At 42.9% G+C, this 72,089-nt stretch overlaps 1 protein-coding gene, 8 non-coding genes and 1 pseudogene across 9 annotated transcripts; 5 read left to right on the top strand and 5 right to left on the bottom strand.

Annotated features, from left to right (window-relative positions):
• Positions 1-2,749, bottom strand: part of LOC134306687 (serine/threonine-protein kinase pim-1-like) — a 2,956-nt pseudogene extending 207 nt beyond the window's left edge.
• Positions 2,750-2,905: 156 nt separating this feature from the next.
• On the bottom strand, positions 2,906-6,398 carry LOC134306686 (serine/threonine-protein kinase pim-1-like). The gene is made up of 8 exons (XM_062990377.1): positions 6,173-6,398; positions 6,037-6,075; positions 4,441-4,503; positions 4,209-4,303; positions 3,950-4,000; positions 3,398-3,770; positions 3,124-3,300; positions 2,906-3,012 (listed from the first exon to the last, which is right to left on the bottom strand). Exons 1-8 carry the CDS (start codon positions 6,396-6,398, stop codon positions 2,906-2,908), a joined length of 1,131 nt encoding a protein of 376 aa, XP_062846447.1.
• Positions 6,399-20,085: 13,687 nt separating this feature from the next.
• On the top strand, positions 20,086-20,168 carry trnal-cag (transfer RNA leucine (anticodon CAG)). Its single transcript has one exon. It is a non-coding gene; the product is annotated as a tRNA-Leu (tRNA).
• Positions 20,169-22,836: 2,668 nt separating this feature from the next.
• On the top strand, positions 22,837-22,919 carry trnal-cag (transfer RNA leucine (anticodon CAG)). The gene has a single exon. It is a non-coding gene; the product is annotated as a tRNA-Leu (tRNA).
• Positions 22,920-28,801: 5,882 nt separating this feature from the next.
• trnaa-agc (transfer RNA alanine (anticodon AGC)) lies at positions 28,802-28,874 on the bottom strand. The gene has a single exon. It is a non-coding gene; the product is annotated as a tRNA-Ala (tRNA).
• A 5,105-nt stretch (positions 28,875-33,979) lies between these two features.
• trnak-uuu (transfer RNA lysine (anticodon UUU)) lies at positions 33,980-34,052 on the bottom strand. Its single transcript has one exon. It is a non-coding gene; the product is annotated as a tRNA-Lys (tRNA).
• A 1,695-nt stretch (positions 34,053-35,747) lies between these two features.
• On the top strand, positions 35,748-35,830 carry trnal-cag (transfer RNA leucine (anticodon CAG)). The gene has a single exon. It is a non-coding gene; the product is annotated as a tRNA-Leu (tRNA).
• A 15,918-nt stretch (positions 35,831-51,748) lies between these two features.
• trnal-uag (transfer RNA leucine (anticodon UAG)) lies at positions 51,749-51,831 on the top strand. The gene has a single exon. It is a non-coding gene; the product is annotated as a tRNA-Leu (tRNA).
• Positions 51,832-66,516: 14,685 nt separating this feature from the next.
• trnal-cag (transfer RNA leucine (anticodon CAG)) lies at positions 66,517-66,599 on the top strand. Its single transcript has one exon. It is a non-coding gene; the product is annotated as a tRNA-Leu (tRNA).
• A 4,017-nt stretch (positions 66,600-70,616) lies between these two features.
• trnak-uuu (transfer RNA lysine (anticodon UUU)) lies at positions 70,617-70,689 on the bottom strand. The gene has a single exon. It is a non-coding gene; the product is annotated as a tRNA-Lys (tRNA).
• Positions 70,690-72,089: the final 1,400 nt, after the last annotated feature.

Here is a 72,089-nt window from a genome sequence, read left to right as displayed (position 1 = left end):
CATTTTCTTACCCATAGACACACCAGCTTTGAAGATCAGGTGTCCAGCAGCGATCTCCCTCTCATTCCAGAATGGCAGCTCTCCACACACTAGAACAAACAAAAGGACGCCCAGGCTCCACACCGTTGCAGCGCAACCATGATACTTACCTTCCTCGATCCATTCAGGTGGGGCGTATAGTATGGTGCCTGAATAAAAGTGAGAGAAACGGTTCACACACACGGCTTTCCTATGCGATCGCTGTCATCTGTGTTTCATAGCTACTGACCTCCGAGGTACAATTACCTGCAAAACGTCTGTAGGGTGTCGACTTGAGCAAGTCCCCACAGCCAAAGTCTATGAGCTTGACCTCTAACGTGTCGAAACTGACCAGAAGGTTCTGCTCCTTGATATCCCGATGGAGAACGCCACGATCACGGCAATGACGGGCGGCGAGAACCACCTGCCACATGATGACCTGAGCCAGATGTTCGGGAAGTGAGCCGTTCCTGCGGTATTCGAAGAGGTCCATGCAGCAGGCGGGTCGCTCCAGGATCAAGACGTAGCACTCGGGCATGTCGAACCATTCCAGGAGCTCCAGGACACGTTCGCAGCGAGGTGGCTCGGACACCATCAGCATCAACGCCACCTCTACAGGGAGACCGTTCTTCTCACCAGGCTAATATTTGAGCAGACATGGTTAGCATGGGGTTGGAATCTATAGTAAATAGGCAGAGTGGCGGTTACATTCGATGCTATTTTGCATTTTAATGCATCATGTCATTTATAAGATAAGGTTTTTTTTATATGGCTGTTGCATCTTTGCAATATTTCACAAGTGAAACAAATGTTACTTACAATGGTGATGAATCTGTCACAGCCACTCTTCAGCACAATCTTAATAGCAACCTTATAAAACATGCAAAACAAAACGATTCAAATCAGGAACGAATATTACGGGAACGTACTTTTGGCCAACAGTAACCAAAAGGGCCATTCGCTTTTTAACTACAAGTTTGATGACATGCGTAGTCATTGTGGATCTTAAGATCAAAGCAGCTTTGTAATGATCGACAATTCTCGTGTAACTCTGAGCAGAGCCGAGTAAATATCTCACCTGTTTTCCATCGGCCTTACGAAGTCCTGCAAACACAGAACCGTAGCCTCCTTTGCCCAGAAGCTTTCCGACTCCGTACAGGCTATCGAAGCACTCTGTAAAACAGGACGTGTTGTTATTCTGATAGAAACTCCTCAGTAAAAGTAAAAAACTCAATAAAAAACTCAAGAGCAGCATGATTTAAGCTCTAGATAATATTTGTTCTATGAAAGATGTAAGGCTGGACAGACCTTTGGAAGGAGCGCTGCCTCGCTGTCACCAGGCAGAAGCTCACCTATAGGAAACAAGAAAAACACCAAACTCGCCGTTGCGATGTTCGGGGAAACGGATGGCTTGATCGTCAGCAACAGCTGGAATGAAACCAATCCGTTTAACGCAAAGAACACACCGAACTCGCCGTTGCGTCGTTCGGAGCGATGGCTGTATTCCCAAAGACCGCTTAAGCGGCGGGGGAAAAACAGCCAACCCGGAGCGCTTGCATAACGGGTTCGCAGGCTGAATTCCCAAAGACCGCTTAAGCGGCGGGGGAGAACAGCTAACCCGTATAGTGCAAGGAACACACCCGGAGCGCTTGCATAACGGGCTCATGGGCTGAATTCCCAAAGACCGCATAAGCGGCGGGGGAAAACAGCCAACCCGTATAGTGCAAGGAACACGCTGAACTCGCCGTCGCGATGTTCGGGGATACACCGAACTCACCGTCGCGAAGTTCGGAAATCGGGTGGTTTATCACCAAGCCGAAGCTGGAATGAAACCAATCCGTATTGTGCAAGGAACACGGCGAACTCGCCGTCACGAAGTTCGGGGACAGGTGGCCATGTCACCGACCGCGCCTCAGCACGATCGGTGGCTCTGTCACTAGTCGCACCATGCTGTCACCAGGCAGAAGCTCACCTATAGGAAACAAGAAACACACCAAACTCGCCGTTGCGATGTTCGGGGAAACGGATGGCTTGATCGTCAGCAACAGCTGGAATGAAACCAATCCGTTTAACGCAAAGAACACACCGAACTCGCCGTCGCGTCGTTCGGAGCGATGGCTGTATTCCCAAAGACCGCTTAAGCGCCGGGGGAAAAACAGCCAACCCGGAGCGCTTGCATAACGGGTTCGCAGGCTGAATTCCCAAAGACCGCTTAAGCGGCAGGGGAGAACAGCTAACCCGTATAGTGCAAGGAACACACCCGGAGCGCTTGCATAACGGGCTCGTGGGCTGAATTCCCAAAGACCGCATAAGCGGCGGGGGAAAACAGCCAACCCGTATAGTGCAAGGAACACGCCGAACTCGCCGTCGCGATGTTCGGGGATACACCGAACTCACCGTCGCGAAGTTCGGGAATCGGGTGGTTTATCACCAAGCCGAAGCTGGAATGAAACCAACCCGTATTGTGCAAAGAACACGCTGAACTCGCCGTCACGAAGTTCGGGGACAGGTGGCCATGTCACCGACCGCGCCTCAGCACGATCGGGAAGCCGCACACCTGTTTAGCACACGGGACACCCCGAAATCGCCGTCGCGAAGTTCGGGGAACCCGTGTGCTAAATCACCAGCCAATCCTTGCTGTGGCTGGGAGTAAAACAAAAACGTCGACTTAAACTAAAAGAAACCAAACCAAACGAAACAGGGACAAAGGCGTGACAACCTGTGGCTGCATGGTGCCTGCTTAAATAAGCAGGTGCAGCTGCAGGTCGTCAGCCTTAATTAGGAGACCTCTAATTTAAGGCCTTTGTTCCAGAGGATCTGTAATTCCTGCAACGCCGGGGACCAAGGTAGGTTAGTCCCAACGCCGCAGGAAACCTTACACCTGGACTTAGTTCCTAAGGATCTCTGAAAACCAGTTGTGCTCCAGGATCATCTCGAGGCTGGGTCGCTTATTCGGATCCTTGGCCAGGCAGCGTCTGATCAGATGACGGCAGGCTGTGTGTGCAGTGATCAGGTCGTTACAACATTGTAATAGAAACTATTTAACATCACTTAAAAAAAAAAAACGAAAAGAGACATGCTTCTTATGTTTCTGCATTTTCTTACCCATAGACACACCAGCTTTGAAGATCAGGTGTCCAGCAGCGATCTCCCTCTCATTCCAGAATGGCAGCTCTCCACACACTAGAACAAACAAAAGGACGCCCAGGCTCCACACCGTTGCAGCGCAACCATGATACTTACCTTCCTCGATCCATTCAGGTGGGGCGTATAGTATGGTGCCTGAATAAAAGTGAGAGAAACGGTTCACACACACGGCTTTCCTATGCGATCGCTGTCATCTGTGTTTCATAGCTACTGACCTCCGAGGTACAATTACCTGCAAAACGTCTGTAGGGTGTCGACTTGAGCAAGTCCCCACAGCCAAAGTCTATGAGCTTGACCTCTAACGTGTCGAAACTGACCAGAAGGTTCTGCTCCTTGATATCCCGATGGAGAACGCCACGATCACGGCAATGACGGGCGGCGAGAACCACCTGCCACATGATGACCTGAGCCAGATGTTCGGGAAGTGAGCCGTTCCTGCGGTATTCGAAGAGGTCCATGCAGCAGGCGGGTCGCTCCAGGATCAAGACGTAGCACTCGGGCATGTCGAACCATTCCAGGAGCTCCAGGACACGTTCGCAGCGAGGTGGCTCGGACACCATCAGCATCAACGCCACCTCTACAGGGAGACCGTTCTTCTCACCAGGCTAATATTTGAGCAGACATGGTTAGCATGGGGTTGGAATCTATAGTAAATAGGCAGAGTGGCGGTTACATTCGATGCTATTTTGCATTTTAATGCATCATGTCATTTATAAGATAAGGTTTTTTTTATATGGCTGTTGCATCTTTGCAATATTTCACAAGTGAAACAAATGTTACTTACAATGGTGATGAATCTGTCACAGCCACTCTTCAGCACAATCTTAATAGCAACCTTATAAAACATGCAAAACAAAACGATTCAAATCAGGAACGAATATTACGGGAACGTACTTTTGGCCAACAGTAACCAAAAGGGCCATTCGCTTTTTAACTACAAGTTTGATGACATGCGTAGTCATTGTGGATCTTAAGATCAAAGCAGCTTTGTAATGATCGACAATTCTCGTGTAACTCTGAGCAGAGCCGAGTAAATATCTCACCTGTTTTCCATCGGCCTTACGAAGTCCTGCAAACACAGAACCGCAGCCTCCTTTGCCCAGAAGCTTTCCGACTCCGTACAGGCTATCGAAGCACTCTGTAAAACAGGACGTGTTGTTAATCTGATAGAAACTCCTCAGTAAAAGTAAAAAACTCAATAAAAAAAACTCACGAGCAGCATGATTTAAGCTCTAGAAAATATTTGTTCTATGAAAGGTGTGAGGCTGGACAGACCTTTGGAAGGAGCGCTGCCTCTCTGGACCGAGTGCTTTCCTGTAGTCGTGCTCTTCTCACCAGCTGTTGTTCACACAAATGTAATTTAATCGCTGTCAGTAAATGATCTCTAACACATCAGAAGTACAACAAGTGTACAGAGCTTTACAGAGTCATACGTTACAAATGTTTTATCATTAAATCTTACCAGTTCACAATATCATTGAATGGTTCAGTAAAGCTCTGGCTGACCTGTGTGGATGAAGTTGCTGGAGGAAGTGCTGGTGCTCAGTTCCACCGGGCTCTCTTCGATGTGTGAGGTCCTTCCAACTGTACCGTAAATGCTCTCGACTTAAAAGACGTGTTTTGTGTTAGTATCAGCATTTTACATCAACTGGATTCTTTTCTAAATCACTGCACTCATTCACTCAAAACCTTTCACCTAGTAAATTTAGCTCTGAATAAAAAAATGGTTTTCTAGTCGACTTGCTGTAGTGTGTACTTACCACTGCTCGCTAGAGAAGCATCAGAGAGGGAATCCAACACAGCAGCTGATTCCAGCACAATTTCACCAAGACTCAGCTCAGCTGTACAGAGGCAAGGTCAGAAGTGGATGGTCAAGGGTACGAGGTTTGGAATGGAGCAGTTATCAATCAGAAAGAGTAGGAGAGTGGAAATGGAATGTGTCTGCATCCATTCAAATGTTGATTTTGGCCATTTTAAACTGGTTTGCTTTATACTTGATGGAATCGAGTGTTCTTGTTAGACTGGAGTTTCAAACCCACCTGAGGTTCCAGAAGCGGATCGTGGACGTAGTGAGTCTCTCTCTGTGTGTTGGGATCCTCGTGATTCAGAGGAGCTACTGGATCCTTCCTGTTTTGGGCTCAAATCCACCACCTCATTTGATTGGGAAGTGATGGAGTCGTCTGTTCTGTCACCACCGGTGTTAGCAACCATGTTCTGAATGGTTCTGATCCAAGCCTCTCTATTCTCCTCTGAATCGGCCTGCAATACCCAGATCCTACACACACACACACAAACACACAAACACACACACACACACCCTGAACATGGCACGAATCTATAGCACAACAAAGTGCTTATTCCACTCCGGTTTTCATGTCATTTCTATTATAAAGAGAGTAAAATGTTCCTTTTTATATTCCTCATCTTTCTTTAGCAGATCAGTTGCACAGCCACGCCCTTCAGAGTGTCATAAATAAAGAAATCAAATTAATTTTCATGCCTGATGGTACACTGGACTTACTTTGTAGGTGAAACCACCTGGAAGCAGCAACGGCGTCCAATGCTCTTGTAGTGTTTGGCCGTGCACAGGTGTAAATCAGCTATGACCACCATGATATTCTGCTGGGGGCACAAAAGGTTTCTCAAACATTTCTTTACCTCTAATATTTCAGTTTTAAATCAAAGCACAAGCAAAGCAACTCAAACTTTAGCAAACGAGTCTTTAAAAGTGATTGTTCAGGAACAGTTTCTCCTTTTTATGTTGATTTTGATGTAAGCCACTATTGCTACTGATTTTACTTTAGACAAAGGACACGTGACTAACCCCGGATTTCTTCTTGTACACCGTTGCAGCGCAACCATGATACTTACCTTCCTCGATCCATTCAGGTGGGGCGTATAGTATGGTGCCTGAATAAAAGTGAGAGAAACGGTTCACACACACGGCTTTCCTATGCGATCGCTGTCATCTGTGTTTCATAGCTACTGACCTCCGAGGTACAATTACCTGCAAAACGTCTGTAGGGTGTCGACTTGAGCAAGTCCCCACAGCCAAAGTCTATGAGCTTGACCTCTAACGTGTCGAAACTGACCAGAAGGTTCTGCTCCTTGATATCCCGATGGAGAACGCCACGATCACGGCAATGACGGGCGGCGAGAACCACCTGCCACATGATGACCTGAGCCAGATGTTCGGGAAGTGAGCCGTTCCTGCGGTATTCGAAGAGGTCCATGCAGCAGAGTGTCATAAATAAAGAAATCAAATTAATTTTCATGCCTGATGGTACACTGGACTTACTTTGTAGGTGAAACCACCTGGAAGCAGCAACGGCGTCCAATGCTCTTGTAGTGTTTGGCCGTGCACAGGTGTAAATCAGCTATGACCACCATGATATTCTGCTGGGGGCACAAAAGGTTTCTCAAACATTTCTTTACCTCTAATATTTCAGTTTTAAATCAAAGCACAAGCAAAGCAACTCAAACTTTAGCAAACGAGTCTTTAAAAGTGATTGTTCAGGAACAGTTTCTCCTTTTTATGTTGATTTTGATGTAAGCCACTATTGCTACTGATTTTACTTTAGACAAAGGACACGTGACTAACCCCGGATTTCTTCTTGTACATAAGGTGGTTGTTTTGAATCAGGAACCAGCGCCTGAAGGAAAGAAACAGAAACAAAAGGAATCATAGAAATAAAACAACTGCATAGTACTGAAATTCTGCAGGGTTTCACTTGTAACTAATACAATGACATAAATGAGCTTCATATTAAATCATCGTGTTGAATCGTTGTGTATTCTGATTTGACAATATTTAGGAAACGATTGCTATGATGATTAGAGCTGTTTAATTAGCCATTAATTTCTACCTAAATGATTGCTCATCATGTGTTCTAGCTCTCTACAAACCTGTTCCATGTTTTAAAGACATTACTGGCCCTCTTGAACAAGTATCCCTCCATAACTGTCTGGTTCTCTGCGTCCACACTGCCCTCCGGTTCGGTCTCGCCACCACAGACGTCCTGAAAAGACGTCTGAGAACGAACTCGACCGAACGGCCAGCACAGACATAGACTACGCAAAAAGCGTCGCATTAGAGAAGGACGGTCAGTAGCACGTCTCTCCTGTTCAGCAGCCATCATGAGAAATGATGTACAAACACTGAAGGTTCAACTAAACTGAGCTCTCATAGAACACTCAGTGTCATCACAATGATGTCACAAAGGCAGAAGGTCTCAGTGCTGCAGCGCTGCAGGTGATGGTGTACATTTAAATTTCACCATTTGTTTATTTTTAATTATTTTACTCAAATGAATTTTAACAAACCCATGCTGACCCCTGTCCACCGTAAAAGCGCCAACAATGGGCACGTGAGCATCAGAACTGGACCAAGGAGCAATGGAAGAAGCTGGCCTGGCACCAGGATGCAGGAGGCAAGCCGGCGGAGGCAGTGTGATGTTTTGGGCAATGTTCTGCTGGGAAACTTTGGGTCCTGCCCATGTGGACCCCCCCCCCCCCCACACACACACACACTTAATTTATTAAAAATGTCCCTCTTTGATTTTACAGTGTTTATTATTTCTTTTTTTTGTGCTGTTAGTGATAATTACTGTAACCTTACACAACATGTGTATCAAATACATTTACATGAATCATTTTTAGTAAAAAAATAAATAATGAATGGTTAGAAACAGCTGCTGAAGAAACACTTTTTAACTTTTTTAAATGCCCCAATCAGTGTTATGAAAGCGGTAGAGAGGAGATGGCTCCGTCTGGCCACACTTTAACTCTCTTTGTTTCCACACGTTTGCTGAGTGGCACACACATCTGGAACAATGAAAGGTGATCAGACGGTCTACACCTAATCATCAGATACTCTAGATTGGCAGATCAATGACTTTCAGTTACAGCTGAGTCTTTAAAACTTGATTCATTTACATGAATGCACAGACCTCCTCCTCGATTCCTACCGGAGTTTACTGCCACTCTGTCTGAATCATGATGTTACACTCCGCCATCCACCCACGTGTTATGGTCCACAGTCGCAGCTCATCCATTTTGTTTGCCAGAGGTTGTACTAAAAAGTAATTAGGGGAGACGAGACTAGACACAAGTATTGGTCACTACATGGTACTAAGTAAGTAAGTGGTAGGTGAGGAAGATGACATCTTCTGATATGCAGGTAGCAGCGTAGGGTTTGTTATAGCAGCAGAGCTATAACAGGAGTAAGATGCAAAAATGCACAAACTTGTGCAAATTCATTATTGTGCGAAGATGCAAGTAATACACTCACAGTAGTACAATACAGTAGTTGTATGTAATTAAGTTGTCAGAGTCCAGCGAACAAACTGTGTTGATCGTGTGTGTGTGTGTGTGTGTGGTCGTGTTGTGCATGTGCAAGTGCGTGTGTGAGCAAGTGCCTGTGCATGTGTACAAGTGTGTGTATCCTGTGTGCATGTGGGTGTGAGTGAGTGTATGTGCATGTGAGTGCGTGTGTGTGTGTATATACTGTATATATATATATATATATATATATATATATATATATATACAGGGGTTGGACAAAATAACTGAAACACCTGGTTTTAGACCACAATAATTTATTAGTATGGTGTAGGGCCTCCTTTTGCGGCCAATACAGCGTCAATTCGTCTTGGAAATGACATATACAAGTCCTGCACAGTGGTCAGAGGGATTTTAAGCCATTCTTCTTGCAGGATAGTGGCCAGGTCACTACGTGATGCTGGTGGAGGAAAACGTTTCCTGACTCGCTTCTCCAAAACACCCCAAAGTGGCTCAATAATATTTAGATCTGGTGACTGTGCAGGCCATGGGAGATGTTCAACTTCACTTTCATGTTCATCAAACCAATCTTTCACCAGTCTTGCTGTGTGTATTGGTGCATTGTCATCCTGATACACGGCACCGCCATTGGATGCACATGGTCCTCCAGAATGGTTTGGTAGTCCTTGGCAGTGACGCGCCCATCTAGCACAAGTATTGGGCCAAGGGAATGCCATGATATGGCAGCCCAAACCATCACTGATCCACCCCCATGCTTCACTCTGGGCATGCAACAGTCTGGGTGGTACGCTTCTTTGGGGCTTCTCCACACCGTAACTCTGCCGGATGTGGGGAAAACAGTAAAGGTGGACTCAACAGAGAACAATACATGTTTCACATTGTCCACAGCCCAAGATTTGCGCTCCTTGCACCATTGAAACCGACGTTTGGCATTGGCACGAGTGACCAACTCCACTGCTCACATCCAACTGCTGTCTTTGAAAGATAGGCGCAGGAGTGCTGTCAGCATTGCTGCAGAGATTGAAAAGGTGGGGGGTCAGCCTGTCAGTGCTCAGACCATACGCCGCACACTACATCAAATTGGTCTGCATGGCTGTCACCCCAGAAGGAAGCCTCTTCTGAAGTCTCTACACAAGAAAGCCCGCAAACAGTTTGCTGAAGACATGTCAACAAAGGACATGGATTACTGGAACCATGTCCTATGGTCTGATGAGACCAAGATTAATTTGTTTGGTTCAGATGGTCTCAAGCATGTGTGGCGGCAATCAGGTGAGGAGTACAAAGATAAGTGTGTCATGCCTACAGTCAAGCATGGTGGTGGGAATGCCATGGTCTGGGGCTGCATGAGTGCAGCAGGTGTTGGGGAGTTACATTTCATTGAACGACAAATGAACTCCAATATGTACTGTGAAATACTGAAGCAGAGCATAATCCCCTCCCTCCGGAAACTGGGTCGCAGGGCAGTGTTCCAGCATGATAATGACCCCAAACACACCTCTAAGACGACCACTGCTTTATTGAAGAGGCTGAGGGTAAAGGTGATGGACTGGCCAAGCATGTCTCCAGACCTAAACTGTTATGATTTTCCTACGGGTGGACTCAATCGCGGAGCGTCGGCCCGGGAGAGGCGGAACCGACGCAATCTAAACTCGCCGTGAACCTAAATTAAGTAGAGTGGCTGGAAAAGAGGGCGGGGCCAGCCCAAGCCAACAGAAATAACGAACTGAAGGTTCACGTGTGAAAATAAAACCCCAATAACTAAATAAACAGTTCTGGAGTTTAGTATACGCTTGGTGCGCTAATAAATAATATATTCACGCGCTGCACTTATGCGTGCTGTGCAGCGAGTGAGTTTCGAACCGGGAACCTCGGGCACTATGACACAGTGACTTAAACCGGAGAGCCACAGCGCCACTGGTGTCGACGCCGACGGTTTGGGATATAAAGGGCAAACAAAAGAATCGCCTTCTTGCGAATTCAAACAAAAGATGAGTTCGGAAAATTAGGGAAACTTAGATTATTCTCTTTCAATTAATTAATCATTCTTTTCTGAATTATTAACATTCAAAAAAAAATAAAAGAGCAGGTTCACGCCCGGGAGCTGAGAAGTTAGTGGCGTGCTTTTGAACTTTAATCTCAGTACTCCCGAGAATGGGCGTGACCACCTCAAAAGTTACAGAGCACCGAGCGTGTCCGCTCGTGCCGGAAAAAAAAGGGTAACAACTTCGATCCCCGTAGGGAACGAGTAGAGAGCCAGGAAATGGCGAGAAACTCCCCGCTTCACTTGAAGGACGGGGAGAAGAAAGGTTTTAAGGCTCTACCTCTAGCAACGAGGCGGAGTGACAGAGAAAGAGTACTGCGGATCCTCTGGTCGAGGAGGAGGCGCATTTAAATGGAAAGAAAGGAAAAGCGTTTCTCCTAGTAAAATCAGGAGAACGCAAAGAAGTCACACACTGACTAAATCTTTCCCTATAATGCTTTTATTACCTCGGCCCCTGGGCCTACCGCAAACTCTCTATGAGACCTTGCGTTACCTGTGTCCCTGACAACTAATGTGCAAGAGAGCACGAGAGAGGGTGTGACGAGGAAGCCTGGCTGAGCGCTATCTTAAATACACGCTCAGCCAGGTGTTCCTCGTGAACGCTGATTGCCCGAGGGTGTTTTGGGAGTTGTAGTTCTCCTCCCTCGGGGCATGTTACGGGCTGTATGCCCTCTGGTGGCAACTGACGGAGTTTTGCGAAGTTGGCTCCCTCTGGTGGGCGCAAAGGGAGTCGATCGGCCTCCAGCCGCGCGGGCACCAGAAGCCGCAGGTTGAGCCACGGTCTGGCTCCCTCCAGTGGCCGCGGGGTGTGCAGGCCGACTCCTAACAGTACCCTCCCGTCTTGGAACGGCTCCCGACGTTCCCATGCCAGCTGCCCTGTTTTCTCGGAATTCCCGGATTAGTGCTGGGTCTAAAATGTGGCGCGCCGGGACCCAGGTCCTTTGCTCAGGGCCATAACCCTCCCAGTCGACCAGGTACTGAGTGGAGCCCTGGACCCGTCGTGAGTCAAGTAGACGACGGACAGTGTAGGCCGGCGCTCCATCTATGACTCTGGGAGGCGGTGGAGGTTGCTGCTGTGGGAGAGTCCGGCATAAGTAGGGCTTTAATCGTGATACGTGGAACGTAGGGTGAATCTTCATCGCTGGGGGTAGTTCCAAGCGATATGTGACAGGATTCACCCTTCTGATGACTTTAAAGGGTCCCACGTATCGAGGCGCTAATTTACCTGACTCGCCTCTGAGTGGTAGGTCACGGGTGGACAACAACACGCGTTGTCCTGGCCGAAAACAGGGGGCTGCTTGACGTCTCCTGTTCGCTGTGCGCTGCATGGTTGCGGAACTGGCCTCCAGTGCGGCTTTAGCCTTACGCCATGCCTGTCTGCACTGGAGAACAAAGTGCTGAGCCGCTGGGGACCCTACCTCTCTTTCCTGGGTTGGGAAGAGTGGGGGGGGGGGAACCAAACTGGCACTCGAAGGGTGACATGCCAATAGCCGAGTGCCTGAGGGTATTGTGAGCATATTCGGCCCAGGGGAGTTTGTCGGGCCATGAGCTCGGGCAGCCGGAGGTCAGGCATCTAAGGGAGCGTGTAAGATCCTGAATGACTCTCTCAGACTGTCCATTCGACTCTGGGTGGTACCCAGACGACAGGCTAACCGAGGTCCCCATGAGGCTGCAGAAGGCCCGCCAGAACCTGCTCACGAATTGGGGTCCACGATCAGACACAATATCGGTGGGTATGCCATGGGGTCTAATGACGTGCTGAAGGAGGATCTGGGCTGTTCGCTTAGCAGAGGGGAGCCCAGAAAGGGGTATGAATTTACACGCTTTAGAAAATCGATCCACCACCACCAGTATTGCTTTCAGACCCTTAGCGGAGGGCAGACCCGTGACGAAGTACATCGCAATATGGGACCAGGGTCTAGAGGGGACCGGTAGGGGCAAGAGAAGCCCCTGGGGTCGAGCCCTAGGTCCCTTGTTTTTGGCGCAGACATCACAGGCTGCTATAAAGGAACGAACCTCCTCTTGTATGGCCGGCCACCAGAAACGGCGTCTCAAAAAATCTAGGGTGCGTGAGACTCCTGGATGGCCGGTGAGGTTGGAGGCGTGTCCCCAGAGAAGAACCTGGCGGCGCATGCTGGACGGGACAAATAGCTTGCCCTCGGGACCCCCACCCGGATCTGGTTCCCTGCGCTGGGCAGCAATGACCTTTCTCTCAATGTCCCAGGTGAGAGGAGCTACAATCTGGGCGGCCGGAAGGATGGGCTTGGCCTCTGAGTTAGGTTCAGGGGAATCCCACTGGCGGGAGAGGGCGTCCGGTTTGGCGTTTTTTGAACCTGGGCGATAGGAGAGGGTAAACTGAAACCTCCCAAAAAACAGGGACCAGCGAGCCTGCCTTGAGTTTAGCCTTTTGGCTTGCTGAATATACGCCAGGTTTTTATGATCCGTCCAGACCAGAAACGGATGAGGGGCGCCCTCAAGCCAGTGGCGCCACTCTTCTAATGCCAATTTTACTGCAAGGAGTTCCCTGTCTCCAATAGGGTAATTGCGTTCGGCTGGGGTAAGCCGATGGGAATAGTAGGCGCAGGGATGTAATTTCTGATCCTCCCCCGAGCGTTCAGAGAGGATCGCGCCTACCCCCACATCTGATGCATCCACCTCCACTATGAATGGGAGCTCCGGGTCAGGGAGCCTGAGCACAGGAGGAGAGATCAAGAGCTCCTTGAGGGTGTCAAATGCCTTCTGGGCCGAATGGGACCACTGGAAAGAGCCTTTTGACCGTTTGGTGAGCTCAATGAGAGGAGCTGCAACTGAGCTAAAATTCCGAACAAAACGACGGAAAAAATTAGCGAAACCCAGAAAACGCTGAACTGAGCGCAATGAAGTGGGAACTGGCCAATCTTTAACCGCTTGGTTTTTGGCTGGGTCCATCCTAAGCTCACCATGCGAAACTATAAAGCCCAAGAAGGAGACTGAGGAAGCGTGAAACGTTGATTTCTCCAACTTCACAAACAAATGGTTTTGGAGGAGAAGTTGGAGGATCCTTCTTACGTGGACAATGTGGTCTTTGAGCGAGGAGCTATAAATGAGGATGTCGTCCAGATAAACAAATGCATAGCGGTCCAACGCCTCCCGAAGTACCTCGTTTATGAACCGTTGGAAGACCGCCGGAGCATTGGTTAAGCCAAAGGGCATGACCCTGTACTCGTAATGCCCAGTGGGGGTAATAAAGGCGGTCTTCCACTCATCCCCCTGTCGTATGCGTATAAGATTATAGGCACTGCGAAGGTCCAGTTTCGTGAAAATCTGAGCCTTCTGCAGTGCCTCGAACGCGGTATGCATAAGGGGGAGAGGATAACGGTCCTTAACCGTGATTACATTGAGACCTCTATAATCTATGCAGGGACGCAGGGTTCCATCTTTTTTGCCCACAAAGAAGAACCCCGCGCCCGCTGGTGAGTTAGAATGCCGGATGAAGCCCAGTGCCAGAGCTTCTTTGATATACTCTTCCATGGCCTTCCTTTCCGGGGCAGCGAGAGCAAATAGGTGACCTCTGGGAGGTGACGTACCTGGAAGCAAGTCAATAGCGCAATCAAAGGTCCGGTGAGGCGGCAATTGTTGGGCTTTGGCTTTACTGAACACCTCTGCTAGGTCGTGATAAACAGAGGGGACAGTAGTGAGGTCCGGAGAAGGGGCCAACAGCTTACCCGGCAGATCACCAGGCGGCACTGACCGTATTAGGCATGACTCCTGACATCTGGGGCTCCATGAGTAGACCGTGCCCAACTTCCAGTCAATGACTGGGTTATGGAGTCTGAGCCATGGGTAACCCAAAATAACCTGCATTTTGGGAGAGCGAGTAATAAAAAAGGACAATGTTTCCGAGTGGTTTCCTAACCGCATGGTGATGGGAGGGGTCTTAAATCGAACGGAGCCCCCCCCAAGGGGATGACCGTCAATCGCTACTATGGGAAGAGGGGCGGCCAATGGTTGTGGAGTAAGCCCAAGGTGGCTAACAAGTTGAAGATCCATGAAGTTATTGGCGGCTCCAGAATCTATCCAAACTGCCATATTATTAGACGTCCCCTTATTCCAAACGAAAGTAGCCGTTAATGCAAGACCTAAGTCGGGGGCAGTGAGCCGGCCTCGACCCGAGCCCCCACTTAGGGGCGGGCCGGCGCGTTTCCCGACCTTGACCGTCCGCGTTGGCGCTCCGAAACTTCGGGGCGTGCGCGAGAGGTGCCTATTTGCATGGGTTCCTCCCCGACTGGGGATGGAACCAAGGAGGTGGGAAGTTGGGACCATGATCCCCGTGTGGTGGTGTGCCGAGCCGTTCACGGGCTCGTTGTTTTAGACGGAGGTCGAGACGACTGACCACCTCGTATAATTGCCCTAAAGAGGAAGGAAGGTCTCGGGTGGCCAACTCATCTTTGAGCTTTTCGCTGAGACCTTTAAGAAAGATGGCTCTAAGGGCAGCCTGGTCCCAACCACACTCGGCGGCTAGGGTCTTGAACTCAATTATATAATCGATGGCTGGGCGCGACCCCTGGCTCAACTCCAACAGCCGGGGTCCTGCCTCCTTGCCTCCCCGTGGGGCATAAAAGGTGTCCATGAGTGCTTTCGAAAACTCCTCAGCTGAGCTACACTCTGGTGCTTTCTGTTCCCATAGGGCCGTGGCCCAGAGCAAGGCACGGTCCGACAAGAGTGAAATCATATATGCCACTTTTGACCGTTCAGTAGGAAAACGGGAAGCCTGTAGCTCAAAAACTAAGGAGCACTGTAGGATGAAACCCCTGCATCGTTGAACCTCCCCTGAATAACGTTCTGGAGGGGCTATCGGGGGCTCGGTGGTATGGGTATGAGGCGAAGGACTGGCCGGAGGTTGAGACACCGTAAGCGAGCTAAAGCGTTCGGCCAGTTCGTTAAGCATACTTTCGTGTCTATGAATGACTGACTCCTGCAGCTTGACGGCCTGCTGCAGGGTTGTGTGACCCGCTGAGTCCATTGTTGGTCACACCCTTCTGTTATGATTTTCCTACGGGTGGACTCAATCGCGGAGCGTCGGCCCGGGAGAGGCGGAACCGACACAATCTAAACTCGCCGTGAACCTAAATTAAGTAGAGTGGCTGGAAAAGAGGGCGGGGCCAGCCCAAGCCAACAGAAATAACGAACTGAAGGTTCACGTGTGAAAATAAAACCCCAATAACTAAATAAACAGTTCTGGAGTTTAGTATACGCTTGGTGCGGTAATAAATAATATATTCACACGCTGCACTTATGCGTGCTGTGCAGCGAGTGAGTTTCGAACCGGGAACCTCGGGCACTATGACACAGTGCCTTAAACCGGAGAGCCACAGCGCCACTGGTGTCGATGCCGACGGTTTGGGATATAAAGGGCAAACAAAAGAATCGCCTTCTTGCGAATTCAAACAAAAGATGAGTTCGGAAAATTAGGGTAACTTAGATTATTCTCTTTCAATTAATTAATCATTCTTTTCTGAATTATTAACATTCAAAAAAAAATAAAAGAGCAGGTTCACGCCCGGGAGCTGAGAAGTTAGTGGCGTGCTTTTGAACTTTAATCTCAGTACTCCCGAGAATGGGCGTGACCACCTCAAAAGTTACAGAGCACCGAGCGTGTCCGCTCGTGCCGGAAAAGAAAGGGTAACATTTTCGATCCCCGTAGGGAACGAGTAGAGAGCCAGGAAATGGCGAGAAACTCCCCGCTTCACTTGAAGGACGGGGAGAAGAAAGGTTTCAAGGCTCTACCTCTAGCAACGAGGCGGAGTGACAGAGAAAGAGTACTGCGGATCCTCTGGTCGAGGAGGAGGCGCATTTAAATGGAAAGAAAGGAAAAGCGTTTCTCCTAGTAAAATCAGGAGAACGCAAAGAAGTCACACACTGACTAAATCTTTCCCTATAATGCTTTTATTACCTCGGCCCCTGGGCCTACCGCAAACTCTCTATGAGACCTTGCGTTACCTGTGTCCCTGACAACTAATGTGCAAGAGAGCACGAGAGAGGGTGTGACGAGGAAGCCTGGCTGAGCGCTATCTTAAATACACGCTCAGCCAGGTGTTCCTCGTGAACGCTGATTGCCCGAGGGTGTTTTGGGAGTTGTAGTTCTCCTCCCTCGGGGCATGTTACGGGCTGTATGCCCTCTGGTGGCAACTGACGGAGTTTTGCGAAGTTGGCTCCCTCTGGTGGGCGCAAAGGGAGTCGATCGGCCTCCAGCCGCGCGGGCACCAGAAGCCGCAGGTTGAGCCACGGTCTGGCTCCCTCCAGTGGCCGCGGGGTGTGCAGGCCGACTCCTAACATAAACCCAATAGAACATCTTTGGGGCATCCTCAAGCGGAAGGTGGAGGAGCGCAAAGTCTCGAATATCCGCCAGCTCCGTGATGTCGTCATGGAGGAGTGGAAAAGCATTCCAGTGGCAACCTGTGAAGCTCTGGTAAACTCCATGCCCAGGAGAGTTAAGGCAGTTCTGGGAAATAATGGTGGCCACACAAAATATTGACACTTCAGGAACTTTCACTAAGGGGTGTACTTACTTTTGTTGCCGGTGGTTTAGACATTAATGGCTGTATATTGAGTTATTTTGAGGAAAGAATAAATTTACACTGTTATATAAGCTGCACACAGACTACTTTTCATTGTGTCAAAGTGTCATTTTGTCAGTGTTGTCCCATGAAAAGATATACTTAAATATCTGCAGAAATGTGAGGGGTGTACTCACTTTTGTGATACACTGTATATAAAATGTGAGTAATTTTGTGCCAGTGTAAGTATGTGTGCAGTTAAGTGTGTGAGTGTGTATGTATGTGTGTGTGAGCATGCGCCTGTGTGTGTGAGAAGCGTGATTGTGTGTCAGAATCTAAGTGTGTTGGTGTATGTATGTCCATGTGCAAGTGTTTGTGGATTTATGTGTGTGTGTGTGTGTGTGTGTGTTTGTGAGTGTGCGTATGTTAGTGTATGTGCATGTAAGTTAGTGTATAAGTGTGTGTGTGTGTATGCAAGTAGTTACGTGTCACAGTCTAAGTGTGTGTGTATGTATGCATGCATGTTAGAGTTGAGTATTAGTTTGTGTACATGTGTGACCATGCATGCAAAGGAGTTTGTGAGTGTGCGTGAATGAGTGTGCATGCGTGCGAGTGTGTGTTTATGTGTGTGGTTCTGTTGTGTGTGTGTGTAGTGTGCGTGTGATTGTGTTGGTGCGTGTGTGTATTTGTTTGTGGTGTGCATATAATTTAGTGTTAGTGTATGTGTGTGTGCATGTGTGTGTGTTTGCATGAGTGTAACTGTGTTGGTGTGTGTATGTATGTGTGTGTGTCAAAGTCAATCCTGTGTGTGTGTGTGCCAGAGTCCATCATGTGTGTGTGTGTAACACACACAGACACAATAAAGACTCAGGAACATGAGAAATCTGCAAACCCAATTAGAATAAACCAAATTGCACAAAGACTCAGAACTAAATAGCTGAATGATTGGGAAACTGAAACTAATGTCCAGAGTAAAATGCAGTGTTATTTGGCCCTTAGCAGACACTACAGTACAGCACATTATCTGAGCACAGTATCCGACCCTAAATTAAGAAACACCCTGACGAGGTACAGACTGAGTGCACACGACCTGGCCGTGGAGACGGGGCGACACACCCGGTCCTGGCTGCCCCGGGAGGAGAGGCTGTGCCAGCACTGCACTCTCAGTACAGTAGAGATGGAGCTGCACTTCCTCACCCAATGCACCAAATACCACCACATCCGGTCCCAATTCTTCCCCAAATTTAACACCGTCATCCCCTACTTCAACTCCCTCCCAGACCCCGACAAACTGCCCCACCTTCTGGGGGAGCACAGAGAGAGCTGCACTCTTTTATCCTGGATTAGGCCATCTACCAGTAAAGCAAATGAGGGAGATGTATCAGTATCAGTTGTTTGGTTATTAAAAAGCGTGCACAATATGGCCTTGTTTTTGCCTGTTTTTCATTTATTTATGCAATTTGATAATTTGAGTTATTTGATTAGATGTGTATTGATTGTGTTAACAAAAAATATATAAGTTAAATATCCTACTGTGTTTTTTTTATTTTTTTTTTTTATAATTTTGGTAATGGGTGCCCTTTTTTTTGCTTGAGCACCTGCCCCCAAAAATGTCTGTGCACGTGCCTGCTAATCAGCCATAACATTAAAACCACCTCCTTGTTTCTACACTCACTGTCCATTTTATCAGCTCCATTTACCATATAGAAGCACTTTATAGTTCTACAATTACTGACTGTAGACTGCTCACTCTGTTTTTCAATGGTCAGGACCCCCACAGGACCACCACAGAGCAGGTATTATTTAGATAGTGGATGATTCTCAGAACTGAGAATCAGGGCAGTGGTTCATTATTCCTGGTTCAGTCGATTAAGACTCCCATGAAGTCATCCAAATATCAAAGCATCCCCACACAATCACACTTCCACCACCTGGTGGTATGATGGATGTTCTTATTGTTTCTTATTATGGAATACATTCATTCATTCACTGCCTGATTTATCCTGGTAATGATCACTGTGAGTCTTTTTTGTTATCAAAAAAACTTCAAAAAGTAAATAAAAAAGATAACAATAATATCATTTCAGTTATATCAATAGCAGCGATCAAAATAAGAAATAAAACTCTGATGCATTTTAATACTGTAGCATTATAAGTTCATGCGTTTCTGTCAAAACAAAACAAAAAAGGTATGTAAATAAAACTGTTTAAGAGTAAATAGGGCGTTAATGACATGGTAACATTGACAGACTGGCCTAAAGATTGATGCTGCAACGAATTTCGCCTTAATTTTATCTTTTCAGATTCTGAGTTGCTCCCAAATGATCATAATGTTTCTGCACTGGAGAATGCGGGCATCGATCACACTACCTCTCGCATGCTAAGCGAGCGCACTACCATTTGAGCTAATTCCCCTTACGAAGACCCCACCTTTACTAATGTACTAACAGAGCGTTGATGCTGCATTATAAAGTCAGGGTGCAAGTGTTTAAGCTCAGACTCAGCTTTATAATCATTCTATTATATAATATTACAGTTTTTCTCAATTGCTTTGGTGCATTTCTCTGATCAGAATTAAAATTCTCATAACTGTTAGTTCAGCCTCCACAAGATTTAGTCATTTGTGCACATCATAGTAGCAGTTTCTCATTCCTTCCAACAAATTGCAAATGCTTTTGGACATGCATCAATTGCTTCCATACAATTCTCTGCTGTTTTATAACATTATCATTTGCTATGTCATGTCAGTCAAAATGAACTATACTTATGAATGCTGAATAGTAATTCCTTATGAAACTAATACACTCATACCAGAGAAAACACTCTCTAACACGCTAGTGACGTTACAGTGCTAAGAACGGTCCACCCAAAAAACATTATTTGGTCAGTTGGAGATCTCATATGGGGCTCCCTTTCTATTGATATATGGTTTACAGCCTAGTGACAAAGTGTACAGTGCAACAAATGGGTTACAGATTAAGGAGGTCGTACAAATCTTAGTACGTGGTGTGGGTGAGGATGGTATTATTCCTACCGTGGCAAGTCAGGATGGCCGAGCGGTCTAAGGCGCTGCGTTCAGGTCGCAGTCTCCCCTGGAGGCGTGGGTTCGAATCCCACTTCTGACAGCACATACTTCATACAAATTTATGTCATTAACCCTCTACCATACATAATAATGTGAAAAGATATAACAGTTCGTACAAATCTTAGTCCTAGTTTGTCTTAGTTTTCTATTACAAAAACATCCTTTACCCTTTGTAAATTTTAATGGATTAACAGAGCATTGATGCTGCATTAAGTAAGAGTGCAACGTGTTTAATCTCACGTACTCTTTTCTATATTATGTGGTGCTTTTATACCATCACAAACTCAGTTTATTTAAAACGTTCATCCCAGCTTTTAGGACAAACTGAAAAAAGATCAGCAGTTCACCAGATGAAAAACCAACAAAACGTCACGTACCGCTACTTAAAAAAAAAAAAAGTCGTTTCAGATAAAACTCCGAGACATAAATTACAAGTTATTGCGTGTTTGTCAATTTCAAAATCAAAAATGATTTTTAAAAAATAGAAAAAAAAATTTAAAAATGATTTGAGTGAAAATTGAGCGTAAATGTCGTTGTAACATTGTAAATTTTGATGCTGTGTTTCAGTGAGCAATGACGCAACAAGTTTCATATTACGTGATGCCTTAAATGATCATAATGTTTCTGCATTGGAGAATGCGGGAATCGATCCCTCTACTTCTTGCATGCTAAGCGAGCGCTCTACCATTTGAGCTAATTCCCTCTACTATGAACCCACTTTACCCTTTGCAAATTGTAATGTACTGACAGAGCAGAGAGTTAATGCTGCATAACTGTCTGTACCACTGACAGACGGACTTAAGGGTTGATGCTGCTTTATATAAGGGCCAAAATAGTGCAGGATATACCAAATGTAAAGTGCAGTTCAAAAAGTCACAGTCAGCCGACAGTGATCATGACTGTAGGAGATTCTTCTGTTCTTGTTGCAGTGCTGCTGAAGGGTTTTCTTTTTGATGGTTGGGGGGGGGGGTGTTTGTGATTATATGTAACTGTAATAGCTTACGTGCCTTTGCATCTTTGATCCCATTTTGAAGGTATAAAGCATGAGCTGTCAGAATGGGAATTCAAACCCACGGCTCCAGGGGAGACTGCGAGCTGAACGCAGCGCCTTAGACTGCTTGGCCATCCTGACTTGCTTGCAAGTTACCAATGCCAATTTTCCTCAACACCCCCACATGGCCTAAGATTTGAACTGCAAGCTGCTTGAGCCACAGCAACAAGGCGCCGAGGAACTAATAGGCAAAGTTTTGCTCGAGTCCAATCATAAAGACCAATTCCCATTCCGGGAGTCAAACCCAGGCCACCTGGGTGAAAACCAGGAATCCTGAACGCTAGACCATATGGGAAACTGCAAGGCTCAGCACCGGCTGACGCCAGCATCAGCCACTTCATTCCGCTCTGCCAAGTCTTTGTCACCTTGACAAGACCTGCATTGTTGGATCTGGGGTACAGAGAGCCATACACAAGGAGTTAGAGAGAAAAAAATTGAAAGAGAATAGAAACCTTCGAAGCACGGCATACAAAAAGACAGTGCCGTGATCCAGATTCGAACCGGGGTTGCTGCGGCCACGGCTTCCCAGTGGTCTGCCACTGGTGGCTCACGTCAACTGCTTCCTGACAGACTGCAGTCATAGTTCCAACAGAACAAGCTGCTTGAGCTACAGCAACAAGGCGCCGAGAAACTAACAGGCAAAGTTTTGCTCGAGTCGGGAGAAAACCAGGAATCCTGACCGCTAGACCATATGGGAACTTCTGGCACCTGTGAGTCTGCGGTCGTGACTTTCCTGAAACTCCGGCCTCATTTCTGTCTCTTGACTGAAGAGAGAATAAAAACCTTCGAAGCACGGCATACAAAAAGACAGTGCCGTGACCCGGATTCGAAACGGGGTTGGTGCGGCCACAACGCAGAGTACTAACCACTATACGATCACGGCTTCCCTGCAGTCTGCCAGCGGTGCCTCACGACTGCTGCCCCCTGATAGACTGCAGTCATAGTTCCAACAGAACAATGTGCTTGAGCTACAGCAACAAGGCGCCGAGGAACTAACACGCAGAGTTTTGCTCAAGTCCAATTCCCATAGCAGGAGTCGAATCAGGGCCGCCTGGGTAAAAACCAGGAATCCTGACCATATAGGAAACTACAAGGCTCAGTATCGGCTGGTGCCAGCATCAGACACTTCCTGCTCCCTGGTAGACCGCAGTCATAGTTCCAACAGAACAAGCTGCTTGAGCTACAGCAACAAGGCACCAAGGAACTATTAGGCAAAGTTTTGCTCGAGTCCAATCATAAAGACCAATTCCCACACCAGGAGGTGAACCCGGGCCGCCTGGGTGAAAACCAGGAATCCTGACTAGACCATATGGGAAACCGCAAGGCTCTACACCGGTTGACGCCAGCATCAGCCACTTCTTTCCACTCTGACAAGCCTTTGTCACCTTGACAAGACCTGCATTATTGGATCTGGGGTACAGAGAACCACACACAAGGAGTTAGAGAGACAAAACAAAAAACATTTTGTTTTTTGGTCCACCCAAAAAACATTATTTGGTCAGTTGGAGATCTCATATGGGGCTCTCTTTCTATTGCTATATGGTTTACAGCCTAGTGACAAAGTGTACAGTGCAGCAAATGGGTTACAGATTAAGGAGGTCGTACAAATCTTAGTACGTGGTGTGGGGTGAGGATGGTTTTATTCCTACCGTGGCAAGTCAGGATGGCCGAGCGGTCTAAGGCGCTGCGTTCAGGTCGCAGTCTCCCCTGGAGGCGTGGGTTCGAATCCCACTTCTGACAGCACATACTTTATACAAATTTATGTCATTAACCCTCTACCATACATAATAATGTGAAAAGATATAACAGTTCGTACAAATCTTAGTCCTAGTTTGTCTTAGTTTTCTATTACAAAAACATCCTTTACCCTTTGTAAATTTTAATGGATTAACAGAGCGTTGATGCTGCATTAAGTAAGAGTGCAACGTGTTTAATCTCACGTACTCTTTTCTATATTATGTGGTGCTTTTATACCATCACAAACTCAGTTTATTTAAAACGTTCATCCCAGCTTTTAGGACAAACTGAAAAAAGATCAGCAGTTCACCAGATGAAAAACCAACAAAACGTCACGTACTTAAAAAAAAAAAAAGTCGTTTCAGATAAAACTCCGAGACATAAATTACAAGTTATTGCGTGTTTGTCAATTTCAAAATCAAAAATGATTTTTTAAAAATCTAAAAAAAAAATTAAAAAATGATTTGAGTGAAAATTGAGCGTAAATGTCGTTGTAACATTGTAAATTTTGATGCTGTGTTTCAGTGAGCAATGACGCAACAAGTTTCATATTACGTGATGCCTTAAATGATCATAATGTTTCTGCATTGGAGAATGCGGGAATCGATCCCACTACTTCTTGCATGCTAAGCGAGCGCTCTACCATTTGAGCTAATTCCCTCTACTATGAACTCACTTTACCCTTTGCAAATTGTAATGTACTGACAGAGCAGAGCGTTAATGCTGCATAACTGTCTGTACCACTGACAGATGGACTTAAGGGTTGATGCTGCTTTATATAAGGGCCAAAATAGTGCAGGATATACCAAATGTTTAGTGCAGTTCAAAAAGTCTCAGTCAGCCGACAGTGCCAACATGCAGCCATATTTGAGGATGAGGTCTTTTATGAAGTGCATTCTCTTTGATTTTGTTGGACTTGTAGGAGATTCTTCTGTTCTTGTTGCAGTGCTGCTGAAGGGTTTTCTTTTTGATGGTTGGGGGGGGGGGGTGTTTGTGATTATATGTAACTGTAATAGCTTACGTGCCTTTGCATCTTTGATCCCATTTTGAAGGTATAAAGCATGAGCTGTCAGAATGGGAATTCGAACCCACGGCTCCAGGGGAGACTGCGAGCTGAACCATCCTGACTTGCTTGCACGTTACCAATGCCAATTTTCCTCAACACCCCCACATGGCCTAAGATTTGAACTGCAAGCTGCTTGAGCCACAGCAACAAGGCGCCGAGGAACTAATAGGCAAAGTTTTGCTCGAGTCCAATCATAAAGACCAATTCCCATTCCGGGAGTCAAACCCAGGCCACCTGGGTGAAAACCAGGAATCCTGACCGTTAGACCATATGGGAAACTGCAAGGCTCAGCACCGGCTGACGCCAGCATCAGCCACTTCATTCCGCTCTGCCAAGTCTTTGTCACCTTGACAAGACCTGCATTGTTGGATCTGGGATACAGAGAGCCATACACAAGGAGTTAGAGAGAAAAAAATTGAAAGAGAATAGAAACCTTCGAAGCACGGCATACAAAAAGACAGTGCCGTGATCCGGATTCGAACCGGGGTTGCTGCGGCCACGGCTTCCCAGCGGTCTGCCACTGGTGGCTCACGTCAACTGCTTCCTGATAGACTGCAGTCATAGTTCCAACAGAACAAGCTGCTTGAGCTACAGCAACAAGGCGACGAGAAACGAACAGGCAAAGTTTTGCTCGAGTCGGGAGAAAACCAGGAATTCTGACCGCTAGACCATATGGGAACTTCTGGCACCTGTGAGTCTGCGGTGGTGACTTTCCTGAAACTCCGGCCTCATTTCTGTCTCTTGACTGAAGAGAGAATAAAAACCTTCGAAGCACGGCATACAAAAAGACAGTGCCGTGACCCGGATTTGCTGCGGCCACAACGCAGAGTACTAACCACTATACGATCACGGCTTCCCTGCAGTCTGCCAGCGGTGCCTCACGTCTGCTGCCCCCTGATAGACTGCAGTCATAGTTCCAACAGAACAATGTGCTTGAGCTACAGCAACAAGGCGCCGAGGAACTAACACGCAGAGTTTTGCTCAAGTCCAATTCCCATAGCAGGAGTCGAATCAGGGCCGCCTGGGTAAAAACCAGGAATCCTGACCATATAGGAAACTACAAGGCTCAGTATCGGCTGGTGCCAGCATCAGACACTTCCTGCTCCCTGGTAGACCGCAGTCATAGTTCCAACAGAACAAGCTGCTTGAGCTACAGCAACAAGGCACCAAGGAACTATTAGGCAAAGTTTTGCTCGAGTCCAATCATAAAGACCAATTCCCACACCAGGAGGTGAACCCGGGCCGCCTGGGTGAAAACCAGGAATCCTGACTAGACCATATGGGAAACCGCAAGGCTCTACACCGGTTGACGCCAGCATCAGCCACTTCTTTCCACTCTGACAAGCCTTTGTCACCTTGACAAGACCTGCATTATTGGATCTGGGGTACAGAGAACCACACACAAGGAGTTAGAGAGACAAAAAAAAGCCATAAGGTAACCGAGCCAGCCAGGAGTGGAACCTATAATCTTCTGATCCATAGTCAGACACGTTATCCATTGCACCACTGCTTAGACCAATTCCCATACCGGGAGTCGAACATGGGCCGTCTAGGTAAAAACCAGGAATCCTGACCGCTGGACCGTATGGGAAACTGCAAGGCACAGCACTGGCAAAGACAAAGAAAGGGAAGCGCTTCAGTACGATTTAAACACTTTTGAACCAACGGTCGCTGTGTCGCGGCGCCTGGGATTAGTTCTGCTGGCAGACAAAGCTATTTCTCCATAAATCAGGGCCTGAACAGAGAAACCGACCGACGTTGAGGTGATTCGGCTCTGGACACTCCCCTGCAGTTTTCCTTCAGCGGACAGGTACACGTTTTTCAGGTGCTCACGGTGAATTGTTGGCTTCGCTACCCTGTTTAATTCGTTTCTACTAATAATTGATAGTGTAGCACCTAAGCTTGCTAATAACAGTAACAAAAAGGCACTAACATTTAACTAGGTTCGATTAGCAGTATACCTTGAAATCATGAGAGATGTTAAGGTGAAGTTAAACAGCTAACACATTTATTGCCATACAAGCAATGAAATATCACATATAGCGCTGCAAAAAAACCTTAGAAATAAAGAAATAAATAAGCTCTTACAAATAGGAATTATGTTAAGAGATCTTCAATTCAATACCACTCCTTATATTTAAAGAGGTATAGATTCAAAAATTAAGTTCTAGTCCTTGAATGTGTGTATTAAAGGTATTTTCCTATGGCTGTTTTACCCAGGTAGAGTAAATAGTGTGAGTAGGTTCTTATCTGGTCCTGGGCAAAAACTCTGATATATCCGGAGTCTTCTGTAAACAGTCTTAACGGTAGGCCACACCGCTTCTACGACCATCAACAGTTTCACAGGGCTGGGCTCGCCATCACAATTCTCCAAGTTTTTCTGTGCGTCTAAGAAAAACCAATCTACACAGATAGTGCAGAACAATGAATGCTCCTATTCTTTTATGTTCCCTAAAATGAGATCTCTAAGTTATTTTCTTCATTTCAGAACATCTTATGACATGTACAAAAACTAAGGATGCACCTTGACTACAAATGATTAATTAACATTCATACATCACAGCAACATTGACATTTAACATGTAAGGAATTACTATACATCACTTCAGTATTGGTATTTTAGCACTGACTAATGAATTACTACTCTTTTCCAACTTTTTAGCTGTAACATGTGCAATTATCCCTTTAACATGAATTTGAATTGAACCATCACTAAACTCCATTAATATGTACATTATGATAACCAAAATATGTTCAATCATAGCACAGTTGTGCTGTAAATAATTAAGATGTATCAATCTAACCAAACTGAATGACTTAACAGAATATGTGCACTGTGCCTTTGCGGCTCCACCACGCTATTAGTAATTCTAGCTAGCGATTAGCATAGCTATACTTTTAAATCATTTCCACAAGCATTAAAGAACATTCTCATAACTCCAATTGGTTTTTTATTCCTTCCATTTCTAATGAAAAGCGTATGAACTCAAAAGAAAGGTGGACTCTCCCTTTACAGAAGCTAGCTAGGCTATCAGAACAAACTCACGGAAGTTTCAAACACTTATTACTTGACAGAAAACCGCCTCCCTCACGTTCATAGCTGGAATTCTGGTAAAAAAAAAAAATCCAGTCCATTAGCTCTAATATATGCTAAAAGTCAATATTTGAAACCATTATGTAGTATTTTGTACCGATTATTGCTCAGCTGGTCTGCAGCAACCTCTCAAGATCTCTCAAGCCAAAAAGGGAAAAACTAATGAAGGTAAAGTCTTTTTCTACCACTGCGCCCTCTTTTGGGGACGACAAGTAACTACACCTCTTAAAGGACTTTTGAGGTTTTAGTAGCTCCATATTTCATATGGGTTACAATAGCATACGCTTCAATCAGGCTCTAAATCTCTGGTTTCCACCTACCATTCAATCATATGCTAATTTTATGTTATAGTTCGCCTACAGATTTATACTTCTATCATTACCACTTAGTTATGCCATTTACTTTTTAACTGTCATTGTATCAGTGGCGATTTCTCTAAGACTAAAATGTCAAAAATTAAATAGTCAAATATGTACAGTTGTGTTAACATTTCATTGACTACAAATGCGTTAGAACACGTTCATCTCGAAGACGAGTTCGTTCAGAATCAGCTACTTATCACAAATCGACTGACTTGATTTTGTTAACTCCCGTAGCGTGAATGCATTTGCCCGTAGAAGCTGAGCGTCTCTTCACTTCAATGGGGCTGCATGGAACGTTTTTTTTTCATTGCTTCGAAACTCGCCGGTCATTGGATAAATGCCACGATTTTGTCCCGCTCCCGGACGCTGAGCGTCTCTGGGGGTGAATGGAGCTGTGGGCAGGTCTGGACGCTGAGCTTCTGCAAGATGATTGGAGGATCAGTCGAATGGCTGAATCCCGTTTTGATTGACAGCTATTTTGAGATCGACACGTCACTTAATCACTGGGAGCTTCAGTCCCATCACGGATTTTGCGAGTGAAGTCGAAAGATAAACCATTTCTTTCTTGACCATTTCCGTTGTTCACTGTGTAAATAATACACACTCATAGTATTTGTTTCAGGACACTGGTCAAGTCCCTGGAAAAGACGCCTACTTGGTACGATAGGATCACAGGCCATTTTCTTGAAAAGGAACGGAGGGCAGAATTTAAGTATAAATAAATTGACAAATTTTATGATGTAAGCCGACAACGAGCTTCCCCTCTTTGAAAGACCAGCAGCCGCCACTGCATTGTATGTGTTATGTTTTGTTAGTTTAAGAAACATTACAACGATTCAAAACTTAGCGCTGTGGTTTTAATTACCTCGGTGAGAAAAATAATCGGCTTTATGTACTTACCCCAACAGAAAGGGACTGATATGTTATGAATTAGGTTTTTTGAAACAATTTAGCCTAACCAAACAAGTAAATGTTGGTTGTGCCTCGTGAAGTTATTAATTATAAAAAAAAATAATTACATGCAAATCTCTCTTTTACGCTACAATAAAGACCACTTCCCATACCCATAGAGAGACCAAAAAGCCATAAGGTAACCAAGTCAGCCAGTAGTCGAACCTAGACTGACCTGATTTTTGATGCTGCGTTTCAGTGAGCAATGACGCAACGAGTTCATATTTCGTTTTGCCTTCAAGTGTTTCAGCTCATGTACTCTTTTCTATATTATGTGTTGCTTTTAAACCATCACAGACTCACTTCATTTAAAACATTCATCTCAGCCTTTAGGATGCTGTGTTTCAGTAAGCAATGACGCAACGAGTTTCATATTATGTGATGCCCTTAAATAATCATAATGTTTCTGTACTGGAGAATGCGGGCATCGATCCCGCTACCTCTCGCATGCTAAGCGAGCGCTCTACCATTTGAGCTAATTCCCCTGACGAACAAACCACCTTTACCCTTTGTAATGTACTAACAGGGCAGAGTGTTGATGCTGCATTATGTAAGGGCCAAAATAGTGCAGGATATACCAACTGTTTAGTGCAGTGCAAGAACTGAAAATATTATGTATGTAATTTAACATAAAATATGTGCCTATTAATATCTAAAACTCAGTGCATTATTAGGCTGCACATAAATATAGATTTAAACTGTCCTCTATTTACTACAGTCTGTATCTAGTTGGTGTGAAGAACATGTTACACATACAGTGTGCTATTATTTCAAGCTGATCAAGTACATGCTATTTCACTTAGAAACATCTCACAAAGTACAAATTCTTCAACCTTCTAAACAAAACCATGTAGTATGGGACATAATGCAGTAATAAACGACTCGCCTGAACAGGGACTTGAACCCTGGACCCTCAGATTAAAAGTCTGATGCTCTATCGACTGAGCTATCCAGGCTCTGCAACCTGCTTTAATCCTCACAAGCATGTGACTTGAATTACAAACTTAAACATACGTTGTCCCGTAGAACTTCAATTAATATAAAATGTTTTATACCTGTTTCGGCTCTCTTGAAGGCGATTATATAAAGTTTTAGGTGAAGGCTGTTGCTGTTTACACACACAAAGAAAAACATCTCTGGAGGAGAATTTTGCAGGTAGATTACAAACAGATTCCTTTCTTTCACCTTTTCCCTGTATCAATTGCACGATTGTTTTTCAGTTCTTAAATGTTATGCGCCATAAAAAATCCATAAAAATCAAATTGAGTTAGCAAAGAACCTTGAATTATACTAAATAGTTCTTCAAGTAGAAAGTTCTACCAAGAACACAAAAAACCCTAAAGAAACACTTCTTAAGACTTCTTAGTCTTAGTTTTTTATTATTTCAAATGCCATTCATTATTTCAAATGCCATTAATCATTTATAATCATTGATTTGTGAGATATCAGCAGTAGTAGATCACGTTTAACTGGTTTAATATTGTTTAAGCGCTGATTATCGGCTGTTTTTCATGAGTATGTTGGGCGGTTTTCCATGCATTTTGGTGGACTTTGAAATGCGCAATCTGGCAACCCTGGCTGAAGCGTTTATTCATATTTTGGAGCGATGTATGTTTGTATGCTAGAATATAAATAACATCTTTTACAAACTGCTGTCTATTTACATTGACATTTTCCCCTCTGTCTAAACCTTGAAATTGGGTTTGTAAAAGTAAGCGATACTGTGGATAATATATTTAATGAGCTGAACTAACTGAGAGAAGCGCGTATAACCACAATTTCTAAACAAACACAGTATCCGCTGCTGCAGTCTCTACACAAACTTTTCTGCACTGAAATCGCAAGGACACATTTTATGGATATTACGGTAATGCACTGAAAACGCGTCCTACAGTCATGCAAGCACATACAGCAGTGTGTGAGTTTACACTAATCAGCCGTAACATTAAAACCACCTCCTTGTTTCTACACTCACTGTCTATTTTATCAGCTCCATTTACCATATAGAAGCACTTTGTAGTTCTACAATTATTGACAGGACCACCACAGAGCAGGTATTATTTGGATGGTGGATCATTCTCAGTACTGCAGTGACACTGACATGGTGGTGGTGTGTTAGTGTGTGTTGTGCTGGCATGAGTGGATCAGACACAGCAGTGCTGCTGGAGTTTTTAAATACCGTGTCCACTCTATTAGACAGTCCTACCTAGTTGGTCCACCTTGTAGATGTAAAGTCAGAAACGATCGCTCATCTATTGCTGCTGTTTGAGTTGGTCATCTTCTAGACCTTCATCAGTGGACATAGGACGCTTCCCACTGGGTGCTGATGGCTGGATGTTTTTGGTTGGTGGACTATTCTCAGTCTAGCAGCACTGCTGTGTCTTATCCAGTCATACCAGCACAACACACACTAACACACCACCACCTGAATTTCCTGCATAAATCTGTTCCATAAAATATTTTCTGCCTTACTCAGCTCTCTGCTTCCTTGTATAGAAATAGGCTAAAAACCGGGTGTAGTAAGTCCTGCTGTCCACAACAAAGGACATTGGATAAATGTTTTGTTGAGAAAGGGTTAAAATTGCTGTACATTTCTGTAATCTTTATAAACTGAAGTTACGACTCATATTGAACGAAACTGATCTCTTACTTTGCTTATTTCCATGAAATGTGAAATATGACATGGCAGCCATTTTTAAAAGAAAGTTCATGAGCTGCTTGCCACACACCCACAAATGTGACATTAATAAAAAGCTCAGGATGTACTCTATAAAATACAGTACTACTCAAATGGATTGCATAAACGGTGCTTGAGTTAGAGATCTCGGACACATGTCAAGTCAAATTTATTTATATAGCGCTTTTTCCAATGAACATTGTCTCAAAGCAACTTTACAGAATCCAGGCCGAAGGGCGACTGTGGCAGAGAAAAACTCAGGAAGAAACCTTGAGAGGAACCAGACTCAGCAGGGACCCATCCTTCTTGGGTGGCCTGGAGGATACTTTAAATAAAAAGGATTTACACAAATCATACAAACACAAAATTAAATTGAACTGAAAGTTGTAACCAGCAAAAAAATAATGTAAGTTCTTCATTGTTCAGTCCAGTCTGTGATAAAGTCTGTTGTACATTCTGGACATTTTTGGTGCAAACACGCCAGGTGTCCGTCACATCTAGTAGGAGCAGCATTGTTGGCACTGCAGTCTTTAACCTTGAGAGGGTGAACAGGTTTCCGTCAGAACCACCTCGGGTTAAAACAACAGAAGATGTTGTTACAATGTGAAATCGTTAGGAGTAAAATATCAGAGAGTTTTACAGGTTTAGACTCCAGCACCCCTAACTATTACAGCATAACTAGGTTTGCTTGTTTAGTTTGAAAAGACCAATCAACAGTCTGAGTAAATAAACACAGCATAACTAGGTTTGCTTGTTTAGTTTGAAAAGACCAATCAACAGCCTGAGTAAATAAACATGTTTTAAATCTAGACTTGAACATAAAGACTGTGTCCGAGTTCTGACAGCGGATCTCCCTAAGTTTGAAGCAGATCTGTGATGGAAATGTTGTGTTTCAATAAACAATAAAAGTTATCAGGAGCAATTTCTTGGAAAGACTCCAAAAGGGGTTACCAAAAGTACAGTTGTTTTACATCAGGGGTGCCCAATACATGGATCACGATCTTATAGTCAATCGCACAGTGCATCCCTAAGTAAAAACTGTCATTACCTCAACATGTCATTACCAACACATAACTTGTTGTGATGGTAAAGACACTTAGTGATGGTAAAAACAGGTTATTAGTTTCACCATCACTATCTTATTAACTGTTTAATAATTAAAGCTAATTAAAGCTAAATAAGCAAAATGGTTTTATTATACAAGGCAGCGCAATAATTTTCACTGATTAGTCAATATGGCCCACAAGATATCAGCAGAGATCCAGTAAAATATCAGTTATTACATGAAAAAGAAAAATTAAGCTTAAAGCAATATCACAACCTTCAAAATGGGAACAAAGGAGCATCATAAGGGGAATTAGCTCAAATGGTAGAGCGCTCGCTTAGCATGCGAGAGGTAGCGGGATCGATGCCTGCATTCTCCAGTGCAGATACATTATGATTATTTAAGGGTATCATGTAATATGAAACTCGTTGCGGCATCGCTTAATGAAACGCGGCATCAAAAATTAGATCAGGATTTAAGTGAGTCTTTAAGGCAACAAAAAATATGTGGGAATTAATATCTAAAACTCAGCGCATTATTAGGCTACACATAAATATAGATTTAAACTGTCCTCTATTTACTACAGTCTGTTAGAAACAACTAGTTGGTGTGGAGAACATGTTACACACACAGAGTGCTATTATTTCAAGCTTATCAAGTACATGATATTTCACTTAATAACATCTCACAAAGTACAAATTCTTCAACTTTGTAAATACAGCATGTAGTACAGGACATTACCGCTTACCTAATGCAGTAATAAACAACTTTTAGATTAAAAGTCTGATGCTCTACCGACTGAGCTATCCAGGCTCTGCAAGCTGCTTTAATCCTCACAAGGATGTGACTTAAATTACAAACTTTAACATATGTTGTCCTGTAGAACAGTTCCAGCAAGAACACCAAAAAAACCTTTAAGAAACACTTCTTAGTACTACATACATTAGTTGTATTCCACACAGGTCAGCATGCGACATCGTTTTACTTTCTAACTGTATTCATATTATGCCATCTAGTGATCGATTGAATAGCCTACAACGAGCACAAACAGGGTTTGAGTTCTTAACACATAATCCAGTCAGTTAAAAACCCAACAAGAAGGCTGTACCTAATACACTCATACCAGAGAAAACACACCCTAACATGCTAGTGGCGTTACAGTGCTAATAATGGTTCACAAATGGTCCAAAATCATTATTTGGTCAGTTGGAGTGCTCATATGGGGCTCCCTTTCTATTGATATATGGTGTGGTGTCAACGGTACCCAAGCTAGTCAGGATGCGGTCTAAGGTGTTGCGTTCATGTCACAGTCTCCCCTGGAGGCGTGGGTTCAAATCCCACTTCTGACAGCGCATGCTATACACAAATTTACATCTTTAACCCTCTACCATACATAACAATCTGAAAAAATATAGCTTCAGTGAGCAATGAGGCATTGACTTTCGTATTACATGATGCCATTAAATTATCACAATGTTTGTACACTGGAGAATGCGGGCATAGATCCTGCTACCTCTCGCATGCTAAGCAAGCGCTCTACCATATAAGCTAATTCCCCTTACGAAGGACCCTTTGTAAATTGTAATGTTCTAACAAAGTGTTGATGCTGCATTATGTAAGGGCCACGATAGTGCAGGATATACCAACTGTTTAATGTAGTGCAATTACTACAGTCTGTTTGAAACAGCTGGGCTTACAACTAGTTGGGGTGGAGAACATGTTGCACATACAGTGTGCAATTATTTCAAGCTGATCAAGTACATGATATTTCACTTAATAATATCTCACAAAGTACAAATTCTTCAACTTTCTGAATAAACCATGTAGTATGGGACATTACCGCTTACCTAATGCAGTAAGAAACAACTCGCCCGAACAGGGACTTGAACCCTGGACCCTCAGATTAAAAGTCTGATGCTCTACCGACTGAGCTACCCGGGCTGTAAAGATCCGTGCTGTCTCTCTTGAAGGCGATTATATAAAGTTTTAAGTGAAGTATGTTGCTGCTTACACACACAAAGAAAAACATCTCGGGAGGAGAAATTTGCAGGTAGATTACAAACAGATTCCTTTCTTTCACCTTTTTCCTTTTTTCCTGTATCAATTGCACGATTGTTTTCCAGTCATTAAAATGTTATGTGCATTTATATGTGGCAAGAGAAAAAAAAATCCATAAAACTCAAACTGAGTTAGCAAAGAACCTTAAATTATACTAAAGGGTTCTTCAAGTAGAAACAGTTCTACCAAGAACACAAAAAGAACCCTTAAGAAACACTTCTTAGTGCTACATACATCAGTTGTATTCTAGAGGTCAGCATGCGATGAAACTGTGATAGAAACAGACATCGTTTTACTTTATACAACAGTTAGTTCCTTACAATCTGATTGGTTGAGAAGCGTTCTAACCGTGCTGATATTCGTGATAACAGCACAGCCTTTTCACACCACAACTGTATTACTCCGCTGACGCGTTGCCAGTAACGACAAGCTTCATGCACACAAACGCGCACGCAGGCGACACAGACCTTTTTCCCGATCGCGTTTTAAATCCGTTATCTGATATACAATCTAGTGCACTATGTAGGGAACATTAATGTGTTTGTAACGCGAACAGTTAGTTCAATAGCCCAGTTAGCAGCTCCTAAAAGTTCTGTTATCACCAATATCCTTTGGTGTGTGCAAGAGGTTTTTTTTTTTTTTTTTTTTTTTTCGGAGGTTCTTGCCTTTTTCTTCTTGTTGTTCTTACCTCCCTGAAAGGAGTTTTTGCAACTTGGGATGTCTGCTTTGTAGTGTTAAACTTTATATTCGTTGTGGAACTACTTTTTGGCGGAAGGTATTCTCAATATTAAAGCATATTTATTATGAAATTTAGGGCTTCTTTGATTTATTTTCTTTCTTTATTTTGTAAAAACTGTTGTATAAAAGCAATAGAACACTTGAGGTCGTGTGTTATCGCGAATAACACAGCCGTGATGTTATTCGCGATAACACACTCCCTCTCGTGTTCTATTGCTTGAGTCTAACGCAATATTAACTGTATTCATATTATGCCATCTAATGGTCGATTGAATAGCCTACAACAAGCACAAACAGGGTTTGAGTTCTTAACAAATAATCCAGTCAGTTAAAAACCCAACAAGAAGGCTGTACCTAATACATTCATACCAGAGAAAACACACCCTAACATGCTAGTGCCGTACAGTGCTAAGAATGGTCCACCCAAAATCATTATTTGGTCAGTTGGAGATCTCATATGGGGCTCCCTTTCAATTGATATATGATTTACAACCTAGTGACAAAGTGTACAGTGCAGCAAATGGGTTACATTCAGTACATTTACCATACATAATAATGTGAAAAGATTAAGCAGTTCGTACAAATATTAGTCCGTGTGGGGCGAGGGTGGTGGTGATGGTACCCAAGCTAGTCAGGATGCGGTCTAAAACGCTGAGTTCAGGTCACAGTGTCCCATGGAGGTGTGGGTTTGAATCCCACTTCTGACTGCTAGTGCTTCATACAAATTTATGTCTTTAACCCTCTAAGATACATAATAATGTGAAAAGATTCAGCACTTTGTACAAATCTTTGGCCATGTGGGGGTGTTGTTGGTAATTGGCATTAAGAACTTGCAAGCATGTCAGGATGGCCGAGCGGTCTAAGGCGCTGCGTTCAGGTCGCAGTCTCCCCTGGAGGCGTGGGTTCGAATCCCACTTCTGACATCTCAAGCTTCATACAAAGTTACTTCTTTAGAGTCAACAGCCATCAGGGAATACAGTTTTCGTCAAAGGGTGTATACGGTCTGCAACGATGCTGAGGTAGGTGGTATGTGTCAAAGTAACATCCACATGGATGCCAGGACCCTGGTTTTTGATCTCTAAAAATTTGAGAAATTTAATCGTGTATTCATCCTGATCATAAAGTATGTTTATTCAGCGTCTATTTACATTGTTACAGCAGTATTTTACAATTGAAATTTTCACATTATTTAAATGTATGTAAAGTACATTGTCTACTAGATGTTTACTTTTTTCCCTAAGTAAAAACTGTCTGATGAAGGACTGGGACAGTGAAGCATTGAATATCTTTGTAAAAATCCCAGCTAACTGATCCGCACACTCTTTGAGGACCCTCCCGGTCACTCTGTCTGGTCCAGCAGCCTTTCTGGGGTTCACCGCTCTCAGTGTGCACCTCACCTCATGTTCCTGCACCACGGTTGATGGGGCTGCTGCTGCCTCTGAACTTTCCACCTCGAAGCGTGCGAAGAAGTGGTTCAGCTCCTCCACAAGCGCCGGGTCGTCCTCAGCCATCGTGATGTTGCTGGACTTGTAGTTGGTGAGATGCTGGACTCCCTGCCACATTTGCCTAGTGTTGTTGGTTTCAAAATGGTTCTCGATCTCCCTTTTGTACTCCATCTTGGCCTCCCTGATGCCTCTCTTCAGGTCAGCTCTAGCGGCTCCGTACTGCACACCATCTCCAGACCTAAAAGCGATGTCACGTTGTCTCAGCAGGACCTGTACTTCTTTGGTCATCCAGGGTTTTTGATTGGAATATGCCCGAATACGTTTGTCCACAGTGACATTTTCAACGCAGAAGTTGATGTATGAGAGCACCGACGTGGTGTATACCTCCAGGTCCTGATGTTCAAAAACACTCCAATCTGTGCTCTCAAAACAGTCCTGAAGCTGATGTGATGCCCCCTCTGGCCATGTTTTTACAGTCCTTGTGGCTGGTGGAATTCTCTTCCTGCAGGGTGTGTATGCAGGGATCAACAGCATGGAAATATGGTCTGACAGACCCAGATGTGGTAAGGGGTTTGTCCTATAGCCTTTCCTGATGTTGCTGTAAACTTTGTCCAGTGTGTTTGCACCCTAGTTGCACACTTAATGTGCTGTTCAAATTTTGGGAGTACTGTTTTTAATTCGGCATGGTTGAAATCCCCCGCTACTATGTGCACTGCGTCGGGATATGAGTTCTGTTGGTTACTTAATGCGTTGTGTAGCTCACCCAGAGCCCGGTTAGCATTAGCATCGGGTGGTATGTATACGGCCGTTACCATAGCGACAGTGAACTCGCGAGGTAGATAGAATGGTCTGCATTTAACAGTTAAATATTCCAAATCCGGGGAACAATGGCTGTCTACAGTCTTTGCATCTTTGCACCAGCTGTTGTTTATGTAGATGCATAATCCCCCTCCTCTGCTCTTACCGGAGTCGCCGTTTCTGTCGTAGCGGTGAGCCGTGTAGCATGCTAACTCGATAGCCGAGTCCGGTATGGTGGGCTGCAGCTAGGTCTCTGTAATTATCGCAACGCTGCAGTTCCGAAGACAGATATTATCAGCAAACTGTAGCCTCAGTTCGTCGATCATGTTTATTATGGATCTGGCATTTGAGAGGAAAATGCTGGGGAGCGGCAGTTTAAACGGTTGTCTCTTTAGCCGTGCTAGCGGGCCGGCCCTGCAGCCATGCTTCTGTTTCCTTTGTTTACGTTTCCTCCTGGGAGACCCCGGAGTCCTGACTATTTCTCCCGGTATATCGTGAAAGCTGTGATAGTCCGATGAAATAATCCTTTCACAGCGGAATCCCAGGTCCAGGAGATCCTGACGACTATAAGCCCAACAAACTGTAATATTTACAAACTGTCCTCTATTTACTACAGTCTGTTTGAGACAGCTGGGCGTACAACTAGTCAGTGTGGAGAACATGTTACACATGCAGTGTGCTATTATTTCAAGCTTATCAGGTACATAATATTTCACTTAATAACATCTCACAAAGTACAAATTCTTCAACTTTTTGATTAAACCATGAAGTACGGGACATTATCGCTTACCCAACACAGTAAGAAACAACTCTCCCGAACAGGGACTTGAACCCTGGACCCTCAGATTAAAAGTCTGATGCTCTACCGACTGAGCTACCTGGGCTCTGCAAGCTGCTTTAATCCTCACAAGGATGTGACTTAAATTACAAACTTTAACATATGTTGTCCTGTAGAACAGTTCCAGCAAGAACACCAAAAAAACCCTTAAGAAACACTTCTTAGTACTACATACATTAGTTGTATTCCACACAGGTCAGCATGTGACATCATTTTACTTTCTAACTGTATTCATATTATGCCATCTAGTGATCGATTGAATAGCCTTACAACCAGCACAAACAGGGTTTGAGTTATTAACACATAATCCAGTCAGTTAAAAACCCAACAAGAAGGCTGTACCTAATAAACTCATACCAGAGAAAACATTTACATTTTCAGCATACGCTTTTACCCAAAAGGACTTACACACTGAGGGTTAAGGGCCTTGCTCAGGGACCCAACAGTGGCAACTTGGTGGTGGCTGGGCTTGAACCGGCAATCTTCTGTTTACTAGTGCAGTACCTTAACCACTGAGCTATCACTGGCCCTAACCTAATACACATTATTTGGTCAGTTGGAGTGCTCATATGGGGCTCCCTTTCTATTGATATATGATGTGGTGTCAACGTTACCCAAGCTAGTCAGGATGCGGTCTAAGGTGCTGCGTTCAGGTCACAGTCTCTCATTTAGGCGTGGGTTTGAATCTCACTTCTGACAGCTCATGCTTTATACAGATTTACATCTTTAACCCTCTACCATACATAATAATGTGAAAAGATTTGTTTCAAGTTTGTTTCAAAGTTATTGCATGTTTGTCAATTTAAAAAAATAATAAAGGTGTTTAAACTAAACGATGAATGAAAATAGAGTGTAAACTGACCTCATTTTTGACGCAGCGTTTCAGTGAGCAATGACGCAACGAGTCTCATATTACGTGTTGCCTTTAAATGATCATAATGTTTCTGCATTGGAGAATGCGGGCATCGATCCCACTACCTCTCGCATGCGAAGCAAGCGCTCTACCATTTGAGCTAATTCCCCTTATAAAGAACTCTCCTTTACCCTTTGTAAATTGTAATGTACTAACAGATCATTGATGCTGCATTATAAAGTGGGGGTTCAACGTGTTTAAGCTCACGTACTCACGTTTATCGCAGCCTTTACGACGAACTGAACCAAATCGTAACTGTCTTTGTACCACTGACAGACTGAATTAAGGGTTGATGCTGCATTATGTAGGGGCCAAAATAGTGCAGGATATACCAACTGTTTAGTGCAGTGCAATAACAAAGCGGCTCTGTGAAGCAAGAACTGAAATTATGATGCATGTAATTCAACATAAAATATGTGGGTATTAATATCTAAAACTCAGTGCATTATTACGCTGCACATAAATATAGATTTAAACGGTCCTATATTTACTACTGTCTGTTTAAAACAACTAATTGGTGTGGAGAACATGTTACACATACAGTTTGCTATTATCTCAAGCTTATCAAGTACATGCTATTTTACTTAGAAATATCTCACAAGGTACAAATTCTTCATCATTCTAAATAAACCATGTAGTACGGGACATTACCTCTTACCTATAGCAACTCGCCCGAACAGGGACTTGAACCCTGGACCCTCAGATTAAAAGTCTGATGTTCTACCGACTGAACTATCCAGGATCTGGAACTTGCTTTAATCCTCACAAGCATGTGACTTAAATTACAAACTTTAACATATGTTGTCCTGTAGAAATTCAATTAATATAAAAAAAATTTATTTCTGTTTCGGCTCTCTTGAAGGCGATTATATAAAGTTTTAGCTGAAGTATGTTGCTGCTTACACACACAAAGAAAAACATCTCAGGAGGAGAATTTAGCAGGTAGATTACAAACAGATTCCTTTCTTTCACCTTTTTCCTTTTTTCCTGTATCAGTTGCACGATAGTTTTCCAGTCCTTAAATGTTATGTGCATTTATATGTGGCAAAATAAAATAATCTTTAAAAATCTAATTGAGTTAGCAAATAACCTTGAATTATACTAAAGGGTTCTTCAAGTAGAAACAGTTCTAGCAAGAACACAAAAAACCCTAAAGAAACACTTCTTAAGACTTCTTAGTCTTAGTTTTTTATTATTGCAAATGCCATTCATTATTTCAAATGACATTAATAATTTATAATCACTGATTTGTGAGATATCAGCAGTAGTAGATCATGTTTAACTGGTTTAATATTGTTTAAGCGCTGATTATCGGCTGTTTTTCGTGAGTATGTTGGGCGGTTTTCCATGCATTTTGGCGGCCTTTGAAATGCGCAATCTGGCAACCCTGGTTGAAACGTTCATTCATATTTTGGAGCGATGTATGTTTGTATGCTAGAATATAAATAACATCTTTTACAAACTGCTGTCTATTTACATTGACATTTTCTCTTCTGTCTAAACATTGTTGGAATTGGGTTTGTAAAAGTAAGCGATACTGTGGATAATATATTTAATGAGCTGAACTAACTGAGAGAAGCGCTAACGGTGGTGGAAGAGTCTAAAGCACTCAGCATACTTCAAGCGAAGCCAAGTTCGCGAACGTCGCACGAAGCCGAACGCGCCTTCGCGAGCTTACAAGCTGGCATACTTCTAGCGGTTTCGCTTTGCCTGTCGCGTCTGCTCCACAGCTGTGAATGTTAGGTTTCCATGACTACCGAAAATGGCGACGTGCGAGGTGTTGGAGGCATATAAAAACATGCTAGAAGAAGAAGCAGAGGAAGAACTGTTTTTGCTGCTTTGTCTTTATAAGAAGAAAAGAGAAAGGCGCAGGTGGTACGTGAGACCTTTGAACAGATCGAGGGTTGACGACGGAGAGTTTATAATGTTGGTAAAACCGATGAGATACATTGACGAGGAGACGCACTTTTCTTACTTCAGGATGTGTGCAAGTCGTTTTGACAGCTTACTGAGCCGACTTGCTCCCCACGTAAAACATGCAAGAACGCATAGATCCCCGGTAGACTTGGCAGAAAGACTTGCCGTGACTTTACGAATTCTTGCCAGCGGTTGCACTCAGCAAAGTGCCGCAGAAAGCTATAAACTGGGTCCATCGACCGTACGTGCTGTCGTATCTGAAATGTGCAAAGCTATTTGGCATGCTCTTGAGGATTTCGTGGAGTTTCCAAAGCCGACACAGTGGGCGGATATAGCCCAAGAGTTTTGGAGTTTATGGAATTACCCCAATTGTGTTGGATCAGTTGACGGCAAGCATGTGCAAATACGAGCCCCACCTGGAGCTGGTAGCGATTACTTTAATTACAAAGGCACGCATTCCATTGTGCTGCTGGCAGCATGTAATGCCAGGTACAAATTTACTATGGTGGATGTTGGTGCTTATGGGCGAGAGAGTGATGGAGGAGTTTTTCAAGAGAGTGAATTTGGATCAAAACTCTTGCAAGGAAAATTAGGACTGCCAACTTCATCTCCCTTGCCTGGTTGCCAGGTCACCTCCCCATATGTGTTTGTGGGGGATGCAGCATTTCCTTTGCATGTCAACCTTATGCGTCCTTATCCAGGTAAGTACTAAAATCTAAATATTTCATTTGTCATGTACACCAATAGGACACTACAGCTTTACACAAGTCTATATATTGTTTAAGTAGTACAGTTGTTTTATCATATACTTGAATTAACATATTTCCAAGTAATTGCACAAAAGCAGTGGTAATTTTAAATACTCATGTTATGTTGGTGTTGCAGGTATACTAGCTATATTTCTGAATGTCATTTATCGTTTTACATTTCACAGGATCCTGTTTAATGAAGGAGCAAAGAATTTACAATTACAGGCATTCTCGGGCACGGCGAGTTATTGAAAATGCATTTGGAATTTTGGCTGCAAGGTGGCGAATACTTGGGCGGCCAATTGAGTGTGCTCCTGAAAAAGCAGTGGACATTGTGAAAGCATGTGTTGCACTGCATAATTACCTGACATGCACCGATGCAACCAACACACTCTCCACATCATACATTCCACCAAATTTTGCAGACATACCTACTGCATCTGGAAACACACAGCCTGGAGAGTGGAGGAGACTGATAGAGGGGGACAACAACCTTCAGGACCCAGGAAGATTGTCAGGTACCCGAGCTAGCAGAGCAGCCATTGGCACACGAAATACCTTGGCACAATTCTTCTGTTCAGCCCATGGATCTGTGCCCTGGCAGGATGCCATCATCAACAAAGGTGCACTTAATCAAGAGTGAAAAAAAATTCAATGTAACCTGTCAAAGCTACACATCAATAATCTTCAATTATTGATGTGTAAACTATTCTTAAATGTTTTATGTAAATTTTGCTAGATATTGCTTATAATTTAGAAATGTAAGAGACAAAATTTGCTTCCAAGGTCATATTTATTTTAACAAAAGTAAGTAATGTTGTACAATGTACATCCGTTCAACTGTAATCTAACATAAATAAAATCTTTTAAACATTTCCTGACTTGAATTTTTGTACCCATCGAAGTGTTTAACATTTGAACAGTTAGTGCAAATTAACATTCAGAACAGCTTATGAATGCCACCCAAGCTCACTTCACGTAGGTTTGGTGGCCAGGACTTGTTTTTCTGTCTCAAACATGAGATTCTGCAATTTAAATTTAAAGTCGCAGCACACCTCTGGGGGTAGGGACCGCATAAAATCAGCTACATGCTGGACATAACGAGAAAAACTATCATTACTTTTCAGGACTTTCTCAAACTGTGCATCTCTTTCTGCCCGTCGCTTATCAAGCATCTCTGTAATGTTTTTTATGCTAAAGCCCTCAGAGGAGTCTCTTTTTCTTTTATGTCTTTGTTGGTTCTCTTTTTTCTCCTCTGAAATATCAGAGGATGCTTCAGAGGAAGTGGATGGTGCACTGGGCAAGGAGATTGATGCTGAGGGTGTAGCTGTTGGAGGTGTCAGTAGTGGGCTGTCAAAATCTTCAAAGTTTATTGTCATTTCACAAGGTGGGTCAGATTGTGGCATGGAGTTTTCAAGGAGATCTGATGCTTCCTCTTCTTTGTTTTTCTATTGGGAAAGGAAAAAGATTATTTCACAGCTACTAATTTATCATCAGAGTATTCACATTACTGTTCATCTTAGCAGAAAGCTATATATACAGTGTATCACAAAAGTGAGTACACCCCTCACATTTCTGCAGATATTTAAGTATATCTTTTCATGGGACAACACTGACAAAATGACACTTTGACACAATGAAAAGTAGTCTGTGTGCAGCTTATATAACAGTGTAAATTTATTCTTCCCTCAAAATAACCCAATATACAGCCATTAATGTCTAAACCACCGGCAACAAAAGTGAGTACACCCCTAAGAGACTACACCCCTAAATGTCCAAATTGAGCACTGCTTGTCATTTTCCCTCCAAAATGTCATGTGATTTGTTAGTGTTACTAGGTCTCAGGTGTGCATAGGGAGCAGGTGTGTTCAATTTAGTAGTACAGCTCTCACACTCTCTCATACTGGTCACTGAAAGTTCCAACATGGCACCTCATGGCAAAGAACTCTCTGAGGATCTTAAAAGACGAATTGTTGCGCTACATGAAGATGGCCAAGGCTACAAGAAGATTGCCAACACCCTGAAACTGAGCTGCAGCACAGTGGCCAAGATCATCCAGCGTTTTAAAAGAGCAGGGTCCACTCAGAACAGACCTCGCGTTGGTCGTCCAAAGAAGCTGAGTGCACGTGCTCAGCGTCACATCCAACTGCTGTCTTTGAAAGATAGGCGCAGGAGTGCTGTCAGCATTGCTGCAGAGATTGAAAAGGTGGGGGGTCAGCCTGACAGTGCTCAGACCATACGCCGCACACTACATCAAATTGGTCTGCATGGCTGTCACCCCAGAAGGAAGCCTCTTCTGAAGTCTCTACACAAGAAAGCCTGCAAACAGTTTGCTGAAGACATGTCAACAAAGGACATGGATTACTGGAACCATGTCCTATGGTCTGATGAGACCAAGATTAATTTGTTTGGTTTAGATGGTCTCAAGCATGTGTGGCGGTAATCAGGTGAGGAGTACAAAGATAAGTGTGTCATGCCTACAGTCAAGCATGGTGGTGGGAATGCCATGGTCTGGGGTTGCATGAGTGCAGCAGGTGTTGGGGAGTTACATTTCATTGAGGGACACATGAACTCCAATATGTACTGTGAAATACTGAAGCAGAGCATGATCCCCTCCCTCCGGAAACTGGGTCGCAGGGCAGTGTTCCAGCATGATAATGACCCCAAACACACCTCTAAGACGACCACTGCTTTATTGAAGAGGCTGAGGGTAAAGGTGATGGACTGGCCAAGCATGTCTCCAGACCTAAACCCAATAGAACATCTTTGGGGCATCCTCAAGCGGAAGGTGGAGGAGCGCAAAGTCTCGAATATCCGCCAGCTCCGTGATGTCGTCATGGAGGAGTGGAAAAGCATTTCAGTGGCAACCTGTGAAGCTCTGGTAAACTCCATGCCCAGGAAAGTTAAGGCAGTTCTGGGAAATAATGGTGGCCACACAAAATATTGACACTTCAGGAACTTTCACTAAGGGGTGTACTCACTTTTGTTGCCGGTGGTTTAGACATTAATGGCTGTATATTGAGTTATTTTGAGGGAAGAATAAATTTACACTGTTATATAAGCTGCACACAGACTACTTTTCATTGTGTCAAAGTGTCATTTTGTCAGTGTTGTCCCATGAAAAGATATACTTAAATATCTGCAGAAATGTGAGGGGTGTACTCACTTTTGTGATACACTGTATATATATTATCCAGTACATGATTAGCTGGATGGTAGCTAAATGTAAATACTAATCTTCCTTTAGGTAAGTATATTAAATGTTTAAAATAACACATATGACATAAATTTAAATATTTCATAGTTTTACAAGATATTTTCAGCATCTTGCACAGTAAAATAAACTTTATCACACACACACACACACACACACACACATATATATATATATATATATAGTATTGTTAGCAAACTACTATACATTAACTGGCTACACACACACACACATTATATATAGTATATATATACATACATTCATGCATATACACACAATATTACTAACCTCAGACTCAGAGGAGTTTGGCATGTTTGTCTCTGTCTCACGGTGCTTAATGAAGCCAGATAACCAGGACAAAGCTGTGTATAAAGGAGGGGTCTTGTTGCCACCGGCATCTCCACTCCGACCCTTCATTCGTTTTTTTGTTTTCACAAATTTGTCACGGAGGTTTTTCCATTTTTGGCGACAAAAATTTGAATCTTTACCAAGAGTCTCTCCGATTTCTTTCCATGAATTCATAATGATTTGGCTGTCTTTATAATCTCTTAAAGAGGTATCGTAAAGGTGACGATACCGCCGTACCTGTTCTGACAAACGCTCCTCAAACTCGTCCATGTTTGTTTACATGGCACGCCTCTTTTTACCGACCAATCACAGGCGTTGTCGCGGAGTGACGTTGTCCGCGGAGTTCGCCCAGCTTCCATGTGCGCGACAAGGCGAGCGAAGCCTCTGCGCGACGTCCGCGGTTGTTCGCTTTCTCCGCGATTACGTCACTTTGGTCGCCGAAGCCAGGCGAACGTCGTTTCCGCATGAAGTATGCTGAGGCCTTAACAGAGTTTGGAACATAGTCGTATCATCATAGCAGTACAACACAGTTTTGTCCGTAGCATCCGAAAATATCCAGAAGCTAATATACAAAAAACGTTTATTTTAATAAACTTACCTTGTTGAAAAAAGTATGACCACAATTTCTAAACAAACACAGTATCCGCTGCTGCAGTCTCTACACAAACTTTTCTGCACTGAAATCGCAAGGACACATTTTATGGATATTACGGTAATGCACTGAAAACGCGTCCTACAGTCATGCAAGCACATACAGCAGTGTGTGAGTTTACACTAATCAACCATAACATTAAAACCACCTTCTTGTTTCTACACTCACTGTCTATTTTATCAGCTCCACTTACCATATAGAAGCACTTTGTAGTTCTACAATTACTGACTGTAGACTGCTCACTCTGTTTTTCAATGGTCAGGACCCCCACAGGACCACCACAGAGTGGGTATTATTTAGATAGTGGATAATTCTCAGCACTGAGAATCAATGCAGTGGTTCATTATTCCTGGTTCAATCGATTAAGACTCCCATGAAGTCACCCAAATGTCAAAGCATCCCCACACAATCACACTTCCACCACCTGGTGGTATGATGGATGTTCTTATTGTTTCTTATTATGAAATACATTCATTCATTCACTGCCTGTTTTATCCTGGTAATGATCACTGTGAGTCTTTTTTTCAAAAAAACTTCAAAAAGTAAATAAAAAAGATAACAATAATATCATTTCAGTTATATCAATAGCAGCGATCAAACTAAGAAATAAAACTCTGGTGCATTTTAATATTGTAGCATTATAAGGTCATGTGTTTCTGTCAAAACAAAACAAAAAAGGTATGTAAATAAAACTGTTTAAGAGTAAATAGGGCGTTAATGACATGGTAACACTGACAGACTGGCCTAAAGATTAATGCTGCAACGAATTTCGCCTTAATTTTATCATTTCAGATTCCGAGTTGCTGCCAAATGATCATAATGTTTCTGCACTGGAGAATGCGGGCATCAATCCCACTACCTCTCGCATGCTAGAGGTCTAAGTCTTACCCTTTGTAAATTTTAATGGATTAACAGAGCATTGATGCTGCATTAAGTAGGAGTGCAACGTGTTTAATCTCACGTACTCTTTTCTATATTATGTGGTGCTTTTATATCATCACAGACTCAGTTTATTTAAAATGTTCATCCCAGCTTTTAGGACGAACTGAAAAAAATAATAACTGTCTTTGTACCACGGACAGACTGACTTAAGGGTTGATGCTGCATTTAAAGGGGATGTCGTGAGTTTCAGCTGTTCATCTTTTACAAAGCAGTTCACCAGATGAAAAACCATCAAAACGTCACATACCGCTGCTTTAACCAAAAAGTCGTTTCAGATAAAGCTCCGAGACATTTCAAAATTGAAAAATTACAAGTTATTGCGTTTGTCCATTAAAAATCAAAAATGATTTTTTAAAAATCTTTAAAAAAATGAAAAAGTGATTTGAGTGAAAATAGAGCGTAATTGTTATTGTAACATTGTAAATTTTGATGCTGCGTTTCAGTGAGCATTGACGCAACAAGTTTCATATTACGTGATGCCTTAAATGATCATAATGATCCTGTACTGGAGAATGCGGGCATCGATACCACTACCTCTCAAATGCTAAGCGAGCGCCCTACCATTTGAGCTAATTCCCCCTACTCTGAACCTCCTTTACCCTTTGCAAATTGTAATGTACTGACAGAGCAGAGCGTTAATGCTGCATAACTGTCTTTGTACCACTGACAGACAGACTTAAGGGTTGATGCTGCTTTATGTAAGGGCCAAAATAGTGCAGTTCAAAAAGTCTCAGTCAGCCGACAGTGCCAACATGCAGCCATATTCATGGATGAGATCTTTTATGAAGTGCATTCTCTTTAATTTGGTGGGACTTGTAGGAGATTCTTCTGTTCTTGTTGCAGTGCTGCTGGAGGGTTTTCTTTTTAATGGTGGTGGTGGGGTGTTTGTGATTATATGTAACTGTAATAATAATGTGCATTTGCATCTTTGTTCCCATTTTGAAGGTATAAAGCATGAGCTGTCAGAAGGGGAATTCGAACCCACTGCTCCAGGGGAGACTGCGAGCTGAACGACTGCTTGGCCATCCTGCTTGCACGTTACCAATGCCAATAGAGAACAGAAACCTTTGAAGCACGGCATACAAAAAGACAGTGCCGTGACTTGGATTCGAACCAGGGTTGCTACGGCCACAACGCAGAGTACTAACCACTATATGAGCATGGCTTCCCAATGCTCAGCCACTGCTCCCTGATAGACTACAGCCACAGTTTCAACAGAACAAGCTGCTTGAGCTACAGCAACAAGGCAACGAGGAACTAATAGGCAAACAACGAGCACAACAGGGTTTGAGTTCTTAAAAAATAATAAATAATCTTAATAAATAATCCAGTCAGTTAAAAACCCAACAAGAAGGCTGTACCTAATACACTCATACCAGAGAAAACACACCCTAACATGCAAGTGCCGTTACAGTGCTAACAATGGTCCATCCAAAAAACATTATTTGGTCAGTTGGAGTGCTCATATGGGGCTCCCTTTCTATTGATATATGGTTTACAGCCTAGTGACAAAGTGTACAGTGCAGCAAATGGGTTACAGTCAGTACATTTACAATACATAATAATGTGAAAAGTTCGTACAAATATTAGTCCGTGTGGGGCGAGGGTGGTGTCGATGGTACCCAAGCTAGTCAGGATGCGGTCTAACGAGCTGCGTTCAGGTCACAGTCTCTCATTGAGGTGTGGGTTTGAACTTCTGACTGCTAGTGCTTTATACAAACTTATGTCTTTAACCCTCTAACATACATAATAATGTAAAAAGATTCAGCAGTTCGTACAAATCTGTGGCCATGTGGGGGTGTTGAGGAAAATTGTCTTTCATAATTTGCGTTCAGGTCAGGATGGCCGAGTGGTCTAAAGCGCTGTGTTCAGGTCGCAGTCTCCCCTGGAGGCGTGGGTTCGAATACCACTTCTGACAGCTCATGCTTTATACAAATCTACTTCTTTAGAGGACACAGCCATCAGGGAATACAGTTTTCATCAGTGAACATGGTCTGCAACAATGCTGAGGTAGGTGCTACGTGTCAAAGTAACATCCACATGGATGCCAGGACCCAGGCTTTTGATCACTGAAAATGTGAGAAACTGAATCATGTATTTATCCTGATCTTGATCTGTTTATTGTTGCAGCTCTGCTGGAGGGTTATTTTGTTGGTGTTTGTGGTGGTGGTGGTGGGGTCTTTGTTCCCATTTTGGTTTATTTAGTATATGATGTACTTTACATCCATTTAAATATGTAATTAAATACTTAAATATCCATTTAAGTATGTTTATTCAGCGTCCATTTACATTGTTACAGCGGTATTTTACGGCAAAAATGGAAATGTTCACATTATTTAAATGGATGTAAAGTACATCATTTACTAAATAAACCAAAATGGGAACAAAGACCCCACCACCACCACCACCACAAACACCAAGAAAATAACCCTCCAGCAGAGCTGCAACAAGAACAGGACAATCTCCTACAGGTCCAACAAAATCAAAGACAAAATGCACTTTATAAAAGACCTCACATTGTTCGTCCTAAAGGCTAAGATCAACGTTTTAAATAAACTGAGTCTGTGATGGTTCAAAAACAATGCATAATATAGAAAAGAGTACGTGAGCTCAAAGACGTTGCACCCTCGTTTTATAATGCAGCATAGAATAGAAGAATAGAATAGAATCTTTATTGTCACTATACACAAGTACAATGCAATTTCGAGTGGCATCTCTCCAATAGAGTAGCAGCAGTAGAAGAAAGACAGTAGTAGTAATCACAAAAAAAAGAAAGAACAATAAAAATCCATTGAGCTGTTTTCACTACGCGATGCAGATCCTTACACTCGGCGGCAGTGCAGCTTGAATACCACTCTGTGAAATTGCTGGTCAGAATACTTTCTATTGTGCTCTTGTAAAAGTTTACTAGTAGGTTCTGCCATAGTTTGGCCTTTTTCAGCTTCCTGAGAAAGAAGAGTCTTTGTTGAGCCTTCTTAATCAGGTGTGAGGTGTTAACGGTCCACGTCAGCTGGTCAGACACGTAGACTCTGAGGAATTTCAGGCTTTTCACCATCTCCACCTTGTTTCCATGGATGTGCAGGGGGAGGTGGTTTATCTCCTTTGTTCTTCAAAAGTCAATGACGATCTCCTTTGTCTTAGAGGTGTTAAGAGCCAGGTTGTTTAATGTACACCAATCAGACAAGTGAGCTACCTCCTGCCTGTAGGCCATTTCCTGATTGTTGGAGATCAGTCCAACTATAGTTGTGTCATCTGAAATTTTAATTATTCTGTTGGAATTGTGAATGGTGGTACAGTCCAGTGTAAAAAGTGTGAAAAGCATAGGGCTTATCACACAACCCTGCGGCGTTCCTGTGTTTAGGATGAGGGTGGAGGAGGTGTGGTTGCCAATTTTGACCTTTTGTGGACGTCCAGTGAGAAAATCCATAATCCAGGGGCACATTGAGGAATTCAGGCCCAGGTTCACCAGTTTGCTGACCAGTTTATTGGGGATGATCGTGTTAAATGCGGAACTGAAGTTCACAAATAAAATCCTCACATCACTGTCAAGTTCCTCCAAATGTGTCAGCGCGGTGTTGAGTGCTGTTGTTATGGCGTCCTCTGTTGAGCGATTTGGTCAGTAGGCAAACTGATACATGTCCAGGCCAGATGGGATGACTGTTCTGATGTGTGAAAGCACCAGCTTTTTGAAGCATTTCATGACTATGGGTGTTGTGTTAGAGCCACTGGACGATAGTCATTCAGGCATGATGAAGCTGATTTCTTGGGTACTGGAATGATGGTGGAGGATTTGAGACACGTTGGGACAGCAGCTTGTTGCAGTGAGAGGTTGAATATGCTGGTAAACACCTCTGTAAGCTGGTCGGCACATGCTTTCAGCACCCGGCCGGGAACTGCATCTGGATCTGCTGCTTTGCTTGCATTGACTTTCCTCAGGGTGGTTCTCACCTGGTGGTGGTTAAGAACCAGTGTTGGTCCTCCAGTAGTTGGGTTGGTGAGTGGCGGGATGGGCGGAGCCACATTCTGAGTATATAAAAATATTAGTCTGTGTGGGGTGGGGGTGGTGTTGAGGATGACTCAGCTAGTCAGGATGGCCGAGCGGTCTAAGGCGCTGCGTTCAGGTCGCAGTCTCCCCTGGAGGCGTGGGTTCGATACAGCTACAGGATGATCAAACCTGAGCTTGTGTCCCATGCCCAATCATGAGAATTGCCTGGTTATTTAAGTGGCGCAGCCCACGGGACTATGCAAGGCAGGGGGTGTCCTCTTCCCCGAGTCAAGCCTAGCACTAATCGTATACCTTGTTCATCCTCCTCCTGGAGGGTTGTGACCTGGGTTCTCTAATGGGATGGGGTGTGGGGGGAATTAGTGAGCGGGTCCTGTCGATGCTCTTTGAGCCCAGCAATGGTCCTTCCGCTTGATCCATATCCACTGGCTGCTTCTTTCGGCCGCTTCAGAGACTGATCTAATTGTTTGTCGTAGAGCCTGTCCATGGATGCCAAGTTCTTTCAGCAGCCAGCAGCATCTGCTGCCAGTTCTGTGTGGCGCAGTTTCTTGCACTCATAGGCCTCTTCTGTTGAATTCTCCCATGGAACTGTGTGCTCTGTGATGTATACAGACTTCAATGAAGGGGACCAGAGCACCAAGTCTGGCCTAAGGGTGGTGCACAACAGGGTTTGAGCTCTTAAAAAATAATAAATAATCTTAATAAATAATCCAGTCAGTTAAAAACCCAACAAGAAGGCTGTACCTAATACACTCATACCAGAGAAAACACACCCTAACACGCTAGTGCCGTTACAGTGCTAACAATGGTCCACCCAAAAAACATTATTTGGTCAGTTGGAGTGCTCATATGGGGCTCCCTTTCTATTGATATATGGTTTACAGCGTAGTGACAAAGTGTACAGTGCAGCAAATGGGTTACAGTCAGTAAATTTACCATACATAATAATGTAAAAAGATTAAGGAATTTGTACAAATATTATTCCTTGTGAGGCGAGCATGGTATCTGTGGTACTCTAGCTAGTCAGGATGGCCGAGCGGTCTAAGGCGCTGCGTTTAGATCGCAGTCTCCCCTGGAGGTGTGGTTTTGAATCCCACTTCTGACATCTCATGCTTTGTACAAATTTACATCTTTAACCCTCTACCATACATAATAATGTGAAAAGATACAAAAGTTAGTACAAATCTTAGTCTTAGTTTTTATTATTTCAAATGCCATTAATAATTTATAATCACTGATTTGTGAGATATCAGCAGTAGTAGGCCATGTTTAACTGGTTTAATATTGTCCTCGATCAGCTCTGTCCTCTTACCCTTAAACAAGGAAAACCTTCTCACCCTGCTCCTTGGCTTTCAGATGCATTGCGCAGCAACAGAAGAGAATTAAGGGCAGCTGAGAGAAAGTGGAGAAAATCTAAGCTTGGTGTTGATCTCCACTCCTAACACGATCTGCTGTCCAGGTTCTCATCCGATGTGACTGCTGCAAAAACATCTTTTTACAAAGCAAAGCTTGAACAATCTGCTGCTGACCCACGTAGGCTTCATGCTATCTTTTCCTCTCTTCTGAACCCTCTTCCTCCTCCCCCATCTGCCTCTCTTACTGCTACTGACTGCAACATTCTTTCAGGACAAGATTGACAAAATTAATCAATCCTTCTCTCCGACTGACCCACTTTCAACTGACCCTCAACCCACCAACACACTCACCAGCTTCACCCCACTCACCATGGATGAGGTTGCACAGCTCCTCTCATCCAGCAATCCCACTACATGCACACTCGACCCTATACCATCCACCATCCTCAAAGACATCTCACAGGACCTAATCCCCTTCATCACACCCATCATCAACAACTCCCTGACATCAGGTGTTGTCCCTACTGCTTTTAAGAAGGCTCAGGTCATTCCCCTTCTTAAGAAACCTACACTAGACACTACAGACATTAACAACTACAGACCTGTCTCACTCCTCTCTTTTCTATCCAAAATTCTTGAACGTGCTGTCTATAACCAACTATCTGCCTTTCTTACTCAGAATGACCTCCACGATCCGTACCAGTCTGGCTTCAAGGCAGCGCATTCTACGGAAACAGCACTTGTAGCTGTTACTGAGAAGCTTCATGCAGCCAAAGCAGCCAAACTGTCATCGGTCCTCATTCTTCTTGACCTCTCCGCAGCCTTCGACACAGTGAATCACAGCATTCTCTTGTCCACTCTCTCCAACCTTGGAGTAACAGGTTCAGCATGGCAATGGATGACCTCCTACCTTGAATGGCACTCCTACCAAGTGTCATGGAGGGGATCCATATCTCCCCCATGCACTCTCTCAACCGGTGTTCCTCAGGGCTCTGTACTTGGCCCACTTCTTTTCTCTATCTACACCCGCTCTCTGGGTAAGGTCATAGCCTCCCATGGCTTCTCCTACCACTCCTATGCAGATGACACTCAGCTCGTTCTGTCATTTCCTCCTTCAGACACACAAGTCTCAGCTCGCATCTCAGCATGTCTGCGAGATATCTCACAATGGATGTCAGCTCATCATCTAAAACTTAATCCCAGCAAGACAGAGGTGTTGCTTATTCCTGGAGATCAGTCTCCAACCCAGGACCTAGTCATTTCTCTGGATGACTCCCAGATCAGACCATCTGATAAGGTAAGAAGTCTTGGTGCTGTCCTGGATAACCAGCTGACCTTCTCTCCTTATATAGCCAACATGACAAGATCGTGCCGGTTCCTCCTGTACAACATCAGGAAGATTCGGCCATTTCTCTCCAGGAAAGCTACCCAGATTCTGGTCCAATCACTTGTAATCTCACGGTTGGACTACTGCAACTCCCTCCTGGCAGGAGCTCCCATGTCCACTATTAAACCCTTGCAGCTCATTCAAAATGCAGCTGCTCGTCTGGTTTTTAACCAGCCCAAACACTGCCACATCACCCCACTGCTGCGTTCTCTTCACTGGCTTCCTGTAGCTGAACGCATTCAGTTTAAAACACTGATGCTCGCCTACAAAGCCAAAAATGGACCAGCCCCAAGCTACCTTCGTGGTCTAATCAAACCCCCGCTCTGTACCACGCAACCTCCGAATCACTAGTCTCGCCCGACTTGATCCTCCACCCAGGACTAAAGGAAGACAAGCATCAAGGCTCTTCTCTGTTCTAGCACCCAAGTGGTGGAATGAACTTCCTCTGTCCGTCCGAACATCTGAGTCTCTTGCTGTCTTTAAAAAACGATTAAAAACCCACCTTTTTACTAAGCACTTAAGCTGACTTGTACCTATTTACTAAAAAATTTTTTCCATTTCCAAAAAAAAAAAAAAAAACACTTTGGTTCTAACAGGTTTCAGCAGATTTGTTTTCTTCGACTGTTGTTTACTAAAACTTGAGAAATGAAATGTTTACTATGGAAGCACTTCTGTAAGTCGCTCTGGATGAGAGCGTCTGCTAAATGCAGAAAATGTAAAATGTAAATGTAATTATAGATTTAAACGGTCCTCTATTTACAACAGTCTGTTTGAAACAGCTGGGCGAACAACTAGTTGGTGTGGAGAACATGTTACACATACAGTGTGCTATTATTTTAAGCTTATGAAGTACATGCTAGTTCACTTACAAACAACTCACAAAGTACAAATTCTTCATCATTCTAAACAAAGCATGTAGTACAGGACATTACCGCTTACCTAATGCAGTAAGAACCAACTCTCCCGAACAGGGACTTGAACACTTGACCCTCAGATTAAAAGTCTGACGCACTACCGACTGAGCTATCCAGGTTCAACCCTTTTACAGCTTACAATAGATAACCCTTTTATATCTTTAACACTTCTGTAAGTCGCTCTGGATAAGAGCGTCTGCTAAATGCAGAAAATGTAAATGTAAATGTAAATGTAAAATGTAAAACCCTCTACCATACATAATAATGTGAAAAGATATAAAAGTTAGTACAAATCTTAGTACTAGTTAGTCTTAGTTTTTTATTATTTCAAATGCCATTAATAATTTATAATCACTGATTTGTGAGATATCAGCAGTAGTAGATCATGTTTAACTGGTTTAATATTGTTTAAGCGCTGATTATCGGCTGTTTTTCGTGAGTATGTTGGGCGGTTTTCCATTCATTTTGGCGGCTTTTAAATGCGCAATCTGGCAACCCTGACTGAAGCGTTCATTCATATTTTGGAGCGATGTATGTTTGTATGCTAGAATATAAATGACATCTTTTACAAACTGTCTATTACATTGACATTTTCCCTTCTGTCTAAACATTTTTGGAATTGGGTTTGTAAAGATAAGGGATACAGTAGATAATATATGTAAAGAGCTAAACTAACTGAGAGAAGCGCTAACGGTGGTGGAAGAGTCTAAAAGGGTTTGGAACATAGTCGTATCATCATAGCAGTACAACACAGTTTTGTCCGTAGCATCCGAAAATATCCAGAAGCTAATATACACAAACTTTTCTTTAAAAAATAAACTTACCTTGTTAATAAAGTATGACCTCAAAATCAAAACAAACACAGTATCCGCTGCTGCAGTCTCTACACAAACTTTGCTGCACTGAAATCGCAAGGACACATTTTATGGATATTACGGTAATGCACTGAAAACTCGTCTTACAGTCATGCAAGCACATACAGCAGTGTGTGAGTTTACACTAATCAACCATAACATTAAAACCACCTCCTTGTTTCTACACTCACTGTCTATTTTATCAGCTCCACTTACCATATAGGAGCACTTTGAATTTCTACAATTATTGACAGGACCACTACAGAGCAGGTATTATTTAGGTGGAGGATCATTCTCAGTACTGCAGTGACACTGACATGGTGTTGGTGTGTTAGTGTGTGTTGTGCTGGTATGAGTGGATCAGACACAGCAGCGCTGCTGGAGTTTTTAAATACTGTGTCCACTCACTGTCCACTCTATTAGACACTCCTACCTAGTTGGTCCACCTTGTAGAGACAGTCAGAGACGATCGTTCATCTATTGCTGCTGTTTGAGTTGGTCATCTTCTAGACCTTCATCAGTGGTCATAGGACACTTCCCACAGGGCGCTGTTGGCTGGATGTTTTTGGTTGGTGGACTATTCTCAGTCCAGCAGTGACAGTGAGGTGTTTAAAAACCTGCAGCGCTGCTATGTCTTATCCACTCATACCAGTACAACTCACACAAAGACACCACCACCATGTCAGTGTCACTGCAGTGTTGAGAATGACCCACCACCCAAATAATAGCTGCTCTGTAGTGGTCCTGGGAGAGTCCTGACCATTGAAGAACACCATAAAAGGGGGATAAAAAAGGATGTCGAGAAACAGATGGATTACAGTCAGTAATTGTAGAACTACAAAGTGCTTCTATATGGTGGAGCTGATAAAATGGACAGTCAGTGCAGAAACAAGGAAGTGGTTTTAATGTTATGGCTGATCGGTGTATACTCACCATGTATGCGTGGCTTTCCTCCGGGTATGAAAACGTGCCAGTAGGTGTAATTGCTGCTCTAAATTGCACCTGTATGTGTGAGTGAGTGGATAAATTAGTGTGTGATGCTTTGCGATGGTTTGACGCGCCCTGTCCAGGGTGTATTTTTGTCTCGAGCCCAGTGTTCGTGACACTGGACCCACGCTTGCCCTGTAATGCTGAATATCAATACAGGCAAATGAAGCGCATTTAAAAAAGCTTTAAAGCATTCTTGAAAAATGATCAGGCCAACCTTTTTAAAAAGTAGATCCCGATGACCTGTTGACTGAAATAGTAGATCCCAAGCCACAGAAGTGTGGGCACCAGTTTTACATTGGCTACGGTTTAACAAGACGTACCAAGAATGGCCTGTAGATGGCGCACTGTAGTCGTTTTTAAAAGCAAGCCAATTATGCCACCGAACTTAAATATGTACAATACTTTATAATGTATCAATTGTAACAGTATCAAATAATAAAACATTATAAAAAATTATAAGTTTATGCGTTTCTGTCAAAACAAAACAAAAAAGGTATGTAAACAAAACTGTTTGAGCGTAAATAGGGTGTTACTGACATTGTAACACGGACAGACTAGCCTTATGGTTGATGCTGCAACGAATTTTACCGTAATTTCATCTTTTCAGATTGCAAAATGATCATAATGTTTGTGCACTGGAGAATGTGGGCATCGATCCAACTACCTCTCGCATGCTAAGCGAGCGCTCTACTATTTGAGCTAATTCCCCTTACACAAAACTGTATTAACATTATCCCTGACTCACATACCAAACTTGTACACATTAATAATACTTAAACAAATTAACTATTTACTCATTTACACAATCATTAATATGCATTTCAAACCCCAATATATTTTACAAAAATGTTATAATACAGATTCACTCAAATTACCATCAGTAATATTCAAAACATTATCAATCTCTCCTAAGTTAGGTAAATAACTAACTAAAAAAAGGGTACCCAAAATTACCGTTGCAGGCCTGATCCAACCTAATAGTCCCAATCAGCACAGATCACGAAGTATATTTGGTCGGTTGTGGTGGAGCTGTCCACGTTCTTTGTTTACATGGATGAAACAGAAAAAATCCACCAGTCTTTTTCCTTTTGATCTTGGATGAAACAATCAGAGTTTATCCGATGCTTTTAATCCACTGTAATCATCACAGTTGCTGAGGAAGCGTACTGCCTTCAATGTCCATGCGCGAAAACTCAAGAGACGAAGTTCACGGCTGATACAGCATAAACAATGTCACTAATCGACTGCAAGATGTTAATATAAGACTCACTGTCCGTTTGTCTTAATGCATCAAGAGAGATAAATCCTAAACAGGTGTTTTACCCGCTTACATGACACTTTTTTCTTCTTTTCCACCCACTTTCTCCCGCTCTTTTCCCAACCTGTGACAGTTCATGCTGATTGGCTTAAAAATAAATCAAGGGAGGGCTATACATACACTTTACTTTAAACAGCATAAAACAACCAGAACATTATTTACAGAACAAATAAGAACAACTTATTTACTAGTTATAAATTAACATAAACAAAATATTAGTTATGCCCAAATTTTTATTGGGCTACACAAACACACAATAATTTATAATTCTCCAATTTTGAAATGTCTCGGAGTTTTATCTGAAATGACTTTTTGTTAAAGTAGAGGTACGTGACTTTTTAATGGTTTTTCTTCTGGTGAAACTGCTTCATAGAAGATGAACAGCTGAAACTCACGACATTCCCTTTAAAATGCAGCATCAACCCTTAAGTCAGTCTATCAGTGGTACAAAGACAGTTTTGATTGGGTTTAGATCGTCCTAAAGGCTGCGATAAATAGAGTCTGTGATGGTTTAAAAGCAAGGTATAATACAGAAAAGAGTATGTGAGCTTAAACACGTTGCACTCTCACTTTATAATGCAGCATCAACGCTCTGATAGTACATTACAATTTACAAAAGGCTAAAGGGGGTTTTAAAGGTGCTTTAAAGGTGAAGGCTGTTGCTGTTTACACACAAAGAAAAACATCTCTGGAGGAGAATTTTGCACGATTGTTTTCCAGTCATTAAAATGTAATGTGCATTTATATGTGGCAAGAGAAAAAAAAATCCATAAAAATCTAATTGAGTTAGCAAAGAACCTTGAATTCTACTAAAGGGTTCTTCAAGTAGCAACAGTTCTACCAAGAACACAAAAAAATCCTTAAGAAACACTTCTTAGTGCTACATACATCAGTTGTATTCTAGAGGTCAGCATGCGATGAAACTGTGATAGAAACAGACATCGTTTTACTTTATACCACAGTTAGTTCCGACCTTACAATCTGATTGGTTGAGAAGCGTTCTAACCGTGCTGATATTCGTGATAACAGCACAGCCTTTTCACACCACAACTGTATTACTCCGCTGACGCGTTGCCAGTAACGACAAGCTTCATGCACACAAACGCGCACGCAGGCGACACAGACCTTTTTCCCGATCGTAGTGTTAAACTCTATATTCGTTGTGGAACTACTTTTTGGCGGAAGGTATTGTCAATATTAAAGCATATTTATTATAAAATTCAGGGCTTCTTTGATTTATTTTCTTTCTTTATTTTGTAAAAACTGTTGTATAAAAGTCCTTCTTGGGTGGCCTGGAGGATATTTTAAATAAATAGGATTTACACAAATCATACAAACACAAAATAAAATTGAACTGAAAGTTGTAACTAGCAAAAAAATAATGTAAGTTCTTCATTGTTCAGTCCAGTCTGTGATAAAGTCCGTTTTAAGTTCTGGACATTTTTGGTGCAAACACGCCAGGTTTTCCGTCACATCTAGTAGGAGCAGCATTATTGGCACTGCAGTCTCGACTTGCAGTCTTTAACCTCGAGAGGGTGAACAGGTTTCCGTCAGAGCCTCCTCGGGTTAAAACAACAGAAGATGTTGTTACAATGTGAAATCGTTAAGAGTAAAATATCAGAGAGTTTTACAGGATTAGACTCCAGCACCCCTAACTATTACAGCATAACTAGGTTTGCTTGTTTAGTTTGAAAAGACCAATCAAAAGCCTGAGTAAATAAATATGTTTTCAATCTAGACTTGAACATAGAGACTGTGTCCGAGTTCTGACAGCGGATTTCCCTAAGTTTGAAGCAGATCTGTGATGGAAATGTTGTGTTTCAATAAACAATAAAGTCATCAGGAGCAATTTTGTAAATTTGGGGTTTGCCTCCACCTAGTGGACATTTTCAGAAATGCAATTTATTACAGGTTAGAACATAACATTAAAACAACCTCCTTGTTTCTAGACTCACTGTCCATTTTATCAGCTCCGCTTACCATATTGAAGCACTTTGTAGTTCTACAATTACTGACTGTAGTCCATCTGTTTCTCTACATAATTTTAAAACCTGGAGAACGCGGGCATCGATCTCACTACCTCTCACATGCTAAGCGAGCGCTCCACAATTTGAGCTAATTCCCATTATGAAGGACCTTCCTTTACCATTTGTAAATTGTAATGTACTAACAGAGCATTGATGCTGCATTATGTAAGGGCCACAATAGTGCAGGATATACCAACTGTTTAGTGCAGTGCAATAACAAAGCAGCTCTGTGAAGCAAGAACTGAAATTATAATGCATGTTATTCAACATAAAATATGTGGGTATTAATATCTAAAACTCAGTGCATTATTAGGCTGCACATACAGGTCCTTCTAAAAAAATTAGCATATTGTGATAAAGTTCATTATTTTCCATAATGTAATGATAAAAATTAAACTTTCATATATTTTAGATTCATTGCACACCAACTGAAATATTTCAGGTCTTTTATTGTTTTAATACTGATGATTTTGGCATACAGCTCATGAAAACCCAAAATTCCTATCTCAAAAAATTAGCATATCATGAAAAGGTTCTCTAAACGAGCTATTAACCTAATCATCTGAATCAACGAATTAACTCTAAACACCTGCAAAAGATTCCTGAGGCTTTTAAAAACTCCCAGCCTGGTTCATTACTCAAAACTGCAATCATGGGTAAGACTGCCGACCTGACTGCTGTCCAGAAGGCCATCATTGACACCCTCAAGCAAGAGGGTAAGACACAGAAAGAAATTTCTGAATGAATAGGCTGTTCCCAGAGTGCTGTATCAAGGCACCTCAGTGGGAAGTCTGTGGGAAGGAAAAAGTGTGGCAGAAAACGCTGCACAACGAGAAGAGGTGACCGGACCCTGAGGAAGATTGTGGAGAAGGGCCGATTCCAGACCTTGGGGGACCTGCGGAAGCAGTGGACTGAGTCTGGAGTAGAAACATCCAGAGCCACCGTGCACAGGCGTGTGCAGGAAATGGGCTACAGGTGCCGCATTCCCCAGGTCAAGCCACTTTTGAACCAGAAACAGCGGCAGAAGCGCCTGACCTGGGCTACAGAGAAGCAGCACTGGACTGTTGCTCAGTGGTCCAAAGTACTGTTTTCGGAAATCAAGGTGCCAGAGTCTGGAGGAAGACTGGGGAGAAGGAAATGCCAAAATGCCTGAAGTCCAGTGTCAAGTACCCACAGTCAGTGATGGTCTGGGGTGCCATGTCAGCTGCTGGTGTTGGTCCACTGTGTTTTATCAAGGGCAGGGTCAATGCAGCTAGCTATCAGGAGATTTTGGAGCACTTCATGCTTCCATCTGCTGAAAAGCTTTATGGAGATGAAGATTTCATTTTTCAGCACGACCTGGCACCTGCTCACAGTGCCAAAACCACTGGTGAATGGTTTACTGACCATGGTATTACTGTGCTCAATTGGCCTGCCAACTCTCCTGACCTGAACCCCATAGAGAATCTGTGGGATATTGTGAAGAGAAAGTTGAGAGACACAAGACCCAACACTCTGGATGAGCTTAAGGCCGCTATCGAAGCATCCTGGGCCTCCATAACACCTCAGCAGTGCCACAGGCTGATTGCCTCCATGCCACGCCGCATTGAAGCAGTCATTTCTGCAAAAGGATTCCCGACCAAGTATTGAGTGCATAACTGAACATAATTATTTGAAGGTTGACTTTTTTTGTATTAAAAACACTTTTCTTTTATTGGTCGGATGAAATATGCTAATTTTTTTAGATAGGAATTTTGGGTTTTCATGAGCTGTATGCCAAAATCATCAGTATTAAAACAATAAAAGACCTGAAATATTTCAGTTGGTGTGCAATGAATCTAAAATATATGAAAGTTTAATTTTTATCATTACATTATGGAAAATAATGAACTTTATCACAATATGCTAATTTTTTGAGAAGGACCTGTACATATAGATTTAAACTGTCCTCTTTTTACTACAATCTGTTTGAAACAGCTGGACGTACAACTAGATGGTGTGGAGAACATGTTACACATACAGTGTGCTATTATTTCAAGCTGATCAAGTACATGCTATTTCACTTACAAACGTCTCACAAAGTACAAATTCCTTCATCATTCTAAACAAACCACGTAGTACGGGACATTAATGCTTACCTAATGCAGTAGGAAGCAACTTGCCTGAACAGGGACTTGAACCCTGAACCCTCAGATTAAAAGTCTGATGCTTTACCGACTGAGCTATCCGGGCTCTGCAACCTGCTTTAATCCTCACAAGGACGTGACTTGAATTACAAACTTTAACATACGTTGTCCTGTAAAACTTCAATTCATATAAAAAGGTTTTATACCTGTTTCGACTCTTTTGAAGTCACTTAATACACTATATTGCCAAAAGTACTCACTAGTCAGCATGGCCGAGCTGTCTAATGTGCTGTGTTCAGGTCACAGTCTCCCTTGGAGGCGTGGGTTCGAATCCCACTTCTGACAGCGCATGCTATATACAAATTTACATCTTTAACCCCCTACCATACATAACAATCTGAAAAGATATAGTTTCAGTGAGCAATGACGCATTGACTTTCGTATTACGTGATGCCATTAAATTATCACAATGTCTGTACACTAGAGAATGCGGGCATAGATCCCTCTACCTCTCGCGTGTTAAGCAAGCGCTCTACCATTTAAGCTAATTCCCCTTACGAAGGACCCTTTGTAAATTGTAATGTACTAACAGAGTGTTGATGCTGCATTATGTAAGGGCCACAATAGTGCAGGATATACCAACTGTTTAATGTAGTGCAATTACTACAGTCTGTTTGAAACAGCTTGGCGTACAACAAGTTGGGGTGGAGAACATGTTGCACATACAGTGTATCACAAAAGTGAGTACACCCCTCACATTTCTGCAGATATTTAAGTATATCTTTTTATGGGACAACACTGACAAAATGACACTTTGACACAATGAAAAGTAGTCTGTGTGCAGCTTATATAACAGTGTAAATTTATTCTTCCCTCAAAATAACTCAATATAGCCGCTCAGGTGGCGCAGCGGTAAAAAGAAACACGCTACAACCAGGGCTGGATTCTGAGAGCGTGGTATCGAATCCAGCCTTGCTTTACTGGTTCGAAGCTGAGTGGCTATATGAGCAACGATTGGCCGGTTGCTCATGTGGGGGGTGGGACAAAGAACCGGATGTGGGTCTCTCTCTGTCAGAATGCGATTGCGTTCTCTGCCGGCTGATTGGAGGTGCTTACACAGAGATGAGAGAGGGTGCCCTTAGAGTGTGTCTCTCCGCATGCAACGCTAGGTGGCGCCAAACTCATCAATGTGTGGGTGGCAAAGATGCATCTGGCTGCTGCTCGTGTTTCGGAGGGGATACGGGTTAGCTTCAATCACTTCCGTCAGGGCAGGGTTCGGCATAGACAGAGAGGAAGCACGATGCTAATTGAACAATTGGATGTGCTAAAAGGGGAGAAAAAGGGGTAAAAATTTAAGAAAAATAATAATAATAACTGAATATACAGCCATTAATGTCTAAACCACCGGCAACAAAAGTGAGTACACCCCTAAGAGACTACACCCCTAAATGTCCAAATTGAGCACTGCTTGTCATTTTCCCTCCAAAATGTCATGTGATTTGTTAGTGTTACTAGGTCTCAGGTGTGCATAGGGAGCAGGTGTGTTCAATTTAGTAGTACAGCTCTCACACTCTCTCATACTGGTCACTGAAAGTTCCAACATGGCACCTCATGGCAAAGAACTCTCTGAGGATCTTAAAAGACGAATTGTTGCGCTACATGAAGATGGCCAAGGCTACAAGAAGATTGCCAACACCCTGAAACTGAGCTGCAGCACAGTGGCCAAGATCATTCAGCGTTTTAAAAGAGCAGGGTCCACTCAGAACAGACCTCGCGTTGGTCGTCCAAAGAAGCTGAGTGCACGTGCTCAGCGTCACATCCAACTGCTGTCTTTGAAAGATAGGTGCAGGAGTGCTGTCAGCATTGCTGCAGAGATTGAAAAGGTGGGGGGTCAGCCTGTCAGTGCTCAGACCATACACCGCACACTACATCAAATTGGTCTGCATGGCTGTCACCCCAGAAGGAAGCCTCTTCTGAAGTCTCTACACAAGAAAGCCCGCAAACAGTTTGCTGAAGACATGTCAACAAAGGACATGGATTACTGGAACCATGTCTTATGGTCTGATGAGACCAAGATTAATTTGTTTGGTTCAGATGGTCTCAAGCATGTGTGGCGGCAATCAGGTGAGGAGTACAAAGATAAGTGTGTCATGCCTACAGTCAAGCATGGTGGTGGGAATGCCATGGTCTGGGGCTGCATGAGTGCAGCAGGTGTTTGGGAGTTACATTTCATTGAGGGACACATGAACTCCAATATGTACTGTGAAATACTGAAGCAGAGCATGATCCCCTCCCTCCGGAAACTGGGTCGCAGGGCAGTGTTCCAGCATGATAATGACCCCAAACACACCTCTAAGACGACCACTGCTTTATTGAAGAAGCTGAGGGTAAAGGTGATGGACTGGCCAAGCATGTCTCCAGACCTAAACCCAATAGAACATCTTTGGGGCATCCTCAAGCGGAAGGTGGAGGAGCGCAAAGTCTTGAATATCCGCCAGCTCCGTGATGTCGTCATGGAGCAGTGGAAAAGCATTCCAGTGGCAACCTGTGAAGCTCTGGTAAACTCCATGCCCAGGAGAGTTAAGGCAGTTCTGGGAAATAATGGTGGCCACACAAAATAATGACACTTCAGGAACTTTCACTAAGGGGTGTACTCACTTTTGTTGCCGGTGGTTTAGACATTAATGGCTGTATATTGAGTTATTTTGAGGGAAGAATGAATTTACACTGTTATATAAGCTGCACACAGACTACTTTTCATTGTGTCAAAGTGTCATTTTGTCAGTGTTGTCCCATGAAAAGATATACTTAAATATCTGCAGAAATGTGAGGGGTGTACTCACTTTTGTGATACACTGTACAAGGTGCTATTATTTCAAGCTGATCAAGTACATGCTATTTCACTTAGAAATATCTCACAAAGTACAAATTCTTCAACTTTCAGAATAAACCATGTAGTAAAGGAAATTACCACTTACCTAATGCAGTAAGAAACAACTCGCCCGAACATGAACCCTGGACCCTCAGATTAAAGTCTGATGCTCTACCGACTGAGCTATCCGGGCTGTAGAGATCCGGGCTATCTCTCTTGAAGGCGATTATATAAAGTTTTAGGTGAAGTATGTTGCTGCTTACACACACAAAGAAAAACATCTCGGGAGGAGAATTTTGCAGGTAGATTACAAACAGATTCCTTTCTTTCACTTTTTTCCTTTTTTCCTGTATCAATTGCACGATTGTTTTCCAGTCATTAAAATGTTATGTGCATTTATATGTGGCAAGAGAAAAAAAAATCCATAAAACTCAAATTGAGTTAGCAAAGAACCTTAAATTATACTAAAGAGTTCTTCAAGTAGAAACAGTTCTACCAAGAACACAAAAAGAACCCTTAAGAAACACTTCTTAGTGCTACATACATTAGTTGTATTCTAGAGGTCAGCATGCGATGAAACTGTGATAGAAACAGACATCGTTTTACTTTATACAACAGTTAGTTCCGACCTTACAATCTGATTGGTTGAGAAGTGATATTCGTGATAACAGCACAGCCTTTTCACACCACAACTGTATTACACCGCTGACGCGTTGCCAGTAACGACAAGCTTCATGCACACAAACGCGCACGCAGGCGACACAGACCTTTTTCCCGATCGCGTTTTAAATCCGTTATCTGATATACAATCTAGCGCACTGTGTAGGGAACATAAATCAGTTGTCTAATTCACTGTCTAGTGCACTATGTAGGGAACATGAATCCGTGATCTGATACACAATCTAGTGCACTATGTAGGGAACATTAATGTGTTTGTAACGCGAACAGTTAGTTTAATAGCCCAGTTAGCAGCTCCTAAAAGTTCTGTTATCACCAATATCCTTTGGTGTGTGCAAGAGGTTTTTTATTTATTTTTTTCCTTCGGAGGTTCTTGCCATTTTCTTCTTGTTGTTCTTACCTCCCTGAAATGAGTTTTTGCAACTTGGGATGTCTGCTTTGTAGTGTTAAACTTTATATTCGTTGTGGAACTACTTTTTGGCAGAAGGTATTGTCAATATTAAAGCATATTTATTATGAAATTCAGGGCTTCTTTGATTTATTTTTTTTCTTTATTTTGTAAAAACTGTTGTATAAAAGCAATAGAACACTTGAGGTCATGTGTTATCGCAAATAACATCACGGCTGCGACCGAATCACAGCCGTGATGTTATTCGCGATAACACACTCCCTCTCGTGTTCTATTGCTTGATTCTAACGCAAAATTAACTGTATGCATATTATGCCATCTGATGGACGATTGAATAGCCTACAACAAGCACAAACAGGGTTTGAGTTCTTAATAAATAATCCAGTCAGTTAAAAACCCAAAAAGAAGGCTGTACCTAATACACTCATACCAGAGAAAACACACCCTAACATGCTAGTGCCGTTACAGTGCTAACAATAGTCCACCCAAAAACATTATTTGGTCAGTTGGAGATCTCATATGGGGCTCCCTTTCTATTGATATATGATTTACAACCTAGTGACAAAGTGTACAGTGCAGCAAATGGGTTACAATCAGTACATTTACCATACATAATAATGCGAAAAGATTAAGCAGTTCGTACAAATGGTGGTGTCGATGGTACCCAAGCTAGTCAGGATGAGGTCTAAAACGCTAAGTTTAGGTCACAGTGTCCCATGAGGCGTGGGTTTGAATCCCACTTCTGACTGCTAGTGCTTTATACAAATTTATGTCTTTAACCCTCTAACATACATAATAATGTGAAAAGATTCAGCACTTTGTACAAATCTTTGGCCATGTGGGGGTAATGTTGGTAATTGGCATTAGGTCCTTGCAAGCGTGTCAGTATGGCCGAGCGGTCTAAGGCGCTGTGTTCAGGTCGCAGTCTCCCCTGGAGGCGTGGGTTCGAATCCCACTTCTGACATCTCATGCTTTATGCAAGTTTACTTCTTCAGAGGACACAGCCATCAGGGAATACAGTTTGCATGAACTGGGTGTACATGGTCTGCAACAATGCTGAGGTAGGTGGTACGTGTCAAAGTAACATCCGCATGGATGCCAGGACCCAGGCTTTTGATCTCTAAAAGTGTGAGAAATTTAAACATGTATTCATCCTGATCATAAAGTATGTTTATCAGCGTCTATTTACATTGTTACAGCAGTATTTTACAACTGAAATGTTCACATTATTTAAATGTATGTAAAGTACATTGTATACTAGCTGTTTACTTTTTTCCTAAGTAAAAACTGTCATTACCTCAACATGTCATTACCAACACATATCTTGTTGTGATGGTAAAAACACTTAGTGATGGTAATTACAGGTTTTTAGTTTCACCATCACTATCTTATTAACTATTTAATAATTAAAGCTAATTAAAGCTAAATAAGCATAATGGTTTTATTATACAAGGAAACATTAATGTTCACTGATTAGTCAATATGGCCCACAAGATATCAGCAGAGATCCAGTAAAATATCAGTAATTACATGAAAAAGAAAAGGTAAGTTTTTTTTATTTTTATTACCCCTTTTTCAGCGCATCCAATTGTTCAATTAGCATCGTGCTTCCTCTCTGTCTATGCCGAACCCTGCCCTGACGGAGGTGATTGAAGCTAACCCGTATCCCCTCCGAAACACGAGCAGCAGCCAGATGCATCTTTGCCACCCACACATTGCGGAGAGACACACCCTAAGGGCACCCCCTCCCATCTTTGTGTAAGCGCCTCCAATCAGCCGGCAGAGAACGCAATCGCATTCTGACAGAGAGAGACCCACATCCGGTTCTTTGTCCCACCCCCCACATGAGCAACCGGCCAATCGTTGCTCATATAGCCACTCAGCTTCGAACCGGTAAAGCAAGGCTGGATTCGATACGACGCTTCGCAGAATCCAGCCCTGGTTGCAGCGCGTTTCTTTTTACCGCTGCGCCACCTGAGCGGCAAGAAAAGGTAAGTTTAAAGTAATATCACAACCTCCAAAATGGGAACAAAGGTGCATCGTAAGGGGAATTAGCTCAAATGGTAGAGCGCTCGCTTAGCATGTGAGAGGTAGTGGGGTCGATGCCTGCATTCTCCAGTGCAGATACATTATGATTATTTAAGGGTTTCATGTAATATGAAACTCGTTGCGGCATCGCTTAATCGCAGCTTCAAAAATTAGATCAGGATTTAAGTGAGTCTTTAAGGCAACAAAAAATATGTGGGTATTAATATCTAAAACTCAGCGCATTATTAGGCTACACATAAATTTACATTTTCAGCATTTAGCAGACACTTTTATCCAAAGCAACTTACACAATGAGCAATTGAGGGTTAAGGGCCTTGCTCAGGGACCCAACAGTAGCAACTTGGTGGTGGCGGGGCTTGAACCGGCAACCTTCTGTTTACTAGTCCAGTACCTTAATCACTGAGCTATCACTGGCCCAGTGATAAATTCAAGTATAGATAAATATATAAATATAAATATAGATTTAAACTGTCCTCTATTTACTACAGTCTGTTTGAAACAACTAGTTGGTGTGGAGAACATGTTACACACACAGAGTGCTATTATTTCAAGCTTATCAAGTACATGGTATTTCACTTAATAACATCTCACAAAGTACAAATTCTTCAACTTTCTAATTAAACCATGAAGTGCGGGACATTACCGCTCACCTAATGCAGTAATAAACAACTCGCCCAAAGAGGGACTTGAACCCTGGACCCTCAGATTAAAAGTCTGAGGCTCTACCGACTGAGCTACCCGGATTCTGCAAATTGCGTTAACCCTCACAAGGATGTGACTTGAATTACAAACTTTAACATACGTTGTCCTGTAGAACAGTTCCAGCAAGAACACACAAAAAAACCCTTAAGAAACACTTCTTAGTACTACATACATTAGTTGTATTCCACACAGGTCAGCATGCGACATCGTTTTACTTTCTAACTGTATTCATATTATGCCATCTATATTACGGTGGCCCGCTGAGTTAAAACACAATAACATTTACAAAACAAACAAAAGCTGACATGTCAACAACAATAAGGAAAAACGCGAATATATTAAGAGACAACACAAATTCTTTAAAGTGGAACGCAATTACATTAAGGGAGAACACAACGAAATTAAGGAAACACGAATACACACTACACTACATCTAGTGGTCGATTGAATAGCCTACAACCAGCACAAACAGGGTTTGAGTTATTAACACATAATCCAGTCAGTTAAAAACCCAACAAGAAGGCTGTACCTAATACACTCATATCAGAGAAAACACACCCTAACATGCTAGTGCCGTTACAGTGCTAAGAATGGTCCACCCAAAATCATTATTTGGTCAGTTGGAGTGCTCATATGGGGCTCCCTTTCTATTGATATATGATGTGGTGTCAACGGTACCCAAGCAAGTCAGGATGCGGTCTAAGGTGCTGCGTTCAGGTCACAGTCTCTCATTGAGGCGTGGGTTTGAATCTCACTTCTGACAGCTCATGCTTTATACAAATTTACATCTTTAACCCTCTACCATACATAATAATATGAAAAGATACTTCTAACATTTTACATTTACATTTTCTGCATTTAGCAGACGCTCTCATCCAGAGCGACTTACAGAAGTGCTTCCATAGTAAACATTTAATTTCTCAAGTTTTAGTAAACAACAGTCAAAGAACACAAATCTGCTGAAACATGTTAGAACCAAAGTGGGGTTTTTTGGGGGGTTTTTTGGAAATGGAAAAAAAATGTTAGTAAATAAGTACAAGTCAGCTTAAGTGCTTAGTAAAAAGGTGGGTTTTTAATCATTTTTTAAAGACAGCAAGAGACTCAGATGTTCGGACAGACAGAGGAAGTTCATTCCACCACTTGGGTGCTAGAACAGAGAAGAGCCTTGATGCTTGACTTCCTTTAGTCCTGGGTGGGGGCTCAAGTCGAGCGAGACTAGTGGCTCGGAGGTTGCGTGGTACAGAGCGGGGTTTGATTAGACCGCGATGGTAGCTTGGGGCTGGTCCATTTTTGGCTTTGTAGGCGAGCATCAGTGTTTTAAACTGAATGCGTGCAGCTACAGCTCATGCTTTATACAAATTTACATCTTTAACCCTCTACCATACATAATAATGTGAAAAGATTTGTTTCAAGATTGTTTCAAAGTTATTGCATGTTTGTCAATTAAAAAAATTAATAAAGGTCTTTAAACTAAACGATGAATGAAAATAGAGCGAAAACTGACCTCATTTTTGACGCAGCGTTTCAGTGAGCAATGACGAAAGGAGTCTGATGTTACGTGTTGCCTTTAAACGATCATAATGTTTCTGCATTGGAGAATGCGGGCATCGATCCCGTTACCTCTCGCACGCGAAGCAAGGATTTTACCAATTGAGCTAATTCCCCGTATAAAGAACTCTCCTTTACCCTTTTTAAATTGTAATGTACTAACAGATCATTGATGCTGCATTATAAAGTGGGGGTTCAACGTGTTTAAGCTCACGTACTCACGTTTATCGCAGCCTTTAGGACGAACTGAACCAAATCGTAACTTTGTACCACTGACAGACTGACTTAAGGGTTGATGCTGCATTATGTAAGAGCCAAAATAGTGCAGGATATACCAACTGTTTAGTGCAGAGCAATAACAAAGCAGCTCTGTGAAGCAAGAACTGAAATTATGATGCATGTCATTCAACATAAAATATGTAGGTATTAATATCTAAAACTCAGTGCATTATTAGGCTGCACATAAATATAGATTTAAACTGTCCTCTATTTACTACAGTCTGTTTAAAACAACTAGTTGGTGTGGAGAACATGTTACACATGCAGTGTGCAATTATTTCAAGCTTATCAAGTACATGCTATTTTACTTAGAAATATCTCACAAAGTACAAATTCTTCATCATTCTAAATAAACCACGTAGTACGGGACATTACCGCTCACCTAATGCAGTAAGAAACAACTCGCCCAAACAGGGACTTGAACCCTGGACCCTCAGATTAAAAGTCTGATGCTCTACCGACTGAGCTATCTAGGCTCTTACCTTCTCTTTGACTTTCATTTAAAAACCAGTCTGAAGAAGAAAGTTCATCACCAACTCATGATGTTTACCAGTTTGGTGTAGCTTGTGCTCCATCACAAGTGTGGCGACTGCACTTGCAACGTCTTTGACTTCTATTGGAAAATGCATGTAGAAATTGCATACGTAGTTGCTCGTTTCGATCTGCCCCTTAACCAGTGGTAGTGTTAGAACGTGGATCTTTTGTTAGAATCGATCCGAATTTATCAGGAGGCAAGGTGACGTCCTTTTAAAAGTTTTATTCAGAAAAAGGTTGGTTCGTCCTCCAAGTCACAAAGCAGCTGCGTTCTGAAGCCTCTGAGTGAAGAGATGCAACAGACCACGTGTAGAGCGCGCAGCTCTTATTTATAGTTTACCACCACCCCCTAGTGGCCAGGTGTAGTACTACTCCATATAAGGTATTCCTTTTGTTCCAGGCTTCCACTCAGCCAGTTCTAACCGGTTTTATGCCACGTGGCGGTTTGGAACAACTCCAATCACATTCCTTGAATACCTAAATGTTTTTAGACCAATATTGTAATGCCCAATAATAATTTATATTATAACAATTCCCCCTTTGAATGCAAAACATTGCGTTCACTTCAACAAAGAGCTTCAGAAGGCTATAGTTACACAAAGAAATTCAAAATGTATAGTCCTTTAGAGACTTCCCTATATGTGTTACATCTTCAAAGTAAGCTAAATTCCCTTATGTGTTGATGATGATATCTTTTTGTTGACAGGAAATCCATGGTCCCCCTTTTGATTTCAGTGATCTCCTTTTGGACAGCTTGAACCATCACCAATCATGCAAGGATTACATTAATCAAATATGTGCCTATGTGTTTTGCAACTTAACATTACTATTTACTTAAACTATCAATATGTCCTTTATCCTATATATGTTGTATTGTAGCTAAATACACACAAAACATTAATTCACGACATTTTCTTCTATTCTTGCTTCTTGGGGTCCCCCTTTGGTGTCGTCCATCGATCAGCAATCTAGACAGAAGAATATTGACAAACGAGACAGACAAACACTCAACATTGAAGTTTAAGTCCAGTACTCCTGATCTTCCTCATTCTTTAAGTTTTCTTTTGGCCCATCGGTTTGCATGTAGAGTACAGTTTCCTGGACTTCGCCTGCTGCTGCCCCCTTTTGATGAATCTCACAATCAGGGTCTTTATGCATGGCACACAAAAACATCCACACACCACTAGGATAGCCAATCCCACACAAACTGCCATAGCCAATTGCGTTATTACTCCTTTCCATGAGCCAAAGAAATTCTCCATCCACTTAGTGAACCAATTTTCGATACCAGAGTTCTCTTTCCATTCCTTTGAGAGAGCCTTCAGCCCCTCCAAGGCTCTGG

Source organism: Trichomycterus rosablanca, unplaced genomic scaffold (assembly GCF_030014385.1).
Source record: "Trichomycterus rosablanca isolate fTriRos1 unplaced genomic scaffold, fTriRos1.hap1 scaffold_211, whole genome shotgun sequence".
NCBI lineage: Eukaryota > Metazoa > Chordata > Actinopteri > Siluriformes > Trichomycteridae > Trichomycterus > Trichomycterus rosablanca.
Note: the sequence above shows the minus strand (reverse complement) of the source record. Positions and strands in the feature narration are given on the sequence as shown.

Bases quoted from the DNA above. Each gene is read 5' to 3' on its own strand.
- LOC134306686 (XM_062990377.1), bottom strand. From the start codon at position 6,398: ATGGACCTCTTCGAATACCGCAGGAACGGCTCACTTCCCGAACATCTG. The intron at 3,771-3,949 runs GTAAGTAACATT...CTCAAATATTAG, and splicing joins GTGACAGATTCATCACCATT to CCTGGTGAGAAGAACGGTCT. The intron at 3,013-3,123 runs GTAAGAAAATGC...CTGCACACACAG, and splicing joins CAAAGCTGGTGTGTCTATGG to CCTGCCGTCATCTGATCAGA.